General features: G+C 39.9%; 3 protein-coding genes across 3 annotated transcripts in view; all 3 read right to left on the minus strand.

Moving 5' to 3' along the window:
- Positions 1-1581: 1581 nt before the first annotated feature.
- On the minus strand, positions 1582-15192 carry LOC109689251 (eppin). The gene is made up of 5 exons (XM_020168009.1): positions 15102-15192; positions 12442-12573; positions 10106-10273; positions 1923-1951; positions 1582-1746 (listed from the first exon to the last, which is right to left on the minus strand). The coding sequence occupies exons 1-5, from the start codon at positions 15190-15192 to the stop codon at positions 1582-1584; spliced, it is 585 nt and encodes a 194-aa protein (XP_020023598.1).
- Positions 15193-19164: 3972 nt separating this feature from the next.
- Wfdc8 (WAP four-disulfide core domain 8) lies at positions 19165-27725 on the minus strand. The gene is made up of 6 exons (XM_020168010.1): positions 27718-27725; positions 27390-27508; positions 24137-24277; positions 22472-22639; positions 20289-20429; positions 19165-19304 (listed from the first exon to the last, which is right to left on the minus strand). The coding sequence occupies exons 1-6, from the start codon at positions 27723-27725 to the stop codon at positions 19165-19167; spliced, it is 717 nt and encodes a 238-aa protein (XP_020023599.1).
- A 41214-nt stretch (positions 27726-68939) lies between these two features.
- Wfdc9 (WAP four-disulfide core domain 9) overlaps positions 68940-72089 on the minus strand; it is a 6506-nt gene continuing 3356 nt past the window's right edge. Inside the window, exons 2-4 of the mRNA XM_020168011.2 lie at positions 70703-70850; positions 69576-69717; positions 68940-69114 (exon numbers count right to left, since the gene is read on the minus strand). Of these exons, the coding sequence (XP_020023600.1) occupies positions 69078-69114; positions 69576-69717; positions 70703-70790 (267 nt within the window). The 5' untranslated portion in view covers positions 70791-70850 and the 3' untranslated portion in view covers positions 68940-69077. The remainder of the gene's footprint in view (positions 69115-69575; positions 69718-70702; positions 70851-72089) is intronic.

The following is a 72089-nucleotide window of genomic DNA, read 5'->3' on the forward strand; positions in this document are numbered from 1 at the left end:
AGACTTACATCTTTTTTTGCAAATGACCAAGCAGATAGCTTCAGATGGGAAGTTGTTAGGATTCCTTTGGCAACCTCCATAGATGAATCTGGAGCAGAGCTCAGTTTCTTTGTCATACCACCAGCGTGGAAGATAGGCAAAGCAGGGGCCAGTTTCCTTTGGCATACTACATACATCTAGGGAGAGCACAGAGAATAGGTGTTTGAATGCCTGTTTTCCTGGAGAATGTCCACCTCCCCTTTCCTCTGTCCTATGCCTGCTTTGTCTCCTCTGTGAGTCATACATTTGGCTCAGAGCTCTGCTCCAGATTAGTGTGAACCTCAATTAAAGGCTAAAGTGTTTACCTCTTTTTGTCTTTGACTTCCTTATCTGTAAGATGAGAAAATAAAATACCACCCTGCTTATATGACAATACCACATAGCCTTTTTTATAGTGCCTTCCCTTCATCTGGACAGCTAAATCTTAATGTTCTTTTCTATACAGGGCTCTGTTTCCTTTCTGCCACTTCCTTGAGAGCTTGTGTGGAGTTTCTAGTGGGGAGCACACTTTCTCACATACCCTTGACCTCTGTCAGGGATGGTTGTAAATTTCCTAAGGTCACATAGATGGTAAGGAATTTAAATCTAGATAATCTGTCAGGTGTGGTGGTATAAACCTGTTCCCAGCACTCAGGATGCTGAGGCAGGAGATTTGCAAGTGTGAGGCCAGAGTGGGTTACATGTCAAGACTATGTCTTAAAACAAAAACAAAAACAAAAGAAAAACTCTAAGTAAATGTAGATGATCCATTGCTCTTAGGAGCAATACCAGACCCTTGAACCCTCCTCAGTAGTCCAGTTTCATCTCATCGTTCTCATCTCTCACTCTGCTTTCTTTACTCTCTGGTCTTTCTAGGTCTGAGTGTGCTGCCTCCTAGCACAGGGCATTGCCATATGCTGTCATCTGTGTCTGGAAGGTTATCCCCTCCAATATTTGCCTGCTACTATACGTCTTTCATATCTTAAATCAGATTCCTTTCCCAGGAAAAACTTTCCTGGCCACAGTGAGAAAGCACAGTCCATCGTGGATGCCAGGAGCACCAATTCATATTTTGGATGAATAAATGGATGAATGGCAATGGTCTTCTTTAGAGCCCAACAATACATATGGGAAGAGAGGAAAAAGTGTAGGAGGTAAGAGGTAGTCAGAGAAAGCATTCTGGATTTATGTATTCAGAGAAGCCTGGAGAAAAAATGTCGGGAAATACCACCAACCATGTCTCTGTCTCTTACAGTTTTCTATAACCCAACACCCTGTTGGCATTGGACAGAACATAGGTGGCTACTTGGCATCTCAGATCACCAAAAAGTACCCAAGAGACTATATCCATATGATCCAGTACCCACACCAACCTTATGGTAGGGGAACTGAGACCCAGAAAGGAAAAGTTGTGTTGCTCCCATCCCATACCCAGAATGTTCAAAAATGAAATACAATCAGGTTTCCTATGTCCAGCAGTGACAGGATGCATCAAGAAGATGCATTGAGACTCTTGGTCAGACTGCATCCCTCAGTGACCCAGGAGAGGGGCTGGGGACAAGGTCAGTGCAGGAGGAAGGAGCAGAGAGCGTCAGGTGGTTGAGGGATCGGTGAGGTTCCTTTCCTGAGGTCTAAGCATCTCTTTCCACAGCTGAACAGGTAACACTTCATGTGATATGAGCAATGTCTGTGCCTCATACATTGGTTCCTTTCTTTGACTTCACATGCCTTAAGGCCCTGAAGGGGCTGTTACTCTCCCTTCCCAGTCCCAAGATACTGCTATACAGTTAGGGAAGCTTCTTTACCCCTCACCTGTCCCCAGAATGTAGTTAACCCTCGGGGCTTGGGATTCTCACAACACTAGCCACATCTCCAGCCCTAATCCCCTCCTACCCCTATCCCACCACCCTAAGGCTCCTGGGTGAAGGACATGCTCATAGAGGACTATCCTGGTCACTTGGTGATTGAAATCTCCATTTCTGGGCTTTAAAATTCTGTGCAACTCTAGGTATGACAGGAACCCTCTCTGGACCTTCATTTCATTTGCTTACAAGGTCATTTTGAAGGCTAATGGGACAAAGTTTAAAGAGCCATGTCAAGCTGCCTGGGGCAAAATAATAATGACTAATATTGATGAATTACTCACTATGCACTTGGTTTTTTCTTCTTAATCTTCATTACAGAGCTAAGGGTAAATCCTATTAGTATTCACATCTAATAAACAGAGGAATTTATGTGCAGACAGGTTATATGAACTTGTGTAGGGGCATACAGTTATTAAGTTTGAAGTCTGGATTTGAACCTGGGAATTATGACTCCCAAACCTTCACTTTCAACCACTACCTTTTTTTTTAATTTTTATTTTATTCATATGTGCATACAATGTTTGGGTCATTTCTCCCCCCTTTCCCCCGCCCCCTCCCTTACCTCCCTGCCCTCTCCCTCTCCTCCCCTCCCCCTCGCTACCAGGCAGACACTATTTTGCCCTTATTTCTAATTTTGTTGAAGAGAGAGTACAAGCAATAATAGGAAGGAACAAGTGTTTTTGCTAGTTAAGATAAGGATAGCTATACAGGGCATTGACTCACGTTGATTTCCTGTGCGTGTGTTACCTTCTAGGTTAATTCTTTTTGATCTAACCTTTTCTCTAGTTCCTGGTCCCCTTTTCCTATTGGCCTCAGTTGCTTTTAAGGTATCTGCTTTAGTTTCTCTGAGTTAAGGGCAACAAATGCTAGCTAATTTTTTAGGTGTCTTACCTATCCTCACCCCTCCCTTGTGTGCTCTCGCTTTTATCATGTGCTCAAAGTCCAATCCCCTTGTTGTGTTTGCCCTTGATCTAATGTCCACATATGAGGGAGAACATATGATTTTTGGTCTTTTGGGCCAGGATAACCTCACTCAGAATGATGTTCTCCAATTCCATCCATTTACCAGCGAATGATAACATTTCGTTCTTCTTCATGGCTGCATAAAATTCCATTGTGTATAAATACCACATTTTCTTTATCCATTCGTCAGTGGTGGGGCATCTTGGCTGTTTCCATAACTTGGCTATTGTGAATAGTGCCACAATAAACATGGGTGTGCAGGTGCCTCTGGAGTAACAGTCTTTTGGGTATGTCCCCAAGAGTGGTATTGCTGGATCAAATGGTAGATTGATGTCCAGCTTTTTAAGTAGCCTCCAAATTTTTTTCCAGAGTGGTTGTACTAGTCTACATTCCCACCAACAGTGTAAGAGGGTTCCTTTTTCTCTGCATCCTCGCCAACACCTGTTGTTGGTGGTGTTGCTGATGATGGCTATTCTAACAGGGGTGAGGTGGAATCTTAGTGTGGTTTTAATTTGCATTTCCTTTATTGCTAGAGATGGTGAGCATTTTTTCATGTGTTTTTTGGCCATTTGAATTTCTTCTTTTGAGAAAGTTCTGTTTAGTTCACTTGCCCATTTCTTTATTGGTTCATTAGTTTTGGGAGAATTTAGTTTTTTAAGTTCCCTATATATTCTGGTTATCAGTCCTTTGTCTGATGTATAGTTGGCAAATATTTTCTCCCACTCTGTGGGTGTTCTCTTCAGTTTAGAGACCATTTCTTTTGATGAACAGAAGCTTTTTAGCTTTATGAGGTCCCATTTATCTATGCTATCTCTTAGTTGCTGTGCTGCTGGGGTTTCATTGAGAAAGTTCTTACCTATACCTACTAACTCCAGAGTATTGCCTACTCTTTCCTGTATCAACTTTAGAGTTTGGGATCTGATATTAAGATCCTTGATCCATTTTGAGTTAATCTTGGTACAGGGTGATATACATGGATCTAGTTTCAGTTTTTTGCAGACTGCTAACCAGTTTTCCCAGCAGTTTTTGTTAAAGAGGCTGCTATTTCTCCATCGTATATTTTTAGCTCCTTTGTCAAAGACAAGTTGGTTATAGTTGTGTGGCTTCATAGCTGGGTCCTCTGTTCTGTTCCACTGGTCTTCATGTCTGTTTTTGTGCCAGTACCATGCTGTTTTTATTATTGTTGCTTTGTAATATAGTTTGAAGTCAGGTATTGTGATACCTCCTGCATTGTTCTTTTGACTGAGTATTGCCTTGGCTATTCGTGGCCTCTTGTGTTTCCATATAAATTTAACAGTAGATTTTTCAATCTCTTTAATGAATGTCATTGGAATTTTGATGGGAATTGCATTAAACATGTAGATTACTTTTGGGAGTATCGACATTTTTACTATGTTGATTCTACCAATCCATGAGCATGGGAGATCTCTCCACTTTCTATAGTCTTCCTCAATCTCTTTCTTCAGAAGTGTATAGTTTTCCTTGTAGAGGTCTTTCACATCCTTTGTTAGGTTTACACCTAGGTATTTGATTTTTTGGGGGGCTATTGTAAATGGAATTGTTTTCATACATTCTTTTTCAGTTTGCTCATTATTAGTGTATAGAAATGCTAATGATTTTTCTATGTTGATTTTATATCCTACTACCTTGCTATAGCTATTGATGATGTCTAGAAGCTTCTGAGTAGAGTTTTTTGGGTCTTTAAGGTATAGGATCATGTCGTCTGCAAATAGGGATATTTTGACAGTTTCTTTACCTATTTGTATTCCTTTTATTCCTTCTTCTTGCCTAATTGCTCTGGCTAGGAATTCCAGTACTATGTTGAATAGGAGTGGAGATAGTGGGCATCCTTGTCTGGTTCCTGATTTTAGAGGGAATGGTTTCAGTTTTTCTCCATTAAGTATAATGCTGGCTGTAGGTTTGTCATATATAGCTTTTATAATGTTGAGGTACTTTCCTTCTATTCCTAGTTTTCTTAGAGCTTTTATCATGAAATGATGTTGGATCTTATCAAAGGCTTTTTCTGCATCTATTGAGATGATCAAGTGGTTTTTGTCTTTGCTTCTGTTAATGTGGTTTATTACGTTTATTGATTTTCGTATGTTGAACCACCCCTGCAACCCTGGGATGAAGCCTACTTGGTCGTGGTGAATGATCTTTTTGATGTGTTGTTGAATTTGGTTTGCCATTATTTTGTTGAGGATTTTTGCGTCAATGTTCATTAAGGAGATTGGCCTATAGTTCTCCTTTTTGGAGGTGTCTTTGCCTGGTTTTGGGATAAGTGTAATACTGGCTTCATAAAATGTGTTTGGCAGTTTTCCTTCCCTTTCTATTTTGTGGAACAGTTTAAGGAGGGTTGGTATCAGTTCTTCTTTAAAGGTCTGATAGAATTCAGCAGAGAATCCATCAGGTCCTGGACTTTTCTTTTTGGGGAGACTCTTGATTGCTGCTTCAATTTCATTTTGTGTTATAGATCTATTCAGGTGATTAATTTCCTCTTGGTTCAGTTTTGGATGATCATATGTATCTAGAAATCTGTCCATTTCTTTAAAATTTTCAAGTTTATTTGAATATAGGTTCTCAAAGTAGTCTCTGATGATTTCCTGGACTTCCATGGTGTTTGTTGTTATCTCCCCTTTTGCATTCCTGATTCTACTAATTTGGGTTTTTTCTGTCCTTATTTTAGTCAGGTTTGCTAGGGGTCTATCGATCTTGTTTATTTTTTCAAAGAACCAACTTTTTGTTTCATTAATTCTTTGTATGGTTTTTTTGGTTTCTATTTTGTTGATTTCAGCTCTTATTTTTATTATTTCTCTCCTTCTATTTGTTTTGGGATTTGCTTGTTCTTGTTTTTCTAGGAGTTTGAGATGTATCATTAGGTCATTGATTTGGGATCTTTCAGTCTTTTTAATATATGCACTCATGGCTATAAACTTTCCTCTCAGGACTGCCTTAGCTGTGTCCCATAGGTTCCGGTAGGTTGTGTTTTCATTTTCATTGACTTCCAGGAACTTTTTAATTTCCTCTTTTATTTCATCGATGATCCATTCTTCATTAAGTAATGAGTTATTTAGTTTCCAGCTGTTTGCATGTTTTTTGTCTTTACTTTTGTTGTTGAGTTCTACTTTTACTGCATTGTGATCAGATAGTATGCACGGTATAATTTCTATTTTCTTATATTTGCTGAGACTTGCTTTGTGCCCTAGGATAGGATCTATTTTGGAGAAGGTTCCATGGGCTGCTGAGAAGAATGTATATTGTATAGAGGTTGGATGAAATGTTCTGTAAACATCTACTAGGTCCATTTGATCTATTGCATATTTTAGATCTTGGATTTCTTTATTGATTTTTTTCAACCACTACTTTTTAAGTGCTCAGTATATTTTAGCTACTAGTTGTGGAGTCTTCATATTTCAGTATTCCAAGAGTCTTTTGGAGACTATTCTTTACCCCAAAGGCAAGGATCTTCTGTGGGTGTGAGGAATGCTTTGGGACCTTCACTGGGAGGATTTGGGAGCTCATGTGGGAGGTGCTGGGGAGAGGCCTGTCCTTCAGGGAAAGTCCTTTGGGCTAGCCAGTTGCCAAAGCCTGTTTCATGAGCTCTAGGGCCAGGCACCTCCAGGGAGACTCCTTGGAAAAACAGTGGGCACTTCATTGCCATAGACTTAGGTCCCTGCATTCACGAGGACATCTTTCCAGGAGGAAAGCGGGCTGAAATAATGATTCCAAATGCCCCCTCTCTCCCACCCAGGGTCCTGGCCAAGGTGAGAATCTGTTCTTTGTTCCTTCCTCCCCATCGAGTTCCCTCACTCCATGGCAAGGACTGTGTTTCCAGTACTTACTAAAAAAGAAGCCTTCCATCAGACCAGGTTCCTTGACATCCCCAGGAGGATAAATAATACCAGGAATGGCAGAAGTCCCAAGAATCCCATTTTAGGAATGCCTGATTGGTGGCATTAAAACCATGAGTAGCTGCTCAGCAGCTCTTGCATCTGCACTGTGGCTGCCCTGGTCCAACTCCAGGAGATGACTTTGAACACAAGCCAGCCACACCCTTTGCTGAGCACCAAGTCCCCAAGGTCATCAGTAGGACTATCTGGAACCTCCACTGCTGACCCTGGAGGATGGGACTCTCAACAGGCTGCTCCTTATCTGAGGCTCTGGTTTACCAGGGAGAAGGGTGCACTTGGCTTGGGTGTTCAAGACCCATCTGCAGAAGGGATGCTTCACCACCTTCCTTTTCCCAAGGGCAGTTTGGAGATCAAAAGTATCCTAGTTTTCACCTTTCTGATTTCCTTCTTCTTCAGGCATGTCTACTTATCTGTTTCATTTTTCCCACTCTTTGTTTTTCTCTTTTCTGTGCTTCTTTATGTCTTTGACCAGTGCTCGTTCTCTCTCCTCTCTCCCTCTTTCTTCCCTTCTTTCCTAGTCTATTTTCTTTGATCCACCCTTTTTCTTTACTCACTGTCAGAGAGTAAAGAAATTGTCAGGAGTAGGGTGTGAGGAGGAAACGGATTGATCCCAGGTTGAAATCAGTCTTCATAGTGCCTGACCAGGTCATGGTCTTTTGAAGCAGGAAATAATACTGGAGCTGAAAGAGAGCTTCTATCGTCAGGCACAATTTAGCACAGGCAATGTAGGAGAGAAATAGTACAGTTTCCTATGGCTTCAGAACCAGCTGTAGCTGTGGGGCCTGTAGAATGTTCCACCAATTGTTCCTGAATTGTTCCACAGACTAATTCTTGACCTGTGGGTAAGAGTAGAGCTGAGTGCTGGTGGCTCACATATGTAATCCTAGCTACCTGGGAGACTGAGATCGGGAGGATCAAAGTTTGAGGCCAGATAGGGCAAATAGTTTGAGAGACCCATCTTCAAAATAACAAGGGCAAAATAGCCTGGAGATGTGGCTCAAGTCGTAGAGCACCCTCTTTGCAAGAGCAAAACCCTGAGTTCAAATCCCAGTCAGAGGGAGAGAGAAAAAAGAGAGAGAGGGAAAGTGGAGAGAGAGAGAGAAGACACATGTGGGATTCTGAGCAATGCAAGGGTAGACTGTAGTAGGGATTGCATGTCACACCCACCCCAGTGAACTTGGCTCACCTCTGATTTCACTGTAACTGTTTCAAGAAACAGTTCCAGGACACATTTTATCCTGAATCCATTGTTTAAAATGGAGGTAGAATTTACATCATACAGAATCAACCATTTTTCAGGACTTGGTTGTATGAGCCTGTATTCCCAGCACGCAGGAGTCTGCAGCAGATATGAGTTCAAGGTCAGCCTGCACTACAGAACAAGACCTTGCCTTAAAAAACAAACAAAAAAATCAACATTTTAAGGTAAATAATTCAGTGATTTTTTAGGACATTCACAGGGCTGTACAATTATATCTCTATTAGTTATAAAACATTTTTATTACTCCAAATGAAAGCCCAACACCCATTAGCAGTCACAGCCTGGCCATCCTTAAGCCACTCCAACCCCTGACAACTACTAATCCACTTTCTGTGACTATAGATTCACCTATTCCGTGTTTCATATGAATGGAATCACACAGTGTCCATTTTTGAGCTTCATTCACAGAATAGCTTGTATCGCTGCATTGTTTCTATTTATGGAGGAATAACATCCAGCGCACATGCACAGCCTCCCATGCGAACAGAGTCCCTAGCTCCCGGCTGTGGGTTTTTTCTGACTTCCCAGGGGCTTGCTCAGCTTGTTCATGGAACAGTCAGAAAGAGTGGGGGATTTATGGCCCAGGCTTTTGGTGGAGGATGGGAATCACTGGATCGATACCTCAACATCCCCAGCAAGGGAGACAATGAAGAAAATTTGAAGACGTGTTTTCCATGGCTCATCATTGACTCCGCTCCTCTCCTTTCTTCTTTTTTTTTTCTTTTCTTTCTTTTTTTGTTTTTTGGTAGTACTGAGATTTGAACTTGTTAGACACATGCTACACTTGAGCCTTGCCCCAGTCGTTTTTTGCTGCAATTATTTTTCAGGTTGGGTCTTATATTTTTGCCTGGGGCCACGATCCTTCTACCTACAGCCTCCTGTGTAGCTGGGATCACAGGGGGCACTTCACTATACCAGCTATTGATTGAGATGAGATATTACTAATTTTTTACACAGGCTGATCTCAAAATGGAGCTCTGCTTGCAAAGTAGCTGGACTCTTCTTTCCCTGAATCACTTATCCCACTCCCCATTTCATACTTCTTGGAGATCTCCCATGTAAGCAAACTACTTTTACTCATGCCCGTCGCCAGTTTCTGAGGCATCCACACTAAGGCAACATACATGGGTTCTTGCTTTAAGACCTTTACTACCTTTTGAAGAAACAGAGGAGGTTAACAATACACCTGTAGCTCTCAACTCTGAAAGTTCTGATGTCTTCACTCCCTTGAGTGATGTCACGAGAAGTTTCAATGATGCCTGATTCTCTGCAAAGTATAAAATGCCAAACAGTTATGAATTACACAGACTCAGAGATACAGGTAAGTCAAGTACTTTATTGAAAAAGCTAGGAGCTACACAGGGATAAACAGGGAGCTTTGGATGTTGGAGGTGAAGGGGTGAGGCACAGATATGGATGGGATCCAAATGGAAGGTATTAGTCATGGAAGGAGGTAGAGATGGAGGAAGAGGAGGAGTGCACTTCTGGGAAGAGACAAGGTCTTGGAGTGCTGACAGTGCAACAATGGAAGCCAACCTGGAACATCCGGCAGGTACACAGAGCTGGGAACAGGAGCCAAGCTTGACAGTAATTCTAGTGTATCCCTCATCCTTCAGGAAAAGGAGCCTGTTGAGAATGAAGGTATAAATGTGGCTGAGCATCCTGGGCTGAGCTTACCTGTGGAGCTTGAACCTCTGTTTAAACAGAAAAATAAATGAATGAAATTGGATATTGGCAAAGAGATCCGGGAGGACATTGATGGCTGGGGATTATTGGCTGATCAAGGTGTCCAGTGCTAGGCTGCACATTCTGTGATCCTTCTGCAATTGGTCTCTGAGATCTCACCACATCTGCTTCCTCCTTTGACCCCTCCCAAGTCCCCTCATTGTTTCTAGATTTGATTCACCTCTATGTCCCTTCCCATCCTCGGTTCCCAAAAAAGACAGGCTCCCCTCTGCAAGGTGCAGTTTTGCCTCCTGATTGCAGCTTGTTCTGCTTGTACCAGGTGAGCCAAGCTGTCTTGGATTGAGCCAGCTAACACCTAGATGAACTCTGGTGAGAATGGGAGACTGGGGCCCAAGACTCACGTCTTTTTCGGCAGGCATTCTGGCAGATGGTTTTGGTTTGGAAGTTGTTATTGTTTCCCTGGCAGCCACCATAGATGAAGGTGTAGCAAGTATTGTTTTCCTTGCTATACCACCAACGACGAAAAAAAGCCATGCAGGGACCAGTTTCTTTTGGTAGCTTGCATATATCTGCAGAGAGATCCCAGAGTTGAAAACTCAGAATGTTCACCAGATACAAAACAGTGTTACTGTTCTTCACCATGACTGAAAGTGAAGCAGACTCCTTTTCCCTGTCACGCTGCAGGAGACCAGCTGCATGCAAGTTGTTAATCTGCTCAAGAGTTTTAAAAACACTGGTTAAAAAAAAAAAAAAAACACTGGTAAAACTGGAACTCAAATTTGAACTCAGGACAACTGAGTTTAGAATTCCTCTTGTGCGGACATATGAATGAATGGCTGTCACCCTCTTGCCTGCCTACTCTCCTCCATTGTAAAGTCCTAGGTACTCCCTAAATACCTTTCAAACTATCCCATTCTTGCCCATCCCTCAGCTACATCTCTAGTTGAAGCTACCTGTCCTTTCATCCTGAAGTCCTTTAAGATACTCTGTTCCTTCTATTTCCCTCTCGCGCATTGGAGGCAAAGTAGAATCCTGGTTGTGTCACTGCCAGACCTCAATGGATTTCCATAGTTTTTAAGAGATTGAGATGAGACTTTCTTGTCTGACCCAGGCCTGAACTGTTTGATCCTTACCCACCAGGGATCTTCCCTGACCACACTCATGCCCACTCTGCAATCTGGGCTCCCTGGACCCACCCCTGAGCCTCTGTGCCTGTGCCTGGTGAGCCCTTCCATCTTCCTTCCCCTCACATTACCCTCCATTCTGACCCCCTCCAGCTTTGCTTTCCCAGGGAAGCCCTTCCCAGTGTCCCTCACCACGGTGAGCAAGTCAAATCAAGTTATGGGTGCTATGGTTTGGATGTGGCTTAAGTGTGCCCTCTCCAAGGTTCGTGGATTGGTGTCTTGGTCCCCAGAGTAGCAACACCCTTAAGAGGTAAGAGGCAGGTCCTTATGTCAGTTGGGGATGTGCCCTCAGAAGGGATCATAGGTCCCCAGCCTCTCTCTTGGCTCTCTCCCTCCTCCCACATGTGCCTCACCATTTGCCTTGGATCCTTGCCAGCACCTAATCATGCTATTTTACCCAGCCACCAAAACTGTGAGCTAAATAAACCTCTTTTCAGCCCCCAAGTTAAACACCAAAAGAATAAATAATCCAATTCATCAATGGGCAAAGGAATCAAACAATTTTCAAAAGAAGAAATCCAAATTGCCAACAAATGTATGAAGAAATGTTAGCCATAAAGGAAATGCAAATCAAAACAAACTGAGCTTCTGTCTCAACCCATTCAGAATGGCTATTATCAAGAAAACAAACAGCAACAAATGCTGACAACGATGTGGGGGGAAAGGAACACTTATACACTGTTGGCAAGGATATAAATTAGTGCAGTAGCTACAGAAATCAGTGGAGGTTCCCCAAAAAACTAAAAATTGAATTACCATATATAGTGCTGCTATTCTACTCCTGGGTACATACCAGAATGAATGTAAGTCACATAAAAAAGAAATCCCTGCACACCCACATTTATTGTGGTACAATTCGAAATAGCCAAGTTATGGAACCCGCTGAGGTGTTCCTGAGCAGATGAATGGATCAGGAAAATGTGGTGTATATACACAATGGAGCATTAGTCAGCCAGAAAGAAAAATGAAATTAGTCATCTGCAGGAACATGGATGGAACAGGAGATCATCATAAGCCAGATGCAGAAAGACAAACATCACATCTTTTCTCTCATGTGCAGAACCTAGATCCATAAACACCAACAAACAAAAAGACATGACCCTATTGGGGACTTTTTGGAGGGAAAAGGATACAGGGCAGGGGACCACGGGCGGCAATGGTATGAACAGGATCAAAGCACATTTAATACATTTGGAAATGTCATCATGACATTCACTATTTTGTAATATAAAAAATAAGGGAGTTTCTAAAATAAATGAATGAATAAATAAACTTCTTTTCATTGTAACTGTCCTGCCTCATTTTATAACAGTGATGCAAAATGGACTATGCAATGGGTCTCAGAAGCACTCAGTAAATATCGATAGCCTTTTGGAGCCTCAGGAAATGGGCATAGAGTTAAGTTTGCAGCATCAAGGAAAAACCTCTCTAGTTTTGGGTGCTAGGAACATTTCCTGGTGCAAAGTTGGATTGTATAGGCTGAAAGGCAGTGGCTTAAGAGCCAAAGCTAGGAAAAATAATTTTTTTAGTTATTCAGGGGCTCTGAACCTTACCTTGTTGGAGGTCTAAACATTTTTTTCCACAGCTGAAGTTGCAACACTTCTCCTTGTCCCGGCACTGTCTGTCCTTCGTACACAGGTCCCTTTCCTTGAATTCACAGCGTTCTCTGACTCTGGGGCATTTCCCTAGGGAAGGAGCAGTCTTACAACCTTGAGCCTTGAAGGGAACCCTTCTCCAGACACAGTTCTGGGGAGTCAGGGAAGTTTGCGTTCACTTTGCTCATTCCTAAGAATCCTTTCCCTCGGGGGGCCTGGAGCAGTTCCCAGCGCTGATCACACTACCCCTGCTGGCCACCCTTCAGTCTACCTTGTCACCTTGGTCCCCAGTCACACTCCCAGCCCCAGCCCCTTTGAAGCAGAATTTCTTTTTTTTTTTTTCATTTTTCTTTTATTATTCATATGTGCATACAAGGCTTGGGTCATTTCTCCCCCCTGCCCCCACCCCCTCCCTTACCACCCACTCCACCCCCTCCCGCTCCCCCCCTCAATACCCAGCAGAAACTATTTTGCCCTTATCTCTAATTTTGTTGTAGAGAGAGTATAAGCAATAATAGGAAGGAACAAGGGGTTTTGCTGGTTGAGATAAGGATAGCTATACAGGGCATTGACTCACATTGATTTCCTGTGCGTGGGTGTTACCTTCTAGGTTAATTCTTTTTGATCTCACCTTTTCTCTAGTACCTGTTCCCCTTTTCCTATTGGCCTCAGTTGCTTTAAGGTATCTGCTTTAGTTTCTCTGCATTAAGGGCAACAAATGCTAGCTAGTTTTTTAGGTGTCTTACCTATCCTCACCCCTCCCTTGTGTGCTCTCGCTTTTATCATGTGCTCAAAGTCCAATCCCCTTGTTGTGTTTGCCCTTGATCTAATGTCCACACATGAGGGAGAACATATGATTTTTGGTTTTTTGAGCCAGGCTAACCTCACTCAGAATGATGTTCTCCAATTCCATCCATTTACCAGCGAATGATAACATTTCGTTCTTCTTCATGGCTGCATAAAATTCCATTGTGTATAGATACCACATTTTCTTAATCCATTCGTCAGTGGTGGGACATCTTGGCTGTTTCCATAACTTGGCTATTGTGAATAGTGCCGCAATAAACATGGATGTGCAGGTGAAGCAGAATTTCTTAACCACTGAGGACATTTGTCCTGGATAAACATTGTGGGGAGTGGGGGCGACCCTGTGTACTGTAGCACCTTTAGCAGCCTCCTTGGTCTCTACCCACCAGATGCCAGTAGCTTTTGCATTAGACCCGCATTGTAGCAGTCAAAACTTCTCTCCAGACATTGCAAATGTTCCTGGGGACAAAAATGCCCCCATTGAGAGCCATGGCTTTAGGCTGATCTGGTCATTCCCACTTTGCTGGAGTCGTTGCTTGCGAGTTCCTCTGGGAGGTGACATTGTACAGTGATTCGTGTCACCCCAGAATCGGCTTGGCTTTTGAATTCTAACACTGGTCTGTCTGCACTTACCCTCCCTGAAACTTCCTTTCTTCATTTGTAACATCAGCTTGGCCTTACAGAGTTGTGAAGAGGAAATGAGCCAGAGTGTAAAACTTTAATCATAATCATTGAAGTACAGTTATATGACCTAATGTTTGTTAAGTATTTACCATCAGCCACACACCCTTCAAAGCATTTTATTTTATATTTTGGCAGTACTGGAGTTTTGAACTCAAGGCCTTGCACTTGCTAGGCAGGTTCTCTACCATTTGAGCCTTGCCCCTTTTATGCTTTAGTTATTTTTTGGATAGTGTCTTGCATTTTTGCCTGGGGCCAGGCTCAGACTATGATCCTCCTACCTGTGGCTCCTGTATAATTAGAGTTACAGACATGCACCATCATGCCCAGCTTGTTGGTTGAGATGGGGTCTTACAAACTTTTTGCCCAGGCTGGCCTTGAACCACAATCCTCTCAATCTCTGCTTCCCATGTATCTAGGATTACAGTGTGGGCCACTGTGCCCAGCTTTCTTCTAAGCATTTTAAATACATCACCTTGTGTAATCCCCACAGCAGTCCTATGAAGTAAGTTCTGCTAATGTCTCTGTTTTACAGATGATGAAATCGAAGCACATTGGATTCAGTGACTTGCCCAAGGTTACATGGCTACCAGACTGATTCAAGTCTTTCTTCTTCTTATTATTATTATTATTCAAAATCTCTATTCAGAAATCCCTACTTTGTGAGTGTTCAGAAAATTCTAACAATTATCATTATTACTACATAGTCATGAAGCTTCATTGTCTTATATTTAAAGGAACTTCTAGAAACTATCTTTTATCCCAAAGTCAAGAACACTTGACCTGAATGCCAAGACACTTTATAGGACTACACTTGAAAGAATCAGAAAAAATAAAGACAAGGTCCTGAGAAAGGGATCCTATACCCCCCATAAATGCTAGGTCCATGTCTGTCCCCCACTTCCCAAAGAAATAGCCTCTACTTCTGAGAGACTAAAAGTAGAGATTGCACAGACCTAGAAACCTGCATTCCCAGAAAATATTTCCCAGAGTATCTTCAATATCCCCCTCCTCACCCAACCCACAGTCAAGACTAAGATGGAGGAACGAACCCAGATCTGAGGAATCCTTGTCTCTTCCTCTCAGAAAACTTCCCTTTCTCCAGGACAAGGGTGAGGCTTACTACTTACTGGGAAAGAGCCAATCACTTAGGCGAGGTCCCTGGATATTCACAATGAGGATGAGTAGCAGGAGGATGCTCAGAAGTCCAGAAGACTCCATTCTGAAGAGGGGCCCGGCTGGCTGGCGGTTCCAGAACATTGAAATGACTGCCTGCTGTGCTCAACCTATTCTTCCAGCAGCCAGTGTCTTGGACATGAGAACTGGAGAAAAGCCAGCCACCCCCTTTCTTGCTGGGAACACCAAGTTCCTGAAGTCACAAATGAGGACTAATGGCATCTCCAGCCCACAGCTTTGGGGAAGGGTCTCTTATTGGAGACATGGGCTGCACTGAGGAGGGCCTTGGATCAATGAGGGGATACTTTCCAGGACACCTTAGAAGTGAAGCCACCCTGTCGGGTCTTGTCTTAATCACTTAAGAGAATTGTGGAATGTTCTTCTTATTCATCTCCCATTTCACGCACACGCCGACTAGCACACCCCTCCATCTGCTCTGACAATGTCTCTGTTGATCTCTTGGTATCTCTTTGTGCCTCTCTGTGTCTATCTTTATTTTTCTCTTTATCTGTGGGTCTCCCATGGTCTCTGTGTTCCTTTCTCTCTCACCCACAGTTTCTTCCCACTATTCTTCCTTTTATCTTCTCTTTGAGTCACTCATTCTTTGATTAAGGCCAAAAAGTATATGTTGCCACGAGTAAGATGTTAGGGAGGAATGAAACTGATAAGTCTTCCAAAAGAGTTTGTCACAGTGGTGGCACTTTGAGAGCAGGAGAAATTGTTGACGATTATAGGGAGTCTGTCATCTGATGCAAACTCCTTGTCTGAGAAGAAACCATGAAACTGAGAGACCTGCCTGAGAGACAACTGAATCAAGTTCAATAGCATACCAGATTCAAACTTCCAGATTCCAATATGGCTAATGGAAAGAGGGTACTGGAGATCTTTCCCACAGCTGCAAATCTCCAGTACCATCAACTAAATCAGTTCTGGTAAGGGGAGAGATATTCTTCAGAGTAAATGTTATCTATAGGGCTCCCCCTTTCTTTCCTGATTAAGTGTTGCTCTATTGTGCCAATTGTTGTTCTCCAAATTCTCCTAAATGATAGGTAGAAGCCAGGCAAAGCCAGTTTTCTCATTAGTGAGCAACTATGTGGCCACAAAATTTGGGATCACAGGCAGAGTTTCCGTGGGAATCCCATCCAACAAACTTTGCAGCCTCATTTAAGGAAGATTCATCAAAGAGACTAGGAACAGAATTTCTAATGAACACTCAAGATGCCATAATCAGTGCTGTCCCTCTCATTCTACTTCTGTTTTCTCCCAAACTCAGCTAAGAGGGAACAAAACCTTGGAACATCTAGGTGGCAGGGCTCTAAGGGAAAACAAGTTCCATCACTTTATCTTATAGATAGGGATTTAAGGCCCAGAGAAGTGAGGATGCTGACTAAATGTCATCCAGCAACTGTCAGCGATAAGGTTAGGAGGTTGCTGAGCATATAAGTTCTAGCCAGAGGCCTCTGGGGAATCTTTTGGTATTGGTGTGGATATAATATTTTATTGTGGACCTGAAGGCAGAGAGGAATGCTGAGTCCAAAAGGGATGAGGTAGACAGATGTCTTTAGTGATTGGAGATTCACAAAGTCAATATATTTCCGGGACTAGGGATATAGTTTGGTGGCAGAACACATCCTTGAATGGGCAAGGCCCTGGGTTTGACCCCTGACACTACAAAATAAATAAACAAACAAACAAATCTCCAAATGGTTCCCAGAGCCCCCAATTAAGGCTGCATCATCCTTTATACTTTCTTAAAAATAAGTTAAACCTCTTCCTAGATGTTCAATCACACTGTGTGAAATGGAATATATGTACTAATTTTGGGTCAAAAATAGCACAGAAATGTGTTTTAGAGCCTAATTTAATGTGACAAGTGTTCAAACTGGCTGTAGAGAGACCTCCCTGTTCCAAGCCAGAGCCCTCCAAGATACTTCTCCAAGGTACCAACAGGTTGGCAGGTCACCTGCCTGTGATCTGATGGAGTTTGAGGAGAGGTGTTCTTATTTGTTGTCAATCTCTTGTTTACCAGAAGTATCACCACACCATTTTCTATAAACTGTAAAACAAAATCTAGGAGATCACTAATTTAGAATGGGAAAAATGTTTGAGGGTCTTTATTTTGCTTGGTTTTGTTTTTATATACAACAGCACAAAGTAGATTTAAGATGTGGAGCTGGAGGGGACAGTAGTTTGAATAAGAACTTTGGAAGATTCCTTGTATATAAACTTTTCTGGTCATCAAGATATGGGTGTGCATTTCTTGAAATTCTTACATCGCACCATTCAGCCTGGAGAGCAGTGCAAAAATATGAGTCAACACACCCTGAGTATGGAAAGCAGAGCTTCCTTCACGGACCCTGGGGTTTTCTGCAGCAGAGTGACAGGACAATCTTCTCTTCTCTGAAGGGAAAAGGGTTTTGATTGTGATATATATATCAGTATTTGGGGATAAACAAGGCCCTGAGTTCAAACCCCATACCACCAGGAAAAAAAACATAACTGTTGGCTCCATAAGAGAGTTGTAAAGTACCAGACTTGGAAAAGCCTGGTTTTCATAGAAAAGAATAAAACAAAAGCCTAAACCCAGCATTGCTGACATAGCCCCCTGGATTAACAGAGCCTTATTTAGATAACCCTCTGGCAAATGAAAGTTAAAAAGTAAGTAATTTGGGCTGGCCTGTCACTCCTTTAGAGAAAAGGAAGAGCAGTCCTCCATGCCATTACAAAAACCATTTTTGCTTGGGACCTTTGTAACACATAGGGTTCCTGCCTCATCACACCTTATCCTTTGGATAAGGACTGTGCTGTCATTTCACCAACTTACTACTTGAAGTGATAAGATGGCCTGTTTGCTGTGTCAGAGCTGTGATGTATTTTCCTAGTGGTTTGGTTTTAACATAAATGAAGTTTCATTGCCCACTCCCCTCCTACAAAAGAAAAATATTTGAAAATTATTGAAATGTATCACTACAGAAAGAATGTAATCTAGATTTTTTGGAGTGGAATTTTGTGTAGCCTTAAAAGAACAGAGAATTCATATATTACTAAAAATTTTTAGGTCATAGAAAAAGTAAGCAAGTTTCCTACTAGGTTCCCACACTAGTTTTTTTTTTTTAAAGTACTATGATTCGATAGCAAAACAAACAAAAAACATACACCAATTTTTCTTTTAACTATAGATGTGAAAATTTTTGAGTCAACTATTTGCTGAAAGAACCACACTGTATTAATACAAATAGATTAACAAGATTAGGGTTATTCTGAAAATGCAAAATGATTCAACATATGACAATTTAATAATATATGTCATCATGCCAACAAATTAGAAGAGCAAAATCACTATCTGACTGGATGCTTAAAGGGTATTTCATAAGCTGGGCATAGCTATTTGGGAAGGAGGGATTGTTCGAGGTCAAAAATTTGAGACCAGCCTAAGCAACACAGCAAGACCCCGTCTCAAAAAAAATTGATAAAATTCAACAGTCATTTCCTGCAGTAACTGAAAATGGATAGGAAATAGCTTTAAAAAAGAAAATCACCTAAGTGTAATAAAACCTATTTATTCCAAATCCAACAACATGTGTCTTTTTATTTATCAGAAGTCATACTGACTTTAAAATAAGGAACTACTCAGTGACAGATACCATCACCTTATCTATCTATCTATCTATCTATCTATCATCTATCTATTTATATTTAAATTCTGGGGTTTGAACACAGGGCCTTGTGCATGCTCTGCCACTGGGTTACACACCTCCTTCATTGTTTTTATTTTCGATGTTATTTCACAGTCTGTGTCATAGAAGATTTTAAAAAGTCACGAAGTTGGAAAAAAGAAGAGTCAAATTTATTCTCATTTTTCAGATGATCTGATTCTATTTAAAATCACAATAGCTCCAATACTACTGTTATTTCAGTGACATAATTTGGCAAGAATTCAACACAAATGAAAGTGAAAGGTTTTATTATGCTACATGTAATTCATTACTTTGATGATAGTGTTTTCTACTTACACTGTCAGTTTCTGGGATCAAAACACTTCAGTCCACAACGCGAGCAGCACTTCTCCTCCAGTGGACAATCGTTGTCCTGCAGGCATTTGGGTGTATCAATCTTGTTACATATCATGGGCTTATGTGGGCAGAAACCTGCTTTGACTTTTTGGGGTAAAATAAGACACTTGACCTTCAGATATTTGGTTATAATTTGACACACATTTGGGGAATTTACAGTAACAACACAATGGAGGAGGCAGAATATCAATTCTCTATCAATTTGAAGATCACCAAAAAAATTTTTGCCATATTGGAATTATGCAATCTGAAAGATTCTCACCTGCCTCTACAGAATTAATGAATATGGGTTATACAATCCCAGAGATGGAAGAAGAGTGTTAGAGAGCACCTAGAGCTTCCTTGAATTGAGGACCATTTAAGGAGAAGGATGATGCCCAAAGCCTCACAGAAAGCCAGAAGAAAAGTTGAAGTCAGTTGAAAAGTGTTTGCATACCATGGTGTATCTAAAAGCACTGACAATCCCTGGGACTGCATGGGGGAATTTGCATCTCCAGCCTTAGAGGTTGGATAGTTGGTGTCTACCTCAAAAGCATTTCATACCACTCTTTTCCCCAGCCCCTTTTACAAGGTGTGAATTATTAGGACTATACCTAATAATTAAGTATTGCATGTGTGTGTGCATTCATGTGTTTGTGTGTGAGTGTGTATGAATCCGTGGACATTGTCACTTCACAGGTCACTGAAGAATAAGACTCAGAACAAATAAGTTTTCCTGGGGACAAATGGAGAAGACCTCATGCATGACTGCCTTTGAGGATCGACACAACAGTACGCATAGGTCAGGAGCTCAACCTGTGAGCACTGGTTGGGTATTAAAGGAGAAGAGTCCTAACACGCCTCCAGATCAGTCCAAGAGGCATCTGAGGGTCAAGACACCAGATGGGTGTGGTGGTAAACACCTATAATCAGGAGGCTGAAGCAAGAGGATCACGAACTCATGGCCTGTCTGTACCACATAGACAGACCCTGTCTTAAAAAAAATAAAGATGTCACCACTTCATGAGATGACATGGTATCCTTGACATAAACCCAGTGGACTTTGGGAGGTATTTCCTTAGTTCTCACCTGTCCAGGACTTGGCACATATAAAGCCACACCTAGAATCACAGCATTTTTCCTGCTCAGGGCAATCCATGTCATTCCTACATGATGCTGGACACTCCATTCGAGCCTCGTAGGGGAAGAGTGGGCACTGCCCTTTCTTGACTAAAATGAGAACAGATGTGAGTTCCTACAAACCCACCCCATCCCACCAACCTTCAAGCCGCATTCCTTCTCTTCAAAGCTGGCATTTCTTTCTGAACTGGGTTCACCCTACCATGTCCATCTCCAGTAGGCTATGGAGGAAAAAAACATCTCACCGTATCATGGAATATGGCAGGGTAGGTGTCTGAAGCCCCAGCATAAAGTACTAGTCTTGACACTCAATGTGACTTCAGTTTCTCTATCAGATAGGAATAATTAGTCCTTTAATCCCTACCTAAAACTCCCATAAACCAGCCCAAGCCCTGTTGTCTCTTGGGTTGGAGGACTGAGGTCTAATCCACAGCTTCATGGTTCCTACAAAGGGAGGCTTATGGTCCTAATTTCATCAAGTCAAGCTACAAGATTGCCTTACCCATTCAGGTACATTGGGCCTAAGGAATACAATTACAGCTCTCTCCCTGACCAACTGTATGTCCTTAGACAACTGCATTTACCTCCCTGACTCTTTCCTCATCTGTAAAGTGTTGGCAATAGGTATATTGCTTAGCCTTACAAAATCTTAGCTTGAAATTCCAATGCTGCCTCGTCAGTCACAAAGCTGCTTTTATTTGCTTGTTTTGTGTTTGTGTTTGTTTTTTTGAGACAAGGTCTCACTATGTACCCCAGACTGGCCTTGAGCTCACAATCCTCCTGCCTCAGCCTCCTGACTCTGGGTTTACAGAGGTGCACCACTACATCCAGCTTACAGTGATGCATTTTGAAGATCCATCATCACCATCTCAGTTGTTACCATTTAGTGAGCTCATTCCTTGTGCAGCCCTGGTGTCAAGTCTTTGTGTCTTTGATCACATGGTATCCTATCAATTCAGTGAGCTCTTCGCTATTATTCCAATATTACAGAGAATGTAATTAAAACCCAAAGAAGTGAAGAAATTTGCAGCAAGTAGGCAAAGTAGGATTTTAACCCAGGTCACATGACCTCTATAGGACACTGTCTCCCACCATTACTGGTGACAACCATAACATTGAAGAATGAGCCCAGAGTCTTCACCTTCACTCCACTCTACTCTCCATATCCAGTGTCTACACTTCCTCCATGAGATTGCAGGGCTGTCCTGTCTAAACTTCATTCTTGGGTGTGTCCTTGGATTGATGCCCAATAGATTGATGCTGTGAGAAAACGTCTTCCTCCAAGGAGGTAGACCTGGTTCTTAGACCCCATTGGCCAAATTTATTAACACAGTATGTACACTATCTCATTTGTGAGGGAGTCTTCAAGGACAGAGAAGTTGTGGGTGGTGAAGACCTAAAAGCAAGCCTTGGAAGGGTAAGATTAAGCCCTTGAGTGAAGGCCAGGCGCAGTCAGAGGGTTCAATAATCAGTGGTGTAGAACCCACATCTTTTTCCATCTTTGGAAAGAGCAGGCCACCCAATCACTCTGAAGACAGAAAAGGGGATCGAGAGACACTTGGGCATTGCTCAGATTACTCAGAAACAATGAAGAGCCTTAGAAGTCAGGCCAAGGAGTTGATATTTACTTATAGGAAATAGAAGATGGAGTGGGAAAGAAGGCGTTAAAGGAGAAGCTGTTTAGGAAACTCACCTCACCTGAACGTGAGATGGCTTGAAGCAGGAAGGACAAGGCCTTTTTGCCCTGTCCCCATCGCAGACCAAGATTTCCTTGTGCTGGCATTCCAAGGTGAGGGGAAAACAGGGACTGCCCCCAGGAGCACTTCAAACCCTGGCCTGGCTTCCTCTCTGCTTATATTTTCTCTTCTCAGTTCCCTGCTGCAAAACTCTCACATTATCTCCCTTTTTGTCACAACATCTCCATTAAATAAGTACTGTTATTATCTCCATTTTATAAACACAAAAACTGAAACTCATAAATGCAACCAACTGGCCCATGACCTCCCAACCAGCCAATGACAGAACCACAGCTTGCACCAAGGAGGTTACGCCTTAAAGCTGAGCCTATAACCACACTGTTGTACTATTTCTAGTGAACAAGGTCCTCAGACTGATAGGGATTTGGGTCTTACCAATTAACAAGCAGGCATCCCTGCAGTCATCCTTGCTGAAGAAGTTGTTGGCATTCCCTTGGCAACCACCGTATATAAAGGGTTTGCATTGATATTGTTCAAAGTCAAAATACCAGCGACTCAAATCTTCCTGACAGATTCCTTTGTCTAAGGGTAACATGCAGGGCTCTGAAGTCAGGCATCAAAGAGATAACATGGGGTAGGGATAAAAAGAGACAGTCAGGTCCCTAGTCTCCAGACCTTTGCTATAATTCATGGTGTTATTGTTCAAGTCATAGAAAAAGACACAGTCAAAAAGACAGGTTCTAGTCCTAGTTCTACTACTAATATTTTTATATTGTGTAGATCTTCTGAGCATCTTTGGTTTGTTTTTTTATGGTACTAGAGTTTGAACTCAGGGCTTTGCACCTGCTAGGCAGGTGTTCTATTGCTTGAGCCATGCCTCCAGCACCCTGGTTTTTGTTTTTTTGGGTTTTGTTTTTGTTTTTGTTTTTTGAGACAGGGTCTCACTATGTAGCCAAAGTTAGCCTAGAGCTCATTATATAGCCTAGATTGGTCTTGAACTTCTGATCCTCCTGTCTCCGCCTCCTGAGTGCTGGGATTACAGGCATGCACCACCATGCTCGGCACTCTGAGCATACTTTTTTTTTTTTGCAAAGGATATTATGAACAGATTTGATCTTTCTTCTCCACTGGTTTGGGCTTTGAGAGGACAAGACATGGCCAGCAACAATATCTACAGTGCCCAACAAAGTAGGTGGTGTATAGGAAAAGAGAAAGCAGTCCCTGGTATCTTAAAACTGATCTGACACAGCTAAGTTGGTCCTGTTGGACATAAAAATTTTCACAGGACATTCACATCAAATAAAGTCACTCTAAGATCACGATAAAGTGAGGTAACTGTGAAACACAAAATACCAAACTCTTTCTGCCAGCTAACATGAGTGACTTATGTTTCTCTACTAATGACAGCTTTATCCTTAGGAATGAGGATGTGATCCTCCGACGGATGAGATTCACTGACATACCCAGCTATAGAATTGCCCCTACCATCTGAGGCAAACCCCCACTTTTGTAGACCCTTCCCCAAATTGCCCAACCAAGCTTAAATACTATTGTAGATTCGAATGGCTCCTTACTGAGATGCCTCCTGGTTGTCTATGGTGAAACGTATCCCTTACTCTAATGAGTAATAGACAAACTTATTCAACTATAGGTGTGTCCTTGTAGTCTTTAGTCAAAAGGCAACAACAATAGATTACCTGTTGAAGAAATGAATAAATGCATCTATATAAAATACATAACTTCCTAGACATATTAGACGCTGACTAGAGTTATCAGAAAACCTCCTTGAAAGAATCCAAGAACGACCTCAGCATCTAAGCTGACTGAGGTTTGATTTTGTCACAGTGCCATCAACAGTTTCTTGCTACATAGTGAACGTGCAAAAAGTATTAGTTATTTGTGAATGATTGAAGGTTGGACCAAAGAAGATGAGCATCAGTATTATCTAGTTGATGCCTAGACTCATGAGGATGGAGCGTTAAATTAGAGAAAGAGAAAAGAGTGGAATCTGGCCTCTTTGTCCTGCTGTCCAGTGTTATTGGTCAGCCAGTTCTGGACATGGCAAGAAATGGGAAACCTAAAGGGTTTGGATGTCATTACCTATGTATGGATCCATGCACTTCTTCCCACAGGAAAAAGGGCAGCACTTCAGGTATGCCTGGCAGTTGAAATCTGTTTTGCACATGCCCGGAATTTCAGCTGTACATTTTACTCTCTCTTTGGGACACACTCCTACTTTATCTGCAAGAAAGAAATGTCCAAACTCACATTCCCTGAGAGTTTCAGCTTTCACCCTCCCATGGCAAAGCTAAGTACTGAAAATCTCTCAGCTCTCTTCTCTTCCTTCAAGTCTCAGTTCTTGCTTTTGTATTTAGGGGTCAAATCTCTCTCTTACCACTCTTGGCCCATTTAGATGGATCTGCGCCAGGAATTTGTGCCCTGGTATAACTGAGGAAAGAATTATCTTAAGCTGGACATGGCGATACATACCTGTAATTCCAACACTCAGGAGGCTGAGGCAGATGGATCTCAAGTTCAAGGCCAACCTGGACTACATAGTGAGACTTGTTTAAAAAAAACAAAGTACCTTGGACTCCAAGGCATGGAATTAGGTAAGGACCAAGACCCTTGCTTTAAATTAAGGAGCCCTTTTCTTGACACCTAATATTTTAATGCTTAATCCGTCTGTTTCCAGCATCTTAGTCAATAGGGGAAATTAATAAGGTGCAGTGAAATATCATGGAAACAGGACTCAGGAATCCTAACTTTATTCCCTGACTTCTTCATAGGGCCAATCTGTGCTCAATGTGACTTCTGAGTTAAGCTGCAAAAGGGGAAGAAGTGGTGGATGGAGGAGGCACTGTGGTCAGATGGATGTGGCCAGGCAGCCCAGCTCCAGCATGAACGAGGTAAGTAATCTTGGGAACATAGCTTCCCTTGACTGAGTCACAAGTTTCCCGTCTGTAATATGAGAATGGTAATCTCTACCTCACAGGCTACTCCCGAGAACGAAGTGGGATGGTGTCCGTGTCCATCACACGCTCATCACAGTGCCTGGCACAGGACAAGAGCTTGGCAGATATGTGGTTGCTTCCTCCCTTTATAGGGATAAACATTGCCTCCAGACTCCAATGCTTGTGGTAGGCAGAATTCTAAAGTTGCACCCCCAGGATTCCTATCCTCTGATTATAGAATCAAACACTGTTCTATGCACTACTATGAAGGAATTTTGCAAATGCAATTATTATTTTTTTTAACTGGTAAAATTAATTTTAATATTTTATGTAATTCACATAGCCAAAATACGTACTATTTCAACTGATAACTTCAAAGTTATCAAATGCTTTATATCTTGTACAAAGTTTGTAAATTTGTTCTGTATTTTACACATATGGCATATCAACACGAACAGTAAATTTTCATGAACGTTATATAACTGATTCGGTGTTTGAAAAATTTACAGTTGAGAAGGTATACATGCCCAAGTTATTCCAAACACTTAAACACTTAAGTTCTCCGATGACTTAAGTTTTTTTGTTTCAATTAATTAAAATTAAATAAAATTAAGAATTCGGTTCCCAACTTACATTAGGGAGTTACATTTGACTAGTATCTATCGTACTGTATAACAGTAGCTTAGACCTATAATTGACCAACTGTTTTTTAAAGTTCAACTGTTGTAGACAGAAATCTATAATATGCTACTTACATTATTGTCTTAAAGAAAAGAATATGGTTTGGGTTTTTATGGTAGCCCAGAGTCAATAACATAAGTACAGGCTGTTAGACTATTTATAGTACAATACCCCATTGGGAACTCATGACCTCAGTTGACATTTCCTAATTACTTTTGTCCTAACTTAATTCACTAGTTTTTTTGTTCTTTCCCTTAAACACATGTACGCACATCTTTTTAATCTTATCACATTAATCCTCAGGGTGCAAATGCAATTAAAATCCCAAGTTAGTTGACTTTAAGATACAGAGATTATCCAAATGGGCCAGATCCACTTAGATTGGGTCCTTTAAAAGAAGAATATTCTGATTTGTAGAGAAGAGATCAGAGAGACTTAAACTGTGAGAAAGATCCAACATGCTTTGAACACAGGAGAAGTCAAATGTCAAGAAGTGAGGGTGGCACCTAGAAGTTGATAGCCAATTAGGGTGCAGAAGCCTCAATCTTAAAATTGGAAAGTAATGATTATGCTTGAAGATTTCAAGTACCAAGTGAGAACTGCACCGATCTTAGCCTGGTGAGATTCTGAACAAAAAATCCAGATGCATCACGCTGCCTTTTGACCTATAGATGACTTGTCCTGTAACAACAAATAGCTAACACAGTGCTCTGTGGTTCTGAAGTAAGCATCTCTCCAGTGGAATCTAATCACAGAGGTCTGCTCTTTCTTGAACTGACTCTTGGAACTGTAGAACTTTAGAACAGGAAAGACTATTTTTATCATTAGTACCAACTTCTGGTTTCATAGGTTTACAAAAACAAGGTCAGGTAGGATAATACAGAGAATTCGGGGCAGGTAATGGCATTTATAATCCAGGACTCACTTCAGAAACTCACATCTTCTGTGAAATCTGGTCACTGAGACTTTTAATACTTTCTAACTCTACTTCTTACCCTTCACACCAGCCTTAATGTACCCTCCAGGGATGGCTCAAAGCTAAGGAGATGTATGGTTCCAAATCTGGAGCATACATTGAAATTATCCGTGCATCTTTCAGAAAATAAAGACTGGACTGAACCAGAATCTCTAGAAAGTAAGACTTAGAGACTTCAGTTTTTTAGAAGCACCCTAGGCGATCTTGAATCAGGCAGTTGTGTACCAGGGCGTAAGTTACTGCTTGTGAACTACTGCACAAGATTTGGGCACAGGAGAAGTTAAGCAACTCAAATAGTGTCACCTGAAAGGGGTCAAGAGTCATAGAAATGGAAAAGTTGGAAGGCTGATGATATGACTCAAGTGTAGAGTGCCTGACTAGCAGCACAAGGCCATCAGTTCAAATCCAATCAACCCTGAAAGGGAAACCTTGAGGTTATGAAATCATCCCATCTCTCACCTCAATGACTCCAACAACCTCCTCACTGATCCTCTCCTTTCAGGCTCATGCCTAGTGACTCATAAATTTAAAAAAATTAAACCTGGAAGACATACTTTGGGGTAAAATAGGGAAGTAATCTGGGGGGAACCAGGTGAGGGAAGGACAGTGGCCAGGGTAGCTTTCTGTATTCCTGAGTCCAGCAGTGGTGGCCCCAACCAACACTCTCGTCCATCTAATGTGTCCTCCTGATTTCCCAAAAGCTCTTCTCAAGAAAGAGTGGCTGCAGCTTTTCTGAACCCACATTTGATTTTGTTGGCATGTGATGCAGAAGTCTGCTCCAAGGAGAGGGAGAGAAGCAGCAGGAGAGCTCTGCTCCTCAAGCAGAAGCTGGAGCCATGAACAGGAAGGTGAGGAAGGCACCTGTGTGGGAGAAGAAAAGGGGCAGGGGTTATGCATGATCCAGAGAGGGCGCGCAGTGTGTGCAGGGGAGCCTTCGAGAGGATCCCCCAGATCCCATTAGTTCACAGATGAGAACATGGAGAGCCAGAAGAGAGAAGGGGTTTGTCTGAGGTGGTAAGTTAAGGCGGGCCCAGAACGTTCCTTCCAGGATTTCCCCAGATGCCTCATACTCCATCATGGTGCTTTACGTTCTTCCTGGAACCTTGCCCACTGGGGTGCAGCTGGGTAAGAGGCCATACTTGAATGATCACAGGGGTTTATTTGGAATAGGTACAAGCTTGTTTGCTCACAGTCATTACTGGGGCAACCACAGGTACCAGTGAGCACATTTTCTTTGCTCTACCGATGAAAGAAACAGATAGTATGAGATTTCCTGGAAGGTCTACACAGATCCTACCAGTCTTGGTGCCCCAGAAGCAAAAATGATTCCAGATGACATCGAATTAACAAAAAAGCCCCTCTTCTTTCCTTCTGGGATTACCCAATCTTGAGATTGTATGATATCCCCAGACAACTCAAAAAACAAATCATTCTTCCCCATTCACTCAGACTCCCAGTTTCCACATGTCTCTGCATGACCCTTATGTATGTTTTACTTTAAAATATGAAGAATCAGTAATGACCTATTGTATTAATTCTTGGAGTGAACATATTTCAAAGGCATAGAAAGTGAAGAAGGGGACATACTTATGCCAAAATATGCACGGATGCATCTTTTTTTTTGACAGTACTGGGATTTGAACTCAGGGCTTCAAACTTGCTAGGCAGGTGCTCTACCACTTGGGCCATCCTGCTAGCCCATTGTATGCATCTTATTGGTGGAACTTCAGACATGGAGAAAGCTATGAAGATATCTTGGAGTAGTCTTTCCCAGAGTTCCAGTAAAGACTTGTGGCAATTTATCCCTTTCTCCACTTTTTTCCCAGAATTCCTTCTTTTTAAAAAACACTTCTTCCTTATCGCTCACTGGTCTCTAAAGTATGAAAACTTCCCATTCCAAACAAAGGGACAATTCAAAAATCCATTTTTCTGAGCATGCTTTCCACAGGAGCAAAAGCAAGGAAAGTGTGGATAAGAAACACTAAGGGAGGCTGTGGTGTAGCACCCCAGAACCACAGGGGAAAAAGGCTAAACAGAAAAACTAAGAGTCAGCACCTTGTTTCACTCAGGTGACAGACTCACAATGAGACACTGTGCCTTCAGCACTTTAGCCGAGGATTCAGAAATGTGATGATTCCACAGGGTTATACAATAACACATTTATTTGAATTGAAAAGTATAGTCAGTCTTTTTGTGGGAGAAAAGGAATCCAATTTGTCTTTGCCAGTCAGTAGAATCTGTGGCATCAACACTTAACAACATATATATATACATGAAATTTATAACTTACATAAGAAATTATATTAGTAATAATTGATATAATAAATATATACTTAAAGCCTTCAATAAGATAAAAGCATTTCGTAAAACTATGTATTATTCAAGGTCTATCAAGGTGAATAGTGCTCACACTTTCTGACGCTGAATATATCGGATTCGGTAAAGAAACTGAATAAAAAAATAACGTATAGTTAATGACATTATTAGTCATTAGGTAAATGCTGGTCAAGTCTTCTTTGACTTTCCAGAAATTAAGATAATCATTGTAATTTGTGAATAATATTCTAACTACCTTGCAAAATCCTTTTGTAAGAACCAGCTTTCTAACTTTGTGCTTTTATAAAACCTGAAGGAAAGTTTGACTAAGTTGTTGATTCATATTTAAATTAGATCATTAAAACTTGTTTTTGATTATGGAGCATCATGCGATTGTTAACAATTTATCAGAAGTTCAAAGAACAAAGTGAAACCCCTAGAACAGAACTCCTTTTGTCTCTGAACACTCTCGTACCGTTAGGGATGTGAGTACCTGTAGAATTTTATCAATAAAATTCTATCAATGCATTGCTGTAATGTGTCTCCATGTTCATTATCATTGTGCTAGTTTTTTGTTTTTTGGGTTTTTTTTTTATCATTGTGCTAGTTAAATAACGCTTATAATGAAAAAACAGCCCACAAGAAAAATCTTTACTCCTAGATTCTTGTGGCCACAGTAAGTGAAGAAGCTGAATTTAAATTTATGCACATGTTTCTATTACACAGCAGTATGAAAATGGCATTGAATAAAAAGGCTCTTGAGCATCAAATTCAATTCCATTAGATAAAAAGTTTGTGGGATAAGAAGAGTGAAAATGCAAACTAGCTAGTAAACAATGAACAGTAAGATAGTGAATGTGAAAAAATAGTTCAAGGAAAAGGAAAACATTTTAAAGTTTCCAATTGTTAAAATTGATTTTTAAATATTTTTAAATGAATATTGTGAATATTAAATTAATATTTAATCCCAATGGATACATTTTAAGCAGTTATAGCAATTTAAGAATTAGTATTTACAACACAGCTGCATAACACATTTGCGATCCATTCACCTTGCATGTCACTTGTTCCTTTTTATTGCTGAATTGTCCTTTGTCCAGAATGGACAACTGGACAGCTGGATGTCTTTGGATCATTGACAGACATTGGGGTGTTTCTAGTTTGGGGAAATCATGAATAAAGCCCTTACAAAGATTTTCATACAGATTTTTATATGAATGTTAAGCTTTCATTTCTCCTAATCAGTATCAAGGAGTGGGATTTCTGGATTATATGGTAAGTGTGTGTTTACAAGAACTGCCAAACTGTTTCCTACCATGGCTGCACCATTTCAGATTTTCATTAGTAGTGTATGAGAGGCCACCTCCTCCAGTTAGCACTTGTTAGCACTTGGTATTCTAAAAGTCCTTATTTGAGTTGTTTCACTAGATGTGCAGTGGTAAGGTTGAATGGTATTTTAAGAGATGAAGACACTTAGTCAGTTTCTGGAACGAAGTCACTTAGAATATTGGTGGGAGGGTTTTCCTATTCCCAACTTCCCCTGGGACACATTTCAAACCCAGTGGACTCCTTGGTTCCTGAACATGGTTGGACAGAAATTTTAATAGAACTCCATCTTTAAATCTACCTTTTATTGAACTGGGTATGGTGGCATATGCTTGTAATCCCAGCACTTGGGAGGCTGAAGTAGGACTGCAAGTTCAACGCTACATATCAGCTTCAGGTCAACCTGGGCTAGCATAAGACCCTGTATCAGAAAAACGAACAAGAAAAAAAAAAAACACCTGTACTCATGCATGAAAATGGAAAAATGAGATGTGTTAAAACTGTTCCAGGAATGGGGGGGAGGAGGGACAAAAGAGAATGATGGAGGGGGTAAATTCAACTATGATATGTTATAAGAACATTGGTAAATGTCACAACGTACCCTCAGTACAACAATAATGAAAAAATATTTTAAACACTACTTCTAACAAAGTCTTGATAATTTCCGCAATTTTTGAACTCAGGTCCTTGCACTTGGGAGGCAGGTGCTCTGTCACTTGAGCCACACTTCCAAATCTTTTTGGTTTAGTTATTTTTTGGATAGGGTCTCACATTTTTGCCCATGCCGGTCTCAGACTGATTCTTCTACCTATACCTCCTTCATAGGATTATAGCATATATCACTATTCCAGTTGAGATGAGATCACACTAAATTTTTGCCTGATCTTTTTTATGATCCTCCTGATCTCTACCTTCAAAGTACCTGGGACCACAAGCATGAGACAATAATATTCTTTCTTTTTGTTTCAGTTAGATTTTGTTGCCCTCCCCCTTTTGGTGAGGAGGGAGGTACAGGGGTTTGAACTCAATACATTGCACTTGCTAGGCAGGTACTCTGTCACTTGAGCCATACCCTCAACCTTTTTGGCTTTCATTGTTTAGGGGCTCATTTTTTTGCCCAGGCCAGCTGGAACCACACCTTCTATTTATGCTGTCTGGGTAGCTGAGATGACAGCATCCCATGCTCAGCTATTGATTGAGATGGTGCTTCGCTAACATTTTGCTGGAGCTGGCCTCCAACCACCATCCACCTGATCTCCACCTGCCTTCCTTTTCCTAACTTTTGACTGACTTTTTCTAACCCCTAGCCTTTTTCACCTTTATGATTTTTTTTGAACAGGGTCTATATTACATCCCAGGGCTAAATTGCAGCTGACCATGGTGAGTGACACTTTTCAAATTAATATTCATTTCTCAATTAACTGTATAATATCTGTACTTATTTATGTTGCACAATATTGTAATCTGATTCATGCATACAATGTATAATGATCAAATCAAGGTGAACAGCATTTCCATCTCCCTACTTTTATGGTTTCTGTGTGTTGAGATGCTTAACATTTCCTTTGTAATTATTTTGGAGTGCATAATTAGTTGTATGCATCAGTTACCCTACTACATGAAAGCTACTTTCCCCTCAACTGTATTTTGGTCTTATCCACCCCCTTTATAGCTTCCATTTCACCCCCTTGCTCTACTGATTTCCTCTCTCCTCTCTACTTCTGCGTGATCAATTTCTTAAGCTTCCACAAATGAGAAAGAACATGTGGTATTTGCCTTTCTGTGTTTGGTTTATTTCACTTAACCTAACGTCCTATAGTTCCAACCACGTTACTACAAATGACAGGATTTCATTCTTTTTATGGTGGAATAACTTTCCTTTGTCCATATATATCACATTTTTTTAAATATAGCTAGGATTACAGGCATAAGCCATTGGCGCCTAGCCCCCCCCCCTTTTTTTTTTTTTGCTTTTGTTGCTTACACTTTCGGGTCATATCCAAAAATTTATTGTCTGGATCAATTTTTTCTACAAAAAATTTAGTTCTAGCTATTGTGTTTAGGTCTTCAGTTCATAAACTGATCCAATTTTATTTTTCTGCACATGGATATACAGCTTTTCCAAAACCACTTATTGAAGACACTGTACATTGCATGTTTTGTCACCTTTTTTCAGGAATCAATTGACTTTAGACTGCGGATGCATCTCAGTGGTAGAATACTTGTTTAATGTATACAAGGCCCTGAGATCAATCCCCAGTGCCATTATAAATCAACTGAACATAAATGCTTGGGTTTATTTCTAGGGTCTCGATCTCATTCCACTGGTCAATTTTTTATGGTGGTACATGTTTTTTAATTACTATGTATTTGAAGTAAATTTTGAACTCAGGCAGTGTGATGCCTCCAGCTTTGTTATTTTTGCTCAAGATTGTTTTGCTATCTGGGTCATTGTGACAGACAATGAATTTTTGGATTGTTTTTCCATGTCTGTGAAAATTTTCCTTCGAATTTTGATAGAGATTGTGAGCAAATTGAATAACCATGAAGATACAGATAAATTCCTAGAAACATATCAAGACCCAATCATGAAGAAACAGAAAATCTGAATAGACCTATAATTGATAAGGAGATTGAATCAGTAAGAAAAAGTTTCTCATCAAAGAAAAGCCCATGACCCAGTGGCTTCACTGCTGAGTTCTACCAAACAATGGAGGAGGAATAATACAAAGTCTTCTCAAACTCTGCCAAAAATTGAAGTGGTGGGGCTATTTCCAAACTCATTTTATGAAGGAAACATTACCCTGACACCAAAGTGAGGAAAGGACACTATAAGAAAAAAATTACAGTTCAATATATATGACAAACATGACTATAAAAATCAACACAATACTAGCAAATTGAATTCAAAGGCTCATTAAAAGTATCATTGTTATTAAAAGAAAAATAACAAATTATTAGAAGGATAGAGAAAGGGGTGCTTTAGTGCACCATTATTGGGAATGTAAATTAGTGTAGCCATAATGGAACACAATATGGAGATTCCTCAAAAAAACTGAAAATAGAACTACAATATGATCCAATAATCCCACTGCTGGTTACATATCCAAAGAAATGAAATTACGGTATCAAAGAGATATCCACACACCCATATTTATTGCAGCACGATTCACAATAGCCAAGTTATGGAATCAAACAAGAGTCCATCGGTGGGTGAATATATTTTTTAAATGTGGTATATATGCACAAAGGAATATTATTCCACCATAAAAAGAATGAAAACCTGTCATTTGTAGTAATGTGGTTGGAACTATAGGACACTAGGTTAAGTGAAATAAACCAAACACAGAAAGGCAAATACCACATGTTCTTCCTCATTTATGGAAGCTTAAGAAATTGATCACGCAGAAGTAGAGAGGAGAGAGGAAATCAGTAGAGCAAAGGGGGTGAAATGGAAGCTATAAAGGGGGTGGATAAGACCAAAATACAGTTGAGGGGAAAGTAGCTTTCATGTAGTAGGGTAACTGATGCATACAACTAATTATGCACTCCAAAATAATTACAAAGGAAATGTTAAGCATCTCAACACACAGAAACCATAAAAGTAGGGAGATGGAAATGCTGTTCACCTTGATTTGATCATTATACATTGTATGCATGAATCAGATTACAATATTGTGCAACATAAATAAGTACAGATATTATACAGTTAATTGAGAAATGAATATTAATTTGAAAAGTGTCACTCACCATGGTCAGCTGCAATTTAGCCCTGGGATGCAAGGGTGGTTGAACATATGCAAATCAATAAATGCAATACACCATCTTAACATCATATGCAATACACCATCTTAACAAATGAAGAGGAAAAAAACATGAGATCATCTCAATAGATGGGGAAAAGGCATTTGACATATTTGTATGATAAAACCCTCAATAAATTAGTTATGGAAGGAGTGTACCTCAACACAATAATGGTTTTATATGACAAACTCACAGCTAATAGTATACTCATCAGTGAAAAATTGGGAACTTTTCCTCTTAAGATTAGGACCAAGACAAGAATGCCCAATCTCATCCCTTTTTTTCAGCATACTATAGGAAATCCTAGCCATACCAACTAAGCAAGAAATAAATGCACAAAAGCAATCCAAGTAAGAAAGGAAGAATGGAAAAGATCTGTTTGCTAATAGCATAAAATGTTATTAGCAATTTCTATGCTATCTCTATGCTAATAGCATAGAAAATCCTGAAGACTACACCAAAAATCTGTTTTAACTGATGAATGAATTTAGTAACATTGCAAGATACAAAATCAATGTGCAAAAATCAGTTGTGTTTCTATACATTAACCATAAACTATTTGTAAAAGAAAGGAGATAATTTCATTTACAAAAACATTAAATATATTTAGCAGTTACTTTAACCCAAGTGGTGAAGATTTATACACTGAAAACTATAAAACATGGATGAAAGACATTGAAAAAGACACAGTAAATGGAAAGACTTCCCATGTTCATGGATTGAAAGAATTAGTATCATTAAAAGGTTCACACCACCTGCAACTTACTTTTCTTCCCAACTTTTCCAAATGGGAGAGATTGTTCTTCGTAGTAAACTGAGCAGCATTTTGCAACTGAAAGGTCTACAGATAGTCAAGAATGGGGAGACCAGAACTAATTTCCAGGTTACAACCTTTAAAAACTACAGATAAGGCCCACTATGACTCCACCATATCCCACTACCACCTACTTCTCTCCTACTGGGAGCACACCCAACCCCTGCCCTATCTCCATGGTTGAAAGCTCCTTCTTTATCCTAAAGGCATGGTGTGTTCTGCTGCATGGCCTGTTAACCAGGAATGTGCCTTTAGCCTGGGCAGAAGACCTTGAGGAGAACAACTAGCTCCATAGGTTTCTTAATATACCTTGCCCCAAGCCCACACAAAATAAGTAAATAAGCTTTCTCCAAAGATACTGTCTTTAAATACTCCTACAAAGATATGTACATTCTGATATTGAAGAAGGGGAGCCTCTAAAATTTGAGTGTGAAGTACTCCATAGTATGTTGCCCAAACACTTTAAATCTTTCTAATTTTTTGTACTTTTGACTTATCAATAGTTGAGAAAAGCATGGAAAGAGCTCTCCACATGACCACAGATTTCTCAGTTTATGCAATTACGTCGTGTTTGCTGATTCTGTTGGTTTAGGTAAATACAAATGCAGACCTACTGAATTAAATCTTTTATTATTATGTAATAAACATTCCATCTATCTATCCCTAAAATAAGTCTTCATCTTAGAGTTTTCTGTGGCCTGATACAAACCTAACTATACCTTTTCTTTTTAACTTGCGTTTGCCTAGTCTTTGTTTCGTCTTTTGCTTTCAGTCATTTCACATGCCTATGCTTCATGTTTATCTTTCAAATAATGTAAACATATATTTTTAAAAATCCAGTCTGGCAATCTTCACTTATTAATTGGCATTTATGGGTATTAATAACAAGTGGATTCATTTCTACAATCTCGAGTTTTCTAGAGTCTGTCCTCGTTATTTAAAGATTCTGTAGTTGCAAACTCACCTACTTGCTAAAATTTGTCACTAGAATCAATACTTGTGATATTTTTGCAGTCATTCAGGGACTCATGTGGAGTGACAAGGAATTCACAGTGCCTATGTTACATCTGCTCACATTTCACTGACCAAAGCACAGCTCACAGTCAAGGCTAAAATCAATGAGACAGAGATACATATTCCTTTCACCTGAAATAACAATGGGTGGAAAGGTAGTCCTCTAAAAGGAAGGATGGAGAGAACAGTTGTGATTAATACTATAATCTATCATTGTTACACCCTTTTCTATTTTAGAAAATGTTATAAATATGATAGATATAAATATATGGGCCAAAACCCATACTTATACCCATATACCCATATTTTTGAGAAAAATACCAAGCATTACTCTGTTTAGGATGCTCTGCATTAGGTTGCTGTCCCTGTAGATGCCACCTCACCCTGCCTAGGCTCCAACAGCCACATCAGGTTGCCCTGTTCAGTCCGCTTAGTCTCTGATTACTCACACCAGACAGAACCCCTCTTCCTCTACTTGGCCATGACTCCTCATGGAAGGCCGCCCTAGCCTCTAGATGTCCTCCTCAATCTCCTTGGGCTCTAACCCTCCTGGCTGCCCCAGGCCTGGACATCCTTCTCTCTCTGCTCAAGTTTTGTTCCCTTTATTGGGTCCTATCCTCCCACCCACACTCCAGTGAGCACACGTCTCACCCTCCTTCAGTGTGACAGTCCACAACCAGGCCTCTTCTCAATGTGAGCCATTTCCTGACTCTGCTCCAGTGCTCAGGGTCCTCACTAGGCTGCTTCCCTGCAAGCACAACCCCACTTGGGCTCTTGTCCTGTGCCAGGATGCCCCCCAGCCCCAGTGGGTGCCCACTCAGGCCAACTGTCCATGCCGTGTCCCTTCCCACCCCTAGACTGGGCAATCTTCTTATGGAGCTCTGGCTCCAAAACTCTGTGCCAGCAGCCCTCCCACCAAAACACTCTCCATGGCCTGTCCCAGCTCTGACACCCACCTGAGACCTCAGCTGCCTTCCCCTTGGGGCAGATGCCAATTTGATCTGCCCTGTCTAATGACTTTAGACTGACTAGCTCCATCTGTGAAGAGACAGAAAGAAAAGAGGGAGAGCTACTTTTTCATTTTGTAAAAATATGTATGAAAAATAATATAAAAACCAAAATATTCATTAAAGATTAATGTCCAATCTAACAAGTTGTTATGAAGAGACCATTCACTCACTAAACTATTCTTGAGGTTAAGTAAAAGGAGATTTCTGATGCTCAAAGTTCCTTGCTTGCTCCTTTCCAATTGCAACCTCTTCCTATCATCCGGAAAGCAACTAATGGTAATAATTTTTTTGCTTTTTTCATATTTTCAAAATCTAAGAATACTTGTCCCCAAATATATGAATTTTTCAAATCTGCTTTTGCTCTAGATAAATGGAGTCTTTTGGAAGGTACCACTGATCCACACTAGTTGGCATCTTTTCATTTTGAACAGAACATGAATTTTAGAATCCTATAATATGATGTCTATCAATTTTGGTTGTATCTTCTACTTTCTCAAACATTACAAATAAAACATTTTTATCACTGTTGAATAGTCTCAATATTGATTAAATTTGTTCGTGTTTCCCATTTTCTTTGCTTCCCACGCTCTCCTTCACCTGGAAATTCTTTCTGTGATAATTTTTCTTCTCCATGAGGCTTTGCCGATAGCACACTCGAGACTTTTGTTGACTGGATGTTCTTTGTTGGTTCCTCAGTGTTCCGAGCCAACACGGCAGTTGTTTTCCCTCAGCACTGGGGGAATATGAGTCTACTCTTCTCAAGTTTCCCCTGCTGCTCTCTTGAGAATTCCTTTGTTAGTGAAATAGTTTTTTTTGTTTTTAGTGCAGTATGTATTTTATTTCTAGGTATTGTATTTGGCACTTTTAAAAATAATTTGGCCATTTTTACTCCCTTTTTCCTTAATTATGCTATTAAAGCGCTCTTAATCCCTTTCCTTTCGTTTCACTCTAGTGATTTTGATCTTCTTTGTTTTATAAAATTTTATAGAATTGACATTTTATAGATGTATATACTGTATACGATGTAATATTTTGCTACAGTATACATGGTGACATCATTGGTCAAGTTAATTAACATATCTCTCTCCTCACATACCATTTTTTTTTTTGTGATGAGAACATTTAAAATCCACTCTCAGTAATTTTGAATTTGGTCATTTGAATTTCCTCTTCTGTGAATTGCTTGTGAAAATCTTTTCTACTGAGATTTTTTTCATTTTCTTTTTAATTTGTATACTAGGGAAAATGACTTTTGGCTTGTCATTTGTATTACAAATATTTCCACCGGCCTATCTTTTGATCTTTAGTTATCCCGTGTTTTGCTCTATAAAATCTCAGAGTTTATGTAATCAGTACTATCTATTAGTTTCCTTTTATGGTTTTTATGTTTCTTGATTAAGAAGTTTTCTGCAAAGTTAAGATTATGAAATTGTTCTCCTTATTTTTCTTCTAAGCTATATTTGAAAAATCTAACACAGAGAATAGATTTTTACTTCTGGGGTAATGGAGTTGTTGTACTTTTTCCCTCTTCCTCTTCTTTTTTTTAATTTTTTTTTCTTTTATTATTCATATGTGCATACAAGGCTTGGGTCATTTCTCCCCCCTGCCCCCACCCCCTCCCTTACCACCCACTCCGCCCCCTCCCTCTCCCCCCCACCCCCTCAATACCCAGCAGAAACTATTTTGCCCTTATTTCTAATTTTGTTGTGGAGAGAGTATAAGCAATAATAGGAAGGAACAAGGGGTTTTGCTGGTTGAGATAAGGATAGCTATACAGGGCATTGACTCGCATTGATTTCCTGTGCATGGGTGTTACCTTCTAGGTTAATTCTTTTTGATTTAACCTTTTCTCTAGTCCCTGGTCCCCTTTTCCTATTGGCCTCAGTTGCCTTTAAGGTATCTGCTTTAGTTTCTCTGCATTAAGGGCAACAAATGCTAGCTAATTTTTTAGGTGTCTTACCTATCCTCACACCTCCCTTGTGTGCTCTCGCTTCTATCATGTGCTCATAGTCCAATCCCATTGTTGTGTTTGCCCTTGATCTAATGTCCACATATGAGGGAGAACATACGATTTTTGGTCTTTTGGGCCAGGCTAACCTCACTCAGAATGATGTTCTCCAATTCCATTCATTTACCAGCGAATGATAACATTTCATTCTTCTTCATGGCTGCATAAAATTCCATTGTGTATAGATACCACATTTTCTTTATCCATTCATCAGTGGTGGGGCATCTTGACTGTTTCCATAACTTGGCTATTGTGAATAGTGCTGCAATAAACATGGGTGTGCAGGTGCCTCTGGAGTAACCTGTGTCACGGTCTTTTGGGTGTATCCCCAAGAGTGGTATTGCTAGATCAAATGGTAGATCAATGTCTAGCTTTTTAAGTAGCCTACAAATTTTCTCCCAGAGTGGTTGTACTCGTCTACATCCCCAGCAACAGTGTAAGAGGGTTCCTTTTTCTCCGCATCCTCGCCAACACCTGTTGTTGGTGGTGTTGCTGATGATGGCTATTCTAACAGGGGTGAGGTGGAATCTTAGTGTGGTTTTAATTTGCATTTCCTTTATTGCTAGAGATGGTGAGCATTTTTTCATGTGTTTTCTGGCCATTTGAATTTCTTCTTTTGAGAAAGTTCTGTTTAGTTCACATGCCCATTTCTTTATTGGTTCATTAGTTTTGGGAGAATTTAGTTTTTTGAGTTCCCTGTATATTCTGGTTATCAGTCCTTTGTCTGATGTATATTTTCTCCCACTCTGTGGGTGTTCTCTTCAGTTTAGAGATCATTTCTTTTGATGAACAGAAGCTTTTTAGCTTTATGAGGTCTCATTTATCTATGCTATCTCTTAGTTGCTGTGCTGCTGGGGTTTCGTTGAGAAAGTTCTTACCTATACCTACTAACTCCAGAGTAGTTCCTACTCTTTCCTGTATCAACTTTAGAGTTTGGGATCTGATATTAAGATCCTTGATCCATTTTGAGTTAATCTTGGTATAGGGTGATATACATGGATCTAGTTTCAGTTTTTTGCAGACTGCTAACCAGTTTTCCCAGCAGTTTTTGTTGAAGAGGCTGCTATTTCTCCATCGTATATTTTTAGCTCCTTTGTCAAACACAAGTTGGTTCTAGTTGTGTGGCTTCATAGCTGGGTCCTCTGTTCTGTTCCACTGGTCTTCATGTCTGTTTTTGTGCCAGTACCATGCTGTTTTTATTGTTATTGCTTTGTAATATAGTTTGAAGTCAGGTATTGTGATACCTCCAGCATTGTTCTTTTGACTGAGTATTGCCTTGGCTACTCGTGGCCTCTTGTGTTTCCATATAAATTTAACAGTAGATTTTTCAATCTCTTTAATGAATGTCATTGGAATTTTGATGGGAATTGCATTAAACATGTAGATTACTTTTGGGAGTATCGACATTTTTACTATGTTGATTCTACCAATCCATGAGCATGGGAGATCTCTCCACTTTCTATAGTCTTCCTCAGTCTCTTTCTTCAGAAGTGTATAGTTTTCCTTGCAGAGGTCATTCACATCTTTTGTTAGGTTTACACCTAGGTATTTGATTTTTTTTGAGGCTATTGTAAATGGAATTGTTTTCATACATTCTTTTTCAATTTGCTCATTGTTAGTGTATAGAAATGCTAATGATTTTTCTATCCTCTTCCTCTTCTTAAGTACAACCAGAACCCTTGGACATTTGTGTTAGTTAGCTTTCTGTAACTGTGACCAAAATACCTGAGAAAATAATTTAAAGGGAAAATTTATTATTTTGGCTCATGGTTTTAGAAGTTTCAATCCATAGTCCTTGGTTCTGTTGGTTCTGGGCCCATGGTGAGGCAGAACATCATGGTAGTGAGCAATGTGGCAGATCTTGTTCACCTCGTGGTGGACGAGACTCAGAGAGAGTAAGTGTCCATGCTGGCTAACTTTCTTCTTCTTCACCTTTTATTCCATCTGGGCCCCCAGCCTATGGGATGGTGCCACCCATATTCAGGACAGGTCTTCTCCTGTTGGTTAATCTGGAAATGCCCTCAGACATACCCAGAAGCATTCTTTACTAGTTTAGGTGCTTTTCAGGCCAATTAAGTTGACAGTCAAGATCAACCACAACTTTAAATACAAAACAAACACAGGAACACTAAAAGGAGGTAAAGGGAAGGCAGAAAAGAAACAGGGACAAGAACTCAAACAAACTAAATCATAATAAACCCACACCAAGATTCATCACAGTCAAACTTCTGAAAACTAAAGACAGAGAAAAAATATTAAAAAGCAGCAAGAGAGAAATCGCACCTTTTCTATGGGCAAAAACTATTTCAATGACAGTAGATTTCTCATCAGAAACCAGAGGCCAAAGGAAATGACAGAATTTTTCAAGTGCTAAAAGAAGAGAACTACTAATCTCTCCACAGAACGAACCCCACCACACACTATTTGAAAAGGGGAAGTTAAGAGAAAATAATACAGGAGATACACTGTATGCATTTATGAAATTATCACAATGTAACCACCTTGTACTAGTAATGTAGACTCATAAGGTATTTAAGTCAAAAGTACCTCTCATGAATGGAGGGAAATAGGTTGGGGGTGTAGCTCAGTGGTAGAGTGCTTGCTTGCTATGCTTGAAGTTCTGGGTCAGATCCCTCATCCCTACAGCTGGAGAAAAAAAATGAAAGGAAAATGAAGATATCTCAGATAAAAGAACATATCACAAGAAGACTTACGTTCAAAAGGAAGTACTCTAAGGAAAAGGGGAAATAAAAGAAAGGATTCTGAAACATCAGCAAAGAACATGGCAAGCAATAGTAAGCATGAAGACATGAACAGAAGACAGCTCTGAGTCATCCAAAACTCAAGAAAGACATCAAGCCACAGATTCAAGGTGTACTATGAAACTCAAACAAAGAAAATCATATCCCGGCAACTCGTGCCATGGGGTAGACTATGAAATTCATATGTAAGTATTTGTCCTTTTTAATGCTTAAAATGGTAAGACAATGGCCAATAAATACATGAAGAAAAGTTCAATATCCTCGGCCATAAAGGAAATGCAAATCAAAACAACACTGAGATTCCATCTCATCCCAGTCAGAATGGCAACCATCAAGAAAACAAACAACAACAAATATTGTTGAGGATTTGAAGGGAAAGGATTCTTACACACTGTGGTAGGAATGTAAATTGGTGCAGATTCTATGGGGATCAGTACAAAGGTTCCTCAAAAAACTAAAATTAGTACTGCAGTATGATCTGCTGTACCACTATCTCCACTCCTATTCAACATAGTACTGGAATTCCTAGCCAGAGCAATTAGGCAAGAAGAAGGAATAAAAGGAATACAAATAGGTAAAGAAACTGTCAAAATATCCCTATTTGCAGACGACATGATCCTATACCTTAAAGACCCAAAAAACTCTACTCAGAAGCTTCTAGACATCATCAATAGCTATAGCAAAGTAGCAGGATATAAAATCAACATAGAAAAATCATTAGCATTTCTATACACTAACAATGAGCAAACGGAAAAAGAATGTATGAAAACAATTCCATTTACAATAGCCTCAAAAAAAATCAAATACCTAGGTGTAAACCTAACAAAAGATGTGAAAGACCTCTACAAGGAAAACTATACACTTCTGAAGAAAGAGATTGAGGAAGACTATAGAAAGTGGAGAGATCTCCCATGCTCATGGATTGGTAGAATCAACATAGTAAAAATGTCTATACTCCCAAAAGTAATCTACATGTTTAATGCAATTCCCATCAAAATTCCAATGACATTCATCAAAGAGATTGAAAAATCTACTGTTAAATTTATATGGAAAAACAAGAGGCCACGAATAGCCAAGGCAATACTCAGTCAAAAGAACAATGCAGGAGGTATTACAATACCTGACTTCAAACTATATTACAAAGCAATAACAATAAAAACAGCATGGTACTGGCACAAAAACAGACATGAAGACCAGTGGAACAGAACAGAGGACCCAGCTATGAAGCCACACAACTATGAGCAACTTATCTTTGACAAAGGAGCTAAAAATATACGATGGAGAAATAGCAGCCTCTTCAACAAAAACTGCTGGGAAAACTGGTTAGCAGTCTGCAAAAAACTGAAACTAGATCCATGTATATCACCCTATACCAAGATTAACTCAAAATGGATCAAGGATCTTAATATCAGACCACAAACTCTTAAGTTGATACAAGAAAGAGTAGGAAATACTCTGGAGTTAGTAGGTATAGGGAAGAACTTTCTCAATGAAACCCCAGCAGCACAGCAACTAAGAGATAGCATAGATAAATGGGACCTCATAAAACTAAAAAGCTTCTGTTCATCAAAAGAAATGGTCTCTAAACTGAAGAGAACACCCACAGAGTGGGAGAAAATATTTGCCAATTATACATCAGACAAAGGACTGATAACCAGAATATACAGGGAACTCAAAAAACTAAATTCTCCCAAAACTAATGAACCAATAAAGAAATGGGCATGTGAACTAAACAGAACTTTCTCAAAAGAAGAAATTCAAATGGCCAGAAAACACATGAAAAAATGCTCACCATCTCTAGCAATAAAGGAAATGCAAATTAAAACCACACTAAGATTCCACCTCACCCCTGTTAGAATAGCCATCATCAGCAACACCACCAACAACAGGTGCTGGCGAGGATGCGGGGAAAAAGGAACCCTCTTACACTGTTGGTGGGAATGTAGACTAGTACAACCACTCTGGAAAAAAATTTGGAGGCTACTTAAAAAGCTGGACATCGATCTACCATTTGATCCAGCAATACCACTCTTGGGGATATACCCAAAAGACTGTTACTCCAGAGGCACCTGCACATCCATGTTTATTGCGGCACTATTCACAATAGCCAAGTTATGGAAACAGCCAAGATGCCCCACCACTGACGAATGGATTAAGAAAATGTGGTATCTATACACAATGGAATTTTATGCAGCCATGAAGAAGAACGAAATGTTATCATTCGCTGGTAAATGGATGGAATTGGAGAACATCATTCTGAGTGAGGTTAGCCTGGCTCAAAAAACCAAAAATCGTATGTTCTCCCTCATATGTGGACATTAGATCAAGGGCAAACACAACAAGGGGATTGGACTATGAGCACATGATAAAAGCGAGAGCACACAAGGGAGGGGTGAGGATAGGTAAGACACCTAAAAAAACTAGCTAGCATTTGTTGCCCTTAATGCAGAGAAACTAAAGCAGATACCTTAAAGCAACTGAGGCCAATAGGAAAAGGGGACCAGGTACTAGAGAAAAGGTTAGATCAAAAAGAATTAACCTAGAAGGTAACACACACGCACAGGAAATTAATGTGAGTCAACTCCCTGTATAGCTATCTTTATCTCAACCAGCAAAACCCCTTGTTCCTTCCTATTATTGCTTATACTCTCTCTACAACAAAATTAGAGATAAGGGCAAAATAGTTTCTGCTGGGTATTGAGGGGGGGAGCGGGAGGGGGTGGAGTGGGTGGTAAGGGAGGGGGTGGGGGCAGGGGGGAGAAATAAACCAAGCCTTGTATGCACATATGAATAATAAAAGAAAAATGAAAAAAAAAAAAAAGTATAAACAGGTGATTACACAGGTGTTGGCTAAGGGCACTTTCATCCCTGAGAAGTCTCCACACTGGAATTCACACTTGTCATTCAGAGACCAACTACTACAGGTGGTAACGAACCCATGGACTGTGGAATTGATCTGGAAGAGCCCCATTTTCTGTGATCTTCAATTTTTTTTCAGCCTGTCTACATGGTCAGGATTTACATTTTTAAATTATATTATAAAACACAGCACTATAGAATTTAGAATACACATAGAAAAGTGCCCAAATCACAAGTGCTCAGCTCAAAGAATTTGCACAAAGTGAACAATATGTGTAATCAGAACCCAGATTGAAAAACAATATAATTAGCAGCTCAGCAGGAGGTCCCTATGCCCTTTTTGTCACATCCTTCCCGCAAAAGTAACCACTAAACTAACTTCTATCTCCATCAATAAATTTTGCCTGGTTTTGAGTTTTATGTAAAAAAAAAAAAAAAAAAAACTAAAATTAGTACTGCAGTATGATCTGCTGTACCACTCCCGTGCATATATCCGAAGGAATGTGCATCAGCACACCATAGAGATACCTGCAGATTCATGTTTATAGCCATACTACTTGCAATAACCCAACTACAGAATTAGCCTAGGTGCCCATCGGCTGATGAATGGGGAAGGAAAATGTTATTTGTGTACACAAGGAGTATTAGTCTGTCATTTGCAGGAAAATGGATGGAAATCATCATGTTAAAAACAAATATAGCATTTTATCCCTCACATGCAGAATTTAAACCTATAAAGTAAACAATATGAGTGTAAAATGGAAATGGTTGGGGTGGGATCCAGCGGAGGGGGTGGTGAAAGAAGAGGGTGATGGGGGATGAATATGGTCATATGCATGCATGAAAACATCATGATGAAACCTGTTAAAATTGTTTTTAAAGTGTGATTAGAAAAGAGTACTGGAGTAAATTTGATCAATGTACATTATATGCATGAAATATCACAATGAAACCTTTGTACAATTAATATTGCTATAAAAAAAGAGAGAAAATGCTAACTCAATTTTTTCCTTTATTTGTTGGGATATAGAAGTCTAGATGATTTTTGTGTATCATCCTTAAAGCTGTCAATCTTGTCAAATTGCCTTAATTCTATTTCTCAGGCTAGTTAGAATATATGTAATTTATATATTATAAATAAATATATTTTCTTTTTTTTTTAATACTGAAAGTTTTAGGATGGGTGTAGTGGCTCAAGTGGTAGAGCACCTGCCTAGTAAATACTGAAAGTTTTATCTCTACTTTTCTGAGCTTTATAGATTTATTTTTATTTTACCTCATTGACTGAGACCTTCAGAACAACACTGAATAGAAGTAGAAATTCTTGTCGAGTTGGTCAAATGCTTTTTCTATATCTATTGAAACTATCACGTGTTTTCTTTTCCTTCCGTTTACATGATTAATTACAATGCTTTTGTTAAACCAAAACTCCAGAGACTGAGGAATCTCTGAAATAAAAGGGTTTGTTGACCCAATACAGATGCTAAAAGGACCAGGTCCTGGGACAAGTTCCCACAACTACTGGCAGCGAAGCTAGGAAGCAGTTGGAAAGATGTCTGCTGGACATACAGCTAAGAGCATTTTGTAATGAAAACGTGGGGGAGGAAAGCACAAGTTGTTTACCTTGAACCTATATTGGCTATAAATAAGAGTGGCATAGTCAAAGTGGGGACAGTCTGGCATTAGGAGAACAATCTGTAAGACGCACTTGTTCCTTCTGGGGTGGCTGGGGTTGTGAGCAGGATGCACTGATGCCAAGGGGTTCAGCCACCTGGGCTTTCAGTCAAGATTTCACCATATATGTAGGAAAGCAGAGCAGTCTTTTGTTGGTTTCAATTCACAGATGTTAACTAGTGTCTCTCCTTTCCATCCTTATCTCTCTTCCTTTCTATCCACTAGCCCTTAAAATTAAATTTAGGACATTTCAGAAATTTTCTCATCAACATATTTTTTTCATGTAAAATCACCACTGCACTTATGGAATAAAGCTATTTTTCCTAATATGTGTATCCTTCTTGTACATTTTTTCTAATCTTTTGTTTGGGATTTTTGCATCTATTCATGACATAAATAGATCTGTAGTTTCCCTAGGTTTTTATTTGTTTGTTTGTTCTTTGTTTTTGAGACAGGGTCTCACTTTGCAGTCCAAGCTGGCCTGGAACTCATGATCCTCCTACCTCTACCTCCCAAGTGCTGGCATTATAGGTCAGACCCACCACACCTAGCCTTCTAATTTCCCTTTCCTATAATGAATGTCCTTGTACATTTTGAGGATCAATTTTATGTTAGCCCCATAAAATAAGCTGAGAAGTACTCTTTTCTACTCCTCTCTGGGAGACATACAAAACCAGTGTTATGTATGTCCTTTAGGCCATCTAGGCCTGAAGTTTTCTTTGAGATATTTTGTTACCAGAGTCCTAACTCAGAAGCCCAACCCTTGGGGGATCCCAACAAATCAGATACAACCACTTGCCCCTAAAAACCAAACAGAAAAAGTAATGGTAAAAAGCAGGAAAGGAACTTTAATCAGAAAAGCTAAGAAAAGGAGAGCAGAGGTACTGACCATGAGCTCCAAGATTATACAGGGAAGGGGGCCAGAAGCTCTACCATCAAGGAGTCTTGCTCAAACAGTGGTCTGGGGGATCATTATCTCAGGATTGATCAGCAAGGGCCTTTTCAATGAGAAAGTCATTGCTGCCAGGAGGTAGTTTTGATTCTTGTCACAAGGCATTTATCCATCAGACCTGTTTCTGGACTCCAAAGTGACTGCAGAAGAGAATGACGCAGAAAGGGACAAACCAGGATGAACAAAGAGGTGCCAAGACTTTAATCCTGCTTTTAACAACCCGTTGGACATCAGCACACCCCAGTGAAAAGTCAGTCCTTTTTGGCAAAAGCAGCTTCTGAGTTCTTGTTACAGCTGTTGTTTTTTTTTTTTTTTTTAGAACTCTGAATTCAATTTGCTTAATAAATATGTAATTATTGACATTTTCTCTTTCTCCTATGAAATGGGATGTTCTTTTTTTCTAGGACTTTGCCCTTTTCATCTAAATATTTTATTGCTGTGAAGTCACAATAGTCTTTATTTTTATCTGTAGTTATAGTCACTTTTCCTTTGCTTACGTTTTTTGCCTCCTTCCATGTGCACTTCCTTAGTGCTTAATCACTACGATAGATCAATTATATTAATTTATTTCATAACCAACTTCAGGCTTTGTTAATCTTCCACAATTTATCTTTATTCTTATTTATTACTTTCAGTTCTAATCTACATCATCCTCTTCCTACTAATTTATTTTTGTTTAACTTATCCTTCTTTTTCTAACTTTTGAGATAAAAACATAAGGCTGAGCTTGAACTCACTTATCTAGTCTAGGCTGGCCTTGAACTCATGATCCTCCTGCTTCTACCTCCTGATGCTGGAATCACACAGGTGTACCATCATGTCTGACTTCTATCCCTAGATTGTTAAAGGCTCCATTTTTATTTTTCTCTTCAAACTATTTCTCTTGTGATTTCATCTTTAATCTGTGATTCCTTAGAAGTGCTTTGATTTTTAATCATATGAAATTTTTTCTAGTCATATTATTTTATTTATTTCTAGCCTAATTTTACTGTGATCAGTTTGATTTAAATTTATTGACATTTGTTGAGACAGTTTTAATGTTCCATGTGCTCTTAAAAAGTATGTAACTTTTACAGTAATTCTGAATAGTTTTCTACACGGTTTTATTTGTGTGGTGATATCTTCTTTATCTTACTGACTTTTTTGCCTCTTTATTCTTTCTGTTACTGTGAGAAATTTGTTAAAATTGCCTTCTGGCCAATCTTCTATAATGGCCAACCAGTTTGCTTTGGACCAGTCCTTCCAGTAAAAGCAAAATGAGATCCCCTGGGGTACTCCCAGCCCTCACCCTTAAACACCAAATCCCCTTCCATTTTTGAAGCTTCCAGAACAGATTAACTCCAGGTTGTGAAGCAAGACAACCAAGTACAAAGGCTTTGAATGTTCCTTAGTGCAGCTGGGGGCAAATGAGAGGTCCTCTCTGCCACAGAGGTTTTCCTCCAGTGCTTCTTTTTAATCACTCAAGGCTTTTACTTATTGAATTTGGTCTAAAGCAATCACATCCTGAAGTCCAGGAGAGCACTAAGCATCTGTTCACTGATGCCCATCTCAGTGCTCTTTCTGCCCAGTGCCCCTCCCTAACCCTCTCCCCAACCTGACTCTCCCATTTTAAGCACATTTCTGGCCCCGGTAATACACATATTTCAGGAAACTCAAATACTGCAGCTCAGAGGGTTTTTGAGAAAGAGGTCTGTGTATTCATTCATCACTAGCTGGCTGAGTGAACTTGGCTAGGTTCAACCTGGTCTGTGCCTATTTGTTCTTTTTTGTTCTTTTTAACAACAATACTTGGGCTGACAAGTTTTCTGTGTGTAAGTACAAAGCCTAGAAGAAAAAGCTGGCTGATCAAGATATGCTACAGTCAAGAGTTTAGTACCAAGTTCATGACTCAAGTACTGGTGGTTTCATCTGTTGTGGGGTGGGGGAGTAGAGTATCAGTCTTTGATTTCATTCAAGTTGCCTTGCTTCTCTTCCTTCCACTCTCCAACCCTATTCTATGTTTAACTGTATCAGGGAAGAAAAAAACTCCTTTTACTCTGAGGTATACCAATTCCTTGCTATTCTTCAAAGTAAAACCAAGCATGTCTTCTCCCAGGAAGCCTGTCATGATACCAGAGCCTATAGTAACCCCTTGTCTGTATGTCAAGGTGCTGTCTATCTGTGCCCTTGGTCATGACCCTCCTTAGCTTAACCCTTCTCTGGTGCTATATTCCAGCAGGTACAGCTAGTGATACCTGTACCTGTTCCACTTATGTGAAGTGACTTTCTACCATAACGTGAGCACACAACTCCCTGAAGGTTGTTTATTCTTTCTAAAGAATTTACATTTGGAAAGACCCCTGTAAACCTTAAATAACTGAGTAAAGAATAATACCAAGTTAGGTGTTATTTGAGAAAAAGGACTTGGTTAGGGCGGTCAATGTCATCTTCTTTCAATTATAAACCTTTATGTAAGATTTTAGCTTCATGGATTCTTAAAAGGGAGGTAGCTTGTGGGGACCTACTTAAATCACAGGCCTGACATAAGAAAGGCGTAGGCAGGTATAGGGGACCCAGAGTCAAAAGAACATACCACACAGAGGTAAATTCCCCCAAAAGATATTAATTGATGACCTCAATAAGAGGAATCCAGGAGTCCTAGCTAAGGAGATCAAGTCTCTAATGGGTGGGAAGGGTAAGATCCAAACTAGGAGGCAGAGGCTAGGGGGCAGGGGAGCAAAAAGTAAAGTGAAAGCAAATAGTTAGGCAATAAAGAGTTCTGGGACTATAGAAAAAGAAGTGGAGATCACAGCTGTGACAGCTTTTTTGGAAAGGACTTAAGGCTGCTACTGTGATAACCCCAGGAAGAGTGGGCAGATAGGAAAGACACAGCTCTAGCCACATGTCCCCACCCCACCCACAAAAGGTGGTCACACAGAAAGTCACGTTGTGTTCTTCCAAGTCTTCCCAGGTATCCTCCATCTCTGGTGGTTAAAAGTTCAACACTGAACATCACATTCCTACTTTCTACTCTCTGGAAAAGAAAAGGGATAGGAAGTGAGTAGTTACACAGTGTGGAGAAAGAACTGATCCTCCCAGCCCCCAGGGACAGGGATGATTTGGGTAGTTTAAGAGATGCCAGCACAAGGCTTCTCCTATGCCATGGTAAGCCCAGTGAACACAGATGCAAATGTCAGACCTCCTGGGATTTAGCTAAACTAGCCAGGCCTGTGGATGGAGAGTGGGGGCTGCAGGACCACCATGAAGAGGCAAGGTCCCTAGATTGGGTTGGATATGGAAACTGCTGTCTGTCTCCCCATGGTATGAGAGTCCAAAGGCTTCATGAACTTGATGGAGTAGGAAGAGTACTTTTCGGAGCCTACCCTTTACGTCCATATGTATGCAGACATTCCCACAGGAGGCACGGCAGCAGTAATGATCCAGTTTGCATTCCATGTGAGCCCTGCAGAAGGTTCTGCACTCACTGTCAGTGGGATTTTTTAGGCAGGCCTTCAATTTCAGCTCGGATAAAACTGAGAATGTCCAAATATTCAGTAAAAGGTAATAAAAAGGTGTCCAGCTTATTTGTCATCAGCCCCTCTGATGCCCAAGGACCCACTCCATAGACCTCCCTTCTTCCTCTCCCTGCCCAGGGATCTGGGTGGGTGATCTTATTGGTTCTTTAGGGTAAAGACCCAATTCTCAAACTCCTAACTCCCCCCAGGTACAATAAAGTCACTCCAAGTTAAATCCACAGACCCTAAATCTGATTCTCAGAACAGTCCTGAGAGATCTTAGTCCCCCCACCCTTGTTTCACCTGGTGAAAGAAACTGAGTTTCAGAGAAAGGAGAGAACCTGCCTTCCACTTCCATGTCTCCACTTCTGACTGAAACAGCCCTCAGAAACTCAGCTCTTCTCTAGAAACTTTTGCCACTTAGTATCTACCCACCTACCACCCTCAATTCTGTAGATTTCTAGTTTTTTAATTAACTCTAGTGCTTCTTTCAAGCATCTTTTATTTCTTCCCCCATGCCCTACATTCCGAAATATTCTATTCCCCAGAAACAAGCTATATTGTAAGAAATTATTAGTAATCTTTTCCAAATTTGGTGTTCATCCTTAAAACTTTTTTTTTTTTGGTGAGGTTTGAACTCAAGGCTTGATGTTTGCAAAGCAGGCACTCTACTGCCTGAGCCATACCTCCAGTCCATTTTGCTCTGGTTATTTTGGAAATGGGGCCTCAGAACTATTTGCTGGGCTGGCTTTGAACCATAATCCTCCTTATCTCAGCCTTCCAAGTAGCTAGGATTACAAGGAGTAAGTAAGCATCCAGAGCCCAGCCATCCTTAGAACTCATAACTAAGGACACAAATTCCTGGTATCTTGAGCTCAAGGCTTTCCACTGATTAATGTCACAAAGCCTTTGCAGCCCTCCAAACACACATAAAAACATTGTGCTGCCTGTATTATCAGGAGACACTCAAGGCTGAGATCCCAACTTTTGGGTTTCCTTGGATATCCTGGCTTTAAAAAGGAGCCAATGTTTTTACGTACGCCAGCCCCTGGTTTCCTCTGCAACCAGACTAGAAAAAGTCTTTTTGCTTTCTATCCACTTTTTAAAATGGAAACTGATTTTTTTTTTTTGTAGTATGGCGTTGGAACTTGGGGCCTCATGCTTGTTAAGCAGGTGCTCTACCACTTGAGCTACTCCACCAGCCCTCACTTTTCATTTTTGAAGCCCAGCCAAAATTCCTACCATAATCTGGAATTTCAGCATCAGAATAAACTCTCTCTTTCCATTTTCCCAACACTGGCATATCCACCACACAAAGGAGTAGCAGAAACTGGAGAACAAACCACTTCATGATGTTCACTGGACATCTGAGTTGCAAGACTGGCAGGAGACCAGGACTTTACCAGGTCCTGCTGGAGGCAGAAAAAGGTTGGAGGTGGGGAGCCGGGAGCGCACATGACTGGCGCCTCACTGCTGTATCTGATTCTGCATCATGCCCTCCTCTGTCCACCACTCCTTGGCTGGACACTGGCTTCTCATGAACTGCTTTACTTCTCTTCTATCGCACATTCCTCTCACTGCAGAAATGAACTCTTCACAACCTTACCATTTTTTATTTTTAGAAATTCAAAAAACAGTAATAAGGAATGGGTTATTACCTAGAGATGATAACTGTTGATAGTTTAATAGACGTGCTTTCAGTTTTTCTCCTATATCAATGTGCTTACTTTGTAGTCAACATGTCTATATGTAGACTTAGCCACATGCAATCCATACCTACATCCACAAATGTATTTTATATTAAGTTGGCATCCAATTACACTTGCGGTTTCTACCATTTTTCACTTAATCAAATATTTTGAAGAAAGGGACTAAGGTAGAAAGAAGAAAAATGGAGGAAGTGAACCAAATTGGGCTATAATACATATATACATGGAAGTGCCACAAGGAAACTCCCTGTGTAGCTATCTTAAACAAGCAAAAATGTCATTTTTTTTCTTATACAAAATTGGACAACAGGAGGGCAGAACAGGTTCTGCCTGAAGGGGTGGTAGGGTTGGTATCAGTGGGAGGGGGAAGGAGATGGGATAGGGTGAAGGAGGGTGAATCTGGTGCAATACTGTGTACGCAAGTATGTAAATGGAAAAATGAGACCTGTTGAAACTATTCCAGGAATGGGGGGAGGGAGTGATGAAGGAGAATGGTGGAGGGGGTGAATTCATGTATGATATATTTGATATATTGTAAGAACTTTTGTAAATGCCACGATGTAACCCCACCCAGCACAACAGTAAAACAATAAAAAATATTTTGGAAATAATTTCTTTTTTATAATATAATTTTTAGGCAAGTACAGTATATTTTCCTTGTCTATACCACACATGAGTGCACAACACTGGGCAAACTCATTAGTGAATTTTCATTAGTGAGTTTTCACAAAGTGAGCAGACTCATATAGGCATCACCCCAATCAAGAAAGAGAGGACCTAGGCTTGATGTGTAATTCAGTTGTAGAGCTCTTGTCTACCATGTGCAAGGTCCTGGGTTCAACCCCCAGGCACTGCAAAAAATAAACTAAAATAAAGTTGCATATGAATTCAAGGTGGTGAGTGAGTCCTAACTAGCTCAGTCCTGAGTTCAAAAAAGAAAAAAAGAAAGAAAGAGAGGAGTACATAATATTCCTCTACCACCCTCAAGAGAAAGTGGTCACTATTCTGAATTTCATTGCCACTATTCTGAATTTTAAACTTTATATAAATGGAAGAATACAATGTGTGTTACTTTGTGTCTGGCTTCTTTTGTTCAGAATTATGTTTGAAGATTCTGTCTATATTATGGATATTGTTCCTTCAATTTCATTGCTGTATAATAATTCATTAATCGGTTGGGTGCCATTGGCTCACACCTGTAATCCTAGCTACTTGGGAGGCAGAGATCAGGAGGATTGCAGTTCGAGTCCAGCCTGGGCCAATAGTTTGGGAGACCCCATCTCTAAAACAGCCAGAGCAAAATGGACCAGAGGTGTGGCTCAAGTAGTAGAGCACCTGCTTTGAAAGCAGGAAGCCCTGAATTCAAACTCCAGCCCACCAAATAATAACAATAATAATAATCCATTGGTCGGACATAATACATTTCACCCGTTCCACTTTTGATAGAGATTTGAAAGTGTTATGAATATTTCTGTGACTATTTTTATATAAGATATTGAGCAATTATGGATAGGTGGCTCTCCTGTGAGAGAGGTGAATCTGTGGGCTTCACCTCTGCAGATTCAACCAACCATAGGCCGAAAATATTCAAAAAAAATTGTGTCTGTGCCAAAAATGTACACTTTTCTTGTCATTGTTCCATAAACAATGCAGCAAAACAACTATTTGCATAAAGTTTACATTGTATTAGATACACTAGCTAATCTAGAGATGGTCTAAGCGTATGGGAGGAGGCACGGAGGTTGTACACAAGTGCTACACCGTCACATATCAGGAACCTGAACATCTGTGGATTCGGTGTCCTGAGGGGGTCCTTGAGTCACCTCAGTGCGGATACCAAAGGACAACTGTACATATTTCTGTTGGATGCACACCTTCATGTAGACATAGCATACACGTGGGCTACATGTCCACTCAGCTTTATTGGATATGCCAAACAGTTCCCAAAGTGGCTGTGTTGGTATATACTTCTATCAGCAGAGTGTAGGAGTGCTGGTAATTTCACATATTCCTCAACATTTACTATTTTTAATTAAGTTTTGTTTTATTTATATTTTGAGACAGAGTCTTCCTGTTTAGCCCAGGGTAGCCTGGAGTTAGCCATCCTCCTGCCTCAGCCTCTCCTCCTTCAGTATTTTTTAAGAATATTTTTCATTTTAGCCCTGCTTCTTGTGTGTGTGTGTGTGTGTGTGTGTTGTGGTTTACATTGCACTTCATGATGACCAACTGTTATTGAATTTTTGGATATTCTCTTTCTCTGTCTCTGGTGGGACTGAGGTTTGAATTTAGGGCTTCATGCTTGCAAAGCAGGTGCTCTATCTACATCATTAGTGACACCTCCAGTCCATTTTGCTCTGGTTATTTTGGAGATGGGGGTCTCGCTAACTATTTGCCCAGCCTGGCCTCAGACTGTGATCCTCCCCATCTCAGCCTCTCACGTAGCTAGGATTTCAGGTGTGAATAACCAGCACCTGGGTTGTATATTCTCTTTTATGATTTGCCTACTTAAATCTTTCTGCCTATTTTTCAATTTTCTGCCTTCTTCTGATTTATGTGGTGAGCAGTCTTTACATACTCTGGGTATGAGTCCTCTTATAGATGCAACTATCTTCTACTCTACAGTTGCCTTTTTATTTTCTTTCTTATGTGTGTCTTTTGATAAACAGAAATCTTATTTTGATGTAGCTCAATTTATTAATCTTTACGCCTGCAATTAGCAATTTTATCTGTAACTTTAAAAGTATTTCCTTCCCCGGCGTGATAGAGATAGATTTCTGTGTTATCTTCTAGTGTCTGATGTTATACCTTTGATATTTAAGTCTATAATCTATATTACATTATATACTAACCTAGGTTATATACTGAACTTTATTTTAGGGGCTGCAGGTATGACTCAGTGGTAGAGCTTTTGGCAGACATGTACAAGGCCCTGGGTTCAATCCCTAGAACTGCAAAACATGCAAATAATTTTAATGTATTGTTTTTATTTCATTCATTTTCTTTTGTTAATTTTTCCTTCTGCTTTCATTGAGTGTAATTTGTTCTTTGCACTAACTTCCTGAGATAAATATTTTGATAGCTGATATTCACATTTCTTTTTTCTAATGTTTAAAGCTATAATTTCTTCTGCAGATAAAGCTATAAATTTCTATAGCTGAACATATGGCACTTTAGGTAAATATTTCATATGCACTTAAAAATAAATTCTATTGGTATGTGCAGTGCTCTATAATATGTCAAGACGAAATGGTTTTTATTCCAAATTTCTCAGGTCTTCTATAACAGTGCTAAGTTTTCTTTTTGTTGGGGTGTTTTTGGGGGGAGTTAGTGGGTAGATGCTTGTTCTTATATTGAAAATGGTATGTTGGGCTGGTGGAGTGGCTCAAGTGGTAGAGTGCCTGCCTGGCAAGCATGAGACCCTGAGTTCAAACCCCAATACCACCAAAAAAAGAAACAAACAAAATGGTATATTACAATATCCCACTCTGATTTTTTATTTTTATTTTTCATCCCTACCAATTTTGCTTAATATATTTGATGCTACATTACTGGAAATGTAGTTTTAAATCCCTGTGTACTCATGCTTCTTGCTTTAAAGGCTACTTTGTTCAATACTAACATATATATTAAGTCTTTGTTTAGCATTTGCATAGTGTATCTGCCTATATCCTTTAACTTTAAAACCTTGTATTTAAGGTAGATCTTTCAAACCTCATATTTATTTTTTTATATTTTATTCATATGTGCATGCAATGTTTGGGTCATTTCTCCCTCCTTCCCTCCCACCCCCTATCTCTTCCCCCTCCCTTTCCCTCTCCCCCCTACTCCCTCCCTTCCAGGCAGAAACTGTTTTGCCCTTATCTCTAATTTTGTTGAAGAGAGATATAAACAATAATAAGAAGGACCAAGGGTTTTTTCTAGTTGAGATAAGGATAGCTATACAGGGAGATTCTTAACATTGTTTCCATGTACAAATGTGTTACATTCTAAGTTGATTCTTCTCAAACTGACCTTTTCTCTAGTTCCTGGTCCCCTTCTCCTATTGGTCTCTCTCAATAGTTTCTACATTAGTTCCTTTGCATTGAGAACCTCAAATGCTATCATGTTTTTTTGTCAAACCTCATATTTATTTTTTTTTCTTTTATTATTCATATGTGCATACAAGGCTTGGGTCATTTCTCCCCCCTGCCCCCACCCCCTCCCTTACCACCCCTCCACCCCCTCCCCCTCTCCCCCACCCCCTCAATACCCAGCAGAAACTATTTTGCCCTTATTTCTAATTTTGTTGTAGAGAGAGTATAAGCAATAATAGGAAGGAACAAGAGTTTTTGCTGGTTGAGATAAGGATAGCTATACAGGGAGTTGACTCACATTGATTTCCTGTGCGTGTGTGTTACCTTCTAGGTTAATTCTTTTTGATCTAACCTTTTCTCTAGTTCCTGGTCCCCTTTTCCTGTTGGCCTCAGTTGCCTTTAAGGTATCTGCTTTAGCTTCTCTGAGTTAAGGGCAACAAATGCTAGCTAATTTTTTAGGTGTCTTACCTATCCTCACCCCTCCCTTGTGTGCTCTCGCTTTTATCATGTGCTCAAAGTCCAATCCCCTTGTTGTGTTTGCCCTTGATCTAATGTCCACATATGAGGGAGAACATACGATTTTTGGTCTTTTGGGCCAGGCTAACCTCACTCAGAATGATGTTCTTCAATTCCATCCATTTACCAGCGAATGATAACATTTCATTCTTCTTCGTGGCTGCATAAAATTCCATTGTGTATAGATACCACATTTTCTTAATCCATTCATCAGTAGTGGGGCATCTTGGCTGTTTCCATAACTTGGCTATTGTGAATAGTGCCGCAATAAACATGGGTGTGCAGGTGCCTCTGGAGTAACCTGTGTCACAGTCTTTTGGGTATATCCCCAAGAGTGGTATTGCTGGATCAAATGGTAGATCAATCAAACTTCATATTTAAAACAGAGCTCTTAGGCTGCATGTTATTGGATTTTGTTTGCTTATCCAGTCTGACAGTCTTTTTCTTTTATTTGGACTAATTAAGACTATTTATATTTAATGCAATACATGGTATATTTGAGTTTATGTCTACCAATTATTATTCAATTTCTATTTTCTATCTGTTCTATTTTCCTTTTTCTTCCATGTTGGATTAAAAAAACTATTTTCCCTATAATTACATGAACCTCCTCCCATTAGCTTATTAATTACACATTCTTTTACTTTATAAAATGTATCTTTGACTTGTTAGTGTTTAAAATAAGTTGAACTCTTACCACTCCCAGGTAATGTGAAAAATCTTTAAACACTTTGACTCCACTTACCAACTCACATGTTTTGTGTTATTTTTGCAACATACTATAATTCTTCATATATTTAAATTCCATAAAAATTATCATTATTGGGTTGTATAAACAATAACTTGGATCATGGTTTCTCAGATTTGGCACTATTAAACTTTGAGCCATTGAGTCATTTGTTGTGGAGGACAGCCCTGCTCATTTTAGGTTGCTTAGCAGCATCCCTGTCTACACTCGCTGAATGCCAGTAGCACCACCCTCCAAGTCATGACAAATATAAATAAATGCTCTCCCACATCACCAAATACCTCCCCCATGGGAAAAATTTACCTGAGTTGGGAACCATTCACTAGATTTGCCTACAGATTTTTCCTTCCTGTTTTTCTTCATTTCTTCTTGCTTTACCTTTTTGTATCTAGGACAATATATAGTTGTATATCTAGAACTAAGCCAAGTTTAGTTCCTGGCTTTGACCACTAGAAGGGAGTAGGAAATTTCACAATGAGCAAACCTAGTAAAAGAATGTGACTTCCATTTCTGGTGCACACGTGTAATAATAGCACTTGGGAGGCTGGAGCAGGATGATCAAGAGTTCAAGGCCAGCAGGACACTGGTGGGTCATACTTATAAGCCTACCTACTTGGGAGTCTGAGATTGGAAGGATCGCTGCTTGAGGCCAACCCAGGCAAAAAGTTCACAAGACCCCCTCTCAACCAATAGCTGGGAGCAGTGATGTATGCCTATCATCCTAAACTACACAGGAGGCTGAGATCAGGAGGACTGTGGTCCAGGCCAGCCCAAGACAAAAAAGTTTGTGAGAACCCATTCTCAGTGGCAAAAGTTGAGCGTGGTGGCACCCACCTGTCATCCCAGCTACAGAGGGAAGCATAAAATAGAAAGATAGGGGTCCAGGACAGTCTGGACAAAAAGCAAGACCCTATGTCCAAAATAAACTGAGTAAACAGGGCTGATGGTGTGGTTCAAGTGGTAGAATGCCTGCCTTGCAAGGGCAAATCCCTGAGTCAAACCCCCAGTACCACAAAAGGAAAAAAAAAAAAAAAAGAGTTCAGGACAGCCTGGGCTACATTATGAGGACTTGTCTCAAAAAAAAAAAAAAAGCAAAGAAAAGAGGAAGGAGGGAAAAAAGAAGGAAGGAAAGGAGTCAGAAAAGGAGAGGAAAGGAGAGGGGAGGGAAAGAATGTGACTTCTAAATAACCTCCTCCACTAAAAGGATCCAGGACTCCTTGGTGCAGAGACTGATTATAGGGTTGGAGCAATAAAACCAAAATGCTTCTGGGGGAGTGGCTCAAGTGGTAGAGCACTTGCCTTGCAAGCACAAGGTCTTGAGTTCAAACCCCATTACCACCAGAGGAAAGCACAACACAAGCCAGTAACATCTTGTGCCAGAAAGCAATGAATTACCACAAGAATGAAGGGGACATAATAAAAGAGGTTTCCACCAGTCCAATCCAGACAATATTTGTTAACAGTAACAAACCCACCAAGTAAGAAACCATGAGTCCATACCAATGCAAACAAATAAATGAATAAGCTGAAAGTTTGCTGAAGAAAAGATCGTTTACACAGTTTCAGTTATCAACTATTAATTCCAAGGGGAAAGCATTAGTTTCACAGAGAAGTCTGGAAGACACTGTTCTTACTGGTGATAGCTATGGTTTGAATGCAGGTTCCTTAAAATTCCTGTGTTGCAGACTTAATCCCCAAAGTCATGGTACAGGAATTAATGATAATTTCCTTTGAGAGATAATTAGGACTAGATGAGGTCATGGAAATGGGCCCTATGATAACATTAGTGGCTTATAAGATGAGGAAGAGACACCTAAGCTAGCATACTTGCTCTGTCTCACCATGTCACAAGCAGATGCCAGGCTTCAGGAATTCAGAGTCTTCAGAAGTAGGAGCCAAACAGACCTCTATTCTTTACAAATCACTCAGCTGAGTAGTTATTACAGACAAAGAACTGAGACAGCGCTCAAAATGACACATTCAGCAAGTGGAAATCTTGTGTTCCCTGGCAGGATGCAATGAGCTCGCAGCATCGTTTCTGCAGCAGTCCGGTCTAAGATGTGAGCCATCACTGGGCAACTAGCAAAACTTGAGTTAATTTTCTTATGGTGATAGTTGATTGTGGTAGTATAGAAGAATGTCCTCATTTGTGGGGAATAAACACCAAAGACTTGAGATCATGGGGTGTCATTTTGGTAACTATCAGATGGTTCCAGAAAAAAGGACATAGGAACATATTTTGTTATATTTATGCCAAACTGTACCATTTGGGGGAATTCTGATAAAATGGTATTGTTTTTAATTTCACATTCCACTTGTCCAATGCTGACATATAAGAAATCAATTGACCTTTTTTTGTGGTATTGGGGTTCAATATTGTTTCTTTTTTCAGTACTGGGATTTGAACTCAGGGTCTCAAACTTGCTAAGCAAGGCTTTACCACTTGAGCCATGCTCCCAGCCCTTTTTGCTTTGGTTTGTTTTTCACATAAGGTCTCACACTTTTTGCCCAGACTAGTCGTGGACTGTGCCTACCTCCATCTCCTGAGTAGATGGGATTACAGCTGTGCATCACTACATTTAGCCTTGTTAACCTTGTTTCTTATAACCTTGCTATAATCATGTATTAGTTACAGGAGGGTTGTTTTCTTCTGGTAGTTGTATGGTTTTGAGTTTTACACTTAAACACTTATCACATTTTGAGTTGCTTAAGAATAAGAAAACAAAAAGGTTTTATTTTACCTTGTCTTATGCATTTTTGAAGCTTCCCCTCTTTTTTTAAACATACATGCAGTTCACTGACCTATTTCATTTTTCTACTCCTTTTAACATTTTTTGAAAAGCTGAACTGCTGGAAACAAACTCCCTCATTTTTTTTTGTTTGTCTTGGAAAGTGTTTATTTCTCCTTTACTTTTTAAGGGTAATTTATTAGGGTAGAGATTCTAGGTGAAAGGATATTTTTCTCTCAACACTAAATATTTCACTTCACTCTGTTCTTGTTTGCATGGTTACTGAAAGTAAGATGTAATTCTTACATTTTCTCCTCTATAATAAGATGCTTTCTCCCCTGTGGTTTTAGTTAGACTGAAGAGAGGCACAGAAGATAGGCAGGAGGTGACTCAACATCAGAACAGGTTTTATTTGGCAAAGAGGGCCTGCAAAGGGGGTCCCCAGCAAGACAGCTAGAGCCCACTGCCACATACTGGCTTGGGAGTAGATGTAGGGGAAACTGGTGGAAAAGTACAAGGAAGGCCTGGGTGGGAAAATCTTGTGGGTTACTGAGGAGCGTTGTTGCTGGGCAACCAAGGAAGATAAACCATGGTTAGGTCACCCAATCTGCTCAACTATCCTTGGCACCCAGAGATAATAAGGTTAACAACTGTCCTTTGTCATTCTTTGGGGTCATGTGGGGAGTTTCCAGTAAGTCACCTGCAAGGAGAAGAGGGTCTGGTCCTAATACGGCTTTCCTAACTGCTCAGTTTCTTTGGGAACTTTTTTCTTTTTCTTTTTTTTTTCCTGCAGTTTGAATCTGATAAGCTTAGGTATAGTTTTGGTGGTGGGAAGTGGCAATCAGCGTTTGTCCTTCTTGGTGTTCTTCCTGGATCTATGATTTGGTATCTGATACTAATTTGGGAGAAACTCTCAGTTGTTATTATTTGAAATAGTTTTCTGTTCTTTTTTTTTCCTTGTCCTTCTGGTAATCTCATTACACAGGATCATACCTTTTGTAGTTGTCCCACAGTTCTTGGACAGTCTCTTCTGTTGGTGTGGTGGTTGCTTTCCGTCTTTGTTCTCTTTGCTTTTTAGTTGTGAAGGTTTATTCTGAGCTATTCTCAAAATCAGATACTGTTTCTTCAATTGCATTTAATCTTCTAGGAAGTCCATCAAAGGTGTTTTTTGGTTGTGTTCACTTTTTTCTAATCTCATAATTTCTTTTTGGTTCTTTCTTAGAATTCCTGTCTCTCTGCTTACATCATTCATCTGTGCTTACACTGCTATTTATCCATTAAAGGTGATTAACTCCCTCAGGTTTGTTTCTTTGTGGCAATTTTTCTTTCTCCTTCATTTTTGAAGGACAGTTTGCTGGATATGGTGGTCCTCGTTGGAAGTTCTTGTTGTTTTCTCCCCCCAGTACTCTGAATATATCATTCTACTTTTTTCTGGCCTGGACAGTTTCTGCTGAGGTATCTGCTGATAGTCATATAAAAGTTCCCTTGAATGTGACAAATTGATTTTCTCTTGCGTTTTTAAGATTCTTTCATTGTCCATGAGTTGATACTTGGACTGTACTATTTCTCAGTGTGTTGGTTAGTTTTTCATTGTTGTGACAAATAACTGAGGGAAACTATTTAAAAGGAGGAAAGATTTATTTTGGCTCACAGTTTCAGAGGGTTCTGTCCAAGGTTGGCAAGTCCATTGCTTGTGTTTGAGTCAAGTCGGGAATCATGGCAGCAGGAATGTGTGCCTCACAGTGACCAGAAAGCAGAGAGAGGGACTCAGGGAGCAGCCCAGGGCTGTCCCCAGTTTCCCCACAATCCACAATTCCACCACCTCCCAACAGTCTCCTCAAATTTTAAAGCCATCCAAAGATTCAACTGTTGATTAGGCTAGAGCCCTAATGTTGTAATCATCTCTGGAAATATCCTCACAAGCATACTCAGAGGTGTGCTTTCATAATGTCTGAGGCATTTCCAAATCCTGTCAGGTTGACAATCAAGATTAGCCACAACCTTCACTGTGCACTTCTTGGGGTGCAGCTTATTTGGATATCTTTGGGCTTCTTGAGTGTGGATGCTTTTTTCCTACTCCAGATTTAAGGAATTTTCAGCCATTACTTTTAATTTCATGTTCCTTTCTTTCTCTTCACCTTCTGGGATTTCCATAATGCATATATCAGTCCACTTTTTCATAGTCTTTCTTTACACTTTTCATTCTTTTTAACATTCTTTAGGCAGATAATTTTAAATGACTAGTTTTTGAGTTTGAGGATTCTTTCTTCTGCTTTATTGAGTCTGCTATTGAACCTTGCTGGTGAGTTTTTCAGTTCTATAATTGTATTTCAGCTCCAAAATTCCCAGTAGAAAATTGGAAACTTTTCACCAGGCGTGGTGGTACATGCCAGTAATCTCAGTTACTCAGAAAGTGTGTATAGAAGAATCATGTCCAAGACCAGTCTGGGCAAAAAAGCATGAGACCCTATCAAAAAAATGAAAACAAAAAAGTTCTGTGGGCATACCTTCAATGGTAGAGCACTTGCTTAGCAAATGTGAGGCCCTGAATTCAAACACCAGTACCACCAAAAACAAAAACAAAAAATCAGAACTTTTCCTAATAGAAATTTCTCTTTGTTGTAATTCTCATTTTGTTCATGTGTCATTGAGCATTTTTATGGTAGTCATTTTAATTCTGTATCAAGTTATTTATATGCCTCCATATCTTTGTAGTTTAGTTTCTGAAGATTAATTTTTTTCCCTTGATTTTGGCCATATCTTCCTACTTCTTGCTTCTCAACACTTTGTGTTCACATCAGCAATTTTTTTTAAAGCCACCATTTCCAGTCTTTATGGACTGGCTTTTTACAGGGGGAGACCTTCACCATTCTGCCTAGCTAGAGAGTATGGGGGCCTCTCAAACCTTCCCAAGGATGTGTTTTTTCTGAATTTGTGCTTGTGAATACCTAACTAGAGGAATTTTCTGTTTTGTCAGGAGTTCATAATCTCCTGCTCCCTCTGGTGTCTGTCTGCTGTACCACAGTTCTTCTGAATCTACAGTGCACTGCCTACATTTTTTTTTTCTCAGCAGCCTGGTAAATCTAGTATATGTGGGATCTTGTCAGAGCTCCAAGACAGAAACCAGTCCCTAGAGCAGTCCCTCAAAAAAGTCTGAATGTTGAAAATATTATTCAGTCTTCTTCTTCCCTCTCCAGGGAGAAGCTAGGGGCTGAGAGTTTTCCTAATTTGGGCAGGGATTATGGCAAAAGAGTATGGAAATTTTCCTGCCAGTTCTGAAGGACTCGTTTCACTTCTTGCCTGGGGTATAGGAGCCTTTCAACTGGTTTCTATATTTCTCAAATGGATGGTGCATAATATTACTGTTGAATTGATAGTCTGTGGAGGAATTGCCCATCTTGCTGAGGTCAGTCTACACTGACAATTTTAATCAATTTAAATGGAAACAATTACTAATAAAGATTTCTCGCCGTTTACTGTTTGTTTGCTAATGGTCTTCTACCTACTTTGTTCCTCAATTCCTCTATTACTACTTTTTTGTGCATGCTTAATTTTTTTCTGCTAGTGTGCTATTTTGATTCCATTTTAATTTACCTTTCTATATTTTTAAAGCTATTTTCTTAGGGGCACCCAAGCTGGTGATGGCCTACATAGTTCTTTCACACCCCCTGGAACTACAGATTAACTTTTAAATACACATCATCTTCTTCCCTGCATCCTAGATGTGGATGGTTTACTCCTTGAGAAAACTTGAACATAGTGCCAGGGAGGATAGCTAGGGAGCCAGCAGGTCTATAAAATAGATCCTGATAAATAACCAATCAAACATGTTGTTATCTTATTCTACATAACTCCTGGACAGGAGAGTGTGTAGTTCTTTTGGTACAGTTTGGGTCTTTCAGGCTCAGTTGGTTTCTCCTTTTATTCCTCCCTGGGACAGGATGTCATTTTCAGGCTTCACAGAGCTATGAGTATTCACACTTCTCTGATACTGGCTGACTGACCCACAATTGTTTACGGTGCCTGCCAACCTTCATGGCTTTGCCACTTTCTGATCTACTCACAACAACTCAGCAGTATCTTGTGCCTTTTGAATCCTCAGATGTCAAGAGTTTACCTTCATAGCAGACTTTGGGCTTTCATTCTATTTTATTTCCAATTCTTTTTTTAAATTTTTGATCCAGTGTTATTGACTAAACTCACACTTCTCCAGTTGCAGGTGCCGATCTCCTCATTATTGTAATTCCTTAACTGTTCATGGTCCACTCCCTTTTACCTTCAGAGGCAGAGGAGAAGTGGTGATTTCACTGAAGCATCAATCTTGTCTGCCATCTTGGCTCAAGAGAGCCAGGTCCTCCTCCAGTTATTACTCTTTTTCTTCTTCCTTCCTTTCTATCTTTCCTTCTGCCTTTTTTTTCTTTTTAATTTCTATAATTCACACACAACGAAATGTACATTTGTACATTTCAGCAACAGTAATATATTCAAAAGGTTATGCAATCATCACCACTATCTATTCCAGAACACTTTCATTACCCTTAGAAGAAACTCTGTACCCATTAGAGTCACTTCCTCCCCACCCCCACCCAGTCCCTGACAACTGTTCATCTACTCTTTGTCTTTATGAACTTCCCTATTCTAGAGATTTCACACCATACATGGCCTCTTGTGTCTGGTGTCTTTCCCTTGATACAATGTTTCCCAGGTCCATTCAGGATGTAATACCTATCAGTACTTTTTTATTTCTTTTTATGGCTAACTATTCAATTTTATGGCTATACCATGCTTTTAAATCCATTTATCAGCTGGTGGGTATTTGGGTCGTTTCCATTGTGGGCTACTCTGAATAATGCTTCTTTAACATTCATGAACATTTTATATGGACATATGTCTTCAATTCTTTTTAGTGTAGGCTCAGAAGTGGAATTATGGTCATGTGTTTGACTGATTTGACCTTTTGAGGTTTTCATCAAAGTGCTTTCCTCAGTTGCTGCACCATTCTCCATTCTTAATGGCAGTGTACAAGTTTTCAATCATTCCACATCTCATCAACATGTGTTATTATGTGTGGGTTTTTAAAAATTATCCCAATCTTATGAATATGTGGTGCCATTAATTTGCATTTCTCTAATGACTAATGATACTGAACATCTTTCCAAGATGAAGTGAAGCAACACCAGCTTGAGAGGTTTTATCCAGATTCTCATCTTTTTTTGTCACATGTGACAGAAAGTACATGATATTTATTTTTCTTATTTCACCTAACATAATGTCCTAAGGTTCCAGACATTTTCCTGCAAATGTCAGGATTTTATTCTTCTTTATGGCTAAGAAATACTCCATCTATTCTTAAATAAGTACCATCTATTCAAATCCTTTGCCTATTTTTATCTTGGGGTTTTTTTTAGGGGGTTGTATTGTTTTTTTGTAGTTCTGGGGATCAAACTCAAGGCATGCTACTCAAGAGTTCTACCAGTGAGCCACACCTGAAGTTCCTTTACCTATTATTAAACTGGATTATTTCTGTCATTGCTGAGTCATAAGAAGTCTTTATATATTCTGGATACTAGGTTCTTATCAGATATGTGTTTTGGAAATATGAATTGTGTTTTCACTTTCTTGGTAGGGTCCTTTGATGCACTGAGACCTTTAATTTTGACGAACTTAAATTTTTTTACTTTGGCTCTTTGTGTGTCATATCTAAGAAACCATTGTCATAAAAGTTTACACTCATAAGGGTTTGGGCTGTCACTCAGTGATAGAGCACTGACCTGGCATGTGCAAGGCCCTGGATTCAAACTCCAGCACTAGTAAATATATATTTTTTCATATTTTATTCTAATAATTATAATTATAGTTCTTACATTTAGGTCTTTGATTCATTTGCGGTAATATTTATGAGATATGGTTCTAAATCCACTCTTGTACCCTTGGTTTTCCAGTTGCTGCAAGCCATTTATTGAAAACTAGTCCTTCTTTACTAATAATCTTGCATAATAATTATGATTGATTATTATAATTTACCTTTCTTTAATATTTAGTGGGATTATCTTGAAATCTGTCTTTTTTTTCTATAAGCTTATAGCTTCTATTTGTCTTGACCTTGAAGGATAGAGAGGACTTGGAGCCCTTTGGTATGAAGATGGTTATTCCTTCCAGATAAAAGAAAAGGTTAGGTTAGATACCCCCAAAGGGAGCACTAGAGAAAGGAAGGGTTGTGGTCTTGGGTATCTTACTTCAACATTGCATCCCTTTCACGTCTTTATCTGCCCAGCCTGGGTCACGAGGGCTGGGAAGGGAAGATGTTGCCTGGTCAACATTGGCAAAACAATAATTGGCACCATGGTTACTTTTGTTTTGTTTTGAGACAGAGTCTTACTACATAGTCTTGTTGAACTCCTGCCTCAGCCTCCCTCGTACTGGAATTACAAGCATGTGCCATCACACCCAGCTCCTTTCTATATTTTTTAAATAAGCATAAGTTCATTTATTTTAAAACTAAAAGAATTTTAATCTTACTATAAGAAATACTAGATAGGGGGTGGGGGGAAGGAAGGGATAAATGACCCAAACATTGTGTGCACATATAAATTTAAAAAAAAAGAAAGAAATACTAGATAATATGAAATCAGAGGACAACTAGTAGCTTAGATAAAACCATGCAAAGCAAAACAGATAAAAGGACGTAATGAAACAAGCAGCATCAGCTTGCGAGGTCTCATCTAGCTTCTCATGAGGATTTCGTTGTTTGATTTAGTGCTCACGTGTAACAGAAAGCACATGATACTTGTTTTTCTGTTCTGGATTATTGTACTTAGCATAGTGTCCTGCAGTTTCATGCATTTTCCTGCAAATGACAAGGCTTCATTCTTCGTGGCTGAGAAATACTCCATTATATATACATACCATATTTTCTTTATCTCTTTCTCCATTAACAGTGTGCCAATCATTCTTTTGCTAATGTTGACCAGGCAACATCTTTCTTTTCCAGCCCTCATGACCCAGGCTTGGCAGATAAAGACGTGAAAAGGATATAATGTTGAAGCAAGATACCCAAGACCTCAGTCCTTTCCTTCCCCAGTGCTTCCTTTGAGGGCACCTAACTTTGTTATCAGGAAGTAATAACCAACTTCACTCTAAAGAGCTCCAAGTCCTCTCTATCCTTCAAGGTCAAAGCAAAGCTCCACTCCTGAAGGGTGTTCACCTAAGCCCCTAAACCATGGTTCTTTTTCATTTCTCTGAACTCTAAGGCTTTAATCAGTATTCTGTTGGGCCCAAACCCTTGCCTGGCCTTGATTTTTGTGTCACATTCTCAAGTCTTTTCTTGGGCTCTAAAGTTATAGATGCAACATTTAACTCATTCACCTAAGTGAGGCTATCCTGGCCTCTGTTCTAGGGAGAGACACAAAAGTGGATTGCAGTTTGTGCTCTATAATCTGCTTATCAAGAGGAAGTTACATTTTAAAAATAATTTTCTGTATACTAATGACAAATAGTGACATAATCCAAGGAAACAATATGGGCAGCAAGCCTGCCTTGCATTACCTGGAATCTGAGGATTTGAGTACTATTATCCAGGTAAAACTGCCAAACAGTCAGACTGACCTGAAAGGAGTAAGAGGAGGCAAAGGATAGCAGAAGGAGGAGCCCATTCTAGAAGCTCATGGTAGCCACCTGGAAGGCAGGAATGCTTTCTCTAATGACAGAATATGTTCTTACTAGGAAAGGTGCTTATTCCTTTCAATACAGTGATATGGAGGCCAGAGTCTTGGGTCTTTGTTGAGTTTAGCTTTGTGTGAGTACACAGGTCACAGACTTCCATGTATTCACCAAATCCTATTTTCTGTTCATGGGATTACAGCTAGACTACATTTCCCAGCCTCCTTTGCAAATAGGAGGAACCACATGACTGTTTGATGGCCAATAGAATGTGAATTAAAATGACAAACTCTACTTTAGACCCAGTCTTTAAAAACCTTCTGCATGAGCCTCCCTGATACTATTCTTTTCCCATCTGCTGACTGGATATACAGGAACTACCAGAGGAGGCCCTGGAAAAGGACAGAGCTACAGACAGAAGGGTCCTTGAATTATAGCTTAGATGACTGCCCACTGGCCACTCTTATAGAAATAGACTGATAATGAGAACACACTCTTAATTTTTTTAACTCCATGAGCCTAACAATGTAGCCCAGGCTAGCCTGTGAGCTGGCCTTCATAACCTTGCCTTTACCTTCTTAGTGCAGGATTATAGACATGAGACACCACACCTGGCAATTCCACGAAATTTTTATGACTCTCTTTGTATTTTTACAGCAATTAGCCAGCCTGGGTAATGCATAGATCTAACAAGGAAGGAAAAATTGGGATGGGAACTTGTGCCCATAATGGAATGAAAACAATGGTGAAAACTGTTAGGAATTATAACAAGGGAAACTAAGACATAGGAGAGGAGTATAAAAAGCCACAGAATCCTCAGGTTGATACATCTGTTTATTTGGCAGAAACTTGAGCCTTCTCAGGGTGAAGAGGTAAAGGAGAGGAAACTGGAGCAAATGAGTGTCCCAAAAGGGAACCAGGCAGCACTCTTTTTAGAACACAGAGTCATCCTCCAGCCCACACTTAGTACATTGGGCCCATCATGGTTTTAAAGGGCTCACTGGAAGAGAAAAATTAGGTGGTTAGAAAGTCAGAACTTCTCGTTTGAATCCATTTCAAACTTCATAGCATCCTGGGCCCAAGATTAAAAACAGACATCCCTTCTGTTATATCAAGAGATACCTCCCTTTAAAGCATTTTCCCCCAAAAAAGTTTGTTGGTTGAGCAAACAGGTGAAGACCAGATTTCCTTGGGCCTGAGAGAAGGGACCAGTAATTGGGTTCTTGGACAAAACGAGGATATACAAACTGATTGGTGATTTCTGACAGACGCCAAGAAGCTTAATGAGAGAGGGGGAATATCATAGGCCCCATGTTGGTGTTTATTTTTATTATCTTGAATTGGATATAAGAGGCCATTGCCTTATGCTGCCTGTTTCTTTGGTATTTGGGTAACCGAACTCCTTTGTTAGGGGTCATGTCTTCTGAATAGTGGGTGAGGTGCAGAAATTAAGTAACTCACTCGTTATCCAAGCAGATGTTTCCACAGAAGGTCCAGCAGCATGTATAATTTGGAGTTGAACAGCTCTGAATTCTAGTGCACCTTCTCATACAATACTTTAATGGAGGCTGTACCCAGCACTGATCAACTTCTCTTATTCTATCTGGAATTAAGACACTATAAGTTAGCAGAGCCCATCTACTCATAACTTAGAGAAGAAACCCTTTTCAAGCTGAACAATCTCTTCTGGAACTAGGGCTCCAAGACACAAAATATTTTTCTGCCTTCCAAGAAAATCCCTTCCTCAAATTCCTACCGGTATCTCCTCACGAGAGACCATCCTCATAGGACATGTTTTCCCTCCCCCAACATGTTGTCATAGCACTTTAGGACTCTACATCCTAAAGACAGGACCTGGAATACTCTCAACATGTATGATAACACCCCACCAAATTTATTCTCATATAACCTTATATGCATTATCATCTAGCTCCAATTTCCATACTCAATTTGCAGAAAGGGAAAACTGAGACAAGAGAAAATGAGACCTAATTTTCTCCCTTTCTGTTGTTCCCTTAGGATAACACAGAGATTCTCACCTTCTTCCTAGTTCCATGTCTTTCACTACCCTGCAGCCCTCCTCCTCAGTCCCTCTGTTGGCTACACTGTCTTACCATATGACCACATGATCTACTAAGGACCCCTTGTTTGTCTTTCCTACTTTTTTTACCCTTAAAGTTTCTTCCCATCAAACTAAATGGATGTGCTAAATTTCACTCTTTGGGTACTCATCAAAGGCTCACCCAATTAAGTACAGAGATTTTGAAAATATAGACTCAACGAGAAACTTTGTGTTAGTGTTTCCTTTATTTGAGCTGGTCTGACATTGGAAAATATTATTTCCTGCTAGTCTAAGGAATTTCAAAAGCTTTGTTCCCTTTCCACATATCCAGTACTGCTTTTAGAACTGGCAGAGGGAACTTCTATGAACACTGGGAACATCCAATCTAATCTTGTTTGAATGTCTGTGCTCAAGGAGGGCTCTGATCCTTTAAAGGCTCATCCTGGATATGTGGGTCCTGAATCCACTATGACAGAAATCCTGGATGGGCAGGGCACCCTCTCCCTTACCACACCATGACCACTACCATTTCTGTGCCTGAGGCTTCCCAGCACAGACAGAAATATCCCAATCCCATAGAAGAACGTGATGCTGAGGAGAAACAAGAGCTTCATGGCTGTCGATGTTGTGGCTGGTTTAAGTTCTGGCAGAAGGCAGGTCTTTCCCCAACGCTGCTAGAAAAGAAGAGGGATTGAGAAGAATGGGGAAGAAAGAGAGGAAAAGTGCTTGTGAATACTACGTTATTCTTTCTCCTGCTTTCCTTCTCATCCTCTGCTACCCAGTAACATATCAGTTCCCAAGCTCACCATTGACTTCACCAGGCTTCCTCCCATTTCACATTATATATCCCTTCCTCTGCAAAATTGTTTCTTTTTAAAAGTCATTGCTTTTTTTTTCAATTAAAAAATAAACCTTCATGGACTGGAGGTATGGCTCAAGCAGTAGAGTGCTTGCTTTGCAAGTGTGAATCCCTGAGTTCAAACCCTAGTTCCATCAAAAATAAAAATACAGAAACTTTCAGGTTATATAATTTGTAAAATAAAAATGTAAAGAGGAAATCAATGGATACTAATCATTCTACCATCTAGTGATAATAAATATATGTATACACTTTTGTTGTAGTCATTATTTTGGGGAAATTAGACACATTAAGTGCTCTGATATTTTATTTTAAAAAAAATACATGTTACAGAATGAAATCATGAACATTCTAGTGCAGATCCTAAGACCAGATTGATTTCAGAGTCAGTTATGAGATAGTTTATTCAGCAAGACTTGACAAAAGATGGTGTCCAAAACTTTCATATGCATGGATGACTGAGAGGTAAAGAAACTATAAAAGAGTTTTGAGAGATTTTATTGGTAAAAAGCTTTGCTCGGAGAAAATGGAGATACTACCTTCTAACTCCAAGCAGAGAGGAAATACTTTACAACTATTACTCTTACAGTTTACTGTGTGTCCCCAGAAATTTTGGGGACTCAGTAGACTTGTGTTTGAGTCATGACTAAAGACTGAAGTGTGGGGATCTGGCTCATGTAGCCTGTAGCAGCAGAGATGTAGGCTGCAGTTTGGGAAGTATCCAAATTGTAATTAAGCAGATGATATTTTATGTTTCCAAGAACCCTTGAAATTTCCCACAAAACAACCTAGATCAGACGCACAAAGCTAGCCTATAATAGCATCTATTGTGTAATAACTTTCCCACTCCTCCTCTTGGTCCTTCCTTCCCCTCCTTCCTAAGAGGCAGGAGCTTTTCTTAGACAGATTGGGGTGGAGGAACAGAATCGCTAAGAGTGATAGCAACAGCCAGAGATGGTGATCACATCCTATAACTGGAATTTGTGAGGGAGGAGAGAATCTGCAGTTCTAAACAATTTACAGAGTTGTGGTTAATTGCATAAGCCTTAACAGT

The sequence above is a fragment of the Castor canadensis genome, chromosome 5, assembly GCF_047511655.1.
Source record: "Castor canadensis chromosome 5, mCasCan1.hap1v2, whole genome shotgun sequence".
NCBI lineage: Eukaryota > Metazoa > Chordata > Mammalia > Rodentia > Castoridae > Castor > Castor canadensis.

Excerpts from the sequence above, each read along its gene's own strand:
- LOC109689251 (XM_020168009.1), bottom strand. The coding sequence starts at position 15,192 with ATGGAGTCTTCTGGACTTCTGAGCATCCTCCTGCTACTCATCCTCATT. Across the intron at positions 12,574-15,101 it reads AAGTGATTGGCTCTTTCCCA|GGAAATGCCCCAGAGTCAGA; the intron begins GTAAGTAGTAAG and ends CTCCTTCCCTAG. Across the intron at positions 1,747-1,922 it reads CACCCAGGAGCCTTAGGGTG|GCATGTGAAGTCAAAGAAAG; the intron begins GTGGGATAGGGG and ends CAGGGCCTTAAG.
- Wfdc8 (XM_020168010.1), bottom strand. Across the intron at positions 22,640-24,136 it reads GTGCATGGATCCATACATAG|AGCCCTGCATGTTACCCTTA; the intron begins GTAATGACATCC and ends GCCTGACTTCAG. Across the intron at positions 20,430-22,471 it reads GGATGCCTGCTTGTTAATTG|TCAAGAAAGGGCAGTGCCCA; the intron begins GTAAGACCCAAA and ends TTCTCATTTTAG.